The following is a 72,089-nucleotide window of genomic DNA, read 5'->3' on the forward strand; positions in this document are numbered from 1 at the left end:
ATACATACAAACCCAATGTTACCATCACCAATTTGTTGGAAAATCTGTTCTTTGACTTCTAGAGTACCATCTCTGTGTGTATATGTATCACTGTCCCTATGCTAAACTACCTTTATTATTGTGGTTTTATAATAATTCTTGACATTTGTTAGAGATCTCCCACTTGGTTCTTCTACTACAAGAATGTCTTAGCTCTTCATTGCCCTTTGCAGCATAACATAAATTTTAGATTTAACCTAGCAAGTTCTATCAAAACCTATTGGGATTTTGATTGGATTCTGTTAAGTGTTTTAAAAACACTGAATCTATCCAACCTAAAACATAGGATCTCTTCACTTATTTAAGCCTTCTGTAATGGCTGTCAATAAGGCTTTATATATATATGTAGACATATTATTTTTTTTCATGGAGGCATTTCATTGCTTTTCTTCAATTTATTCTTAAGTCATGGATATTTGATATCTTTATTTAATTTTCTAAATCTGTTGCTTGTATATAGGTATTTATGTCTGGAATATCATTCATGTATATACTTAAGAACAATATATATAGTTCTGTATATGTATATATATATATCCCATGAAATATACCTGGTTGGGAAAAATATTTGTGTACCTAATCACTCCACCCTTTTTGGCACCATTTATTTCATACATATCCTCAGATTCGTCCTGTGGCATCAGCCATTGGTAGACAGACTCACACTCCATTTACGGAGGCTTCCCATTTCCTGCTTTGGTGGTTCGCTGGAATCTTACCTCTGTCTCATATCTTTCTAAAGATATCTTGAAGAAACTACAATGTAAAAGCTCTTATTGTCCAGAATAAGCTAATATATTCATACCAGCTTCCCCTTTTCAGACCAGCTACCCAAGAAGTGTTTGTGGCTTTTTCTGTTAGGATTACCGTTTTTTTTTTTTTTTTTTTACAGATAGCAACATTAGACAACCCAAAGCTCGTACTGTACTCTCTCTTAATTCCCTCTTTTTTTTTTTTTACATTCCATACCTTGGTTAATCCCTACACAGTCCACTTCTGTCTTCTTTTATCTCCTTAAAGAACCAGAATACCACAGTCTATATTTCCAACTATATTATCTCTACATAAGTCTATATTTTGGGTGGACTTTTCTGGTCCCGTAGTTTAAGCCTTTATACACTGAGTTCTGCAGAACCTATATCCCTAGCCCAGCTCTATTTACGTCTGTATATACAATTGCCTACTTCCAGTTTTTATCGCATTATCCAATAAACAATTCAAACCCTACTATCCCAAATGGGAATTGCTACTGATAACATGGTCCCATTTTATTTGAAGTTGTGGCTTTGTAAGGAACCAAAATCATACAGAGACCATTGAAAAATTATATTGATGGCCTATCTGCTGATGACAACTGAATATTTCTCTCAAGTTTCAGCTCCCTTTCTTGAGCAACAGCTTATAAGACACTTCTTTACTTACATCCATGAAACCGGAAACGACCTGTTCAGAAACTCCATCCTGTCAACTCTCTCAAAATTGTTCTATTGGATAAAATTAATATCCGTTGACTATATTTTCTCTTCTATAATTTTTTGCAAAGTATGACCTACTTTAATATGAATGTCCTACTCACAATCAGATGCATTTGGTGAAGCTCAAATTCTCTTAGCTTTCTCTGATCCAACCGGACAGAACTGGCTTGTCTTCCCCAGAGCCCCCAAAGAACTTCTGATTATAGTATTATATGGTATTATGTTGTGATATGATATATGCTATTACAGTGTATTATATTCAAATCCATTATAATTACTTTCTTACTAGTCTGTTAGCTCCTTAGATAAATTATCTGTTTTCTATTCAATTTTTTACCCTTTGTATTTGGAAAGGTAGCGGGACTTAGGAAAATGTCAAGAAAAAATACAGCTAAGTGTACAAGGAGTGATGAAAAACCAGATGCCCGAGGAGCAAAGTGTATCCTCTGGGTCTATTCTCGTGAGTTTTTTTTTTTTTTTTTTTTAATGTATTTATTTTATTTATTTATTTTTGGCTGTGTTGGGTCTTCATTGCTGCACTCAGGCTTTCTCTAGTTGCGGCGAACAGGGGCTACTCTTCGTTGAGGTGTGCAGGCTTCTCATTGCGGTGACTTCTCTTGTTGTGGAGCACGGGCTCTAGGTGCGTGGGCTTCAGTAGTTGTGGCACATGGGCTCAGTAGTTGTGGCTCACGGGCTCTACAGCGCAGGCTCAGTAGTTGTGGCGCAGGGCTTAGTTGCTCCGCGGCATGTGGGATCTTCCCGGACCAGGGCTTGAACCCGTGTCCCCTGCACTGGCAGGCGGATTCTTAACCACTGGGCCACCAGGGAAGCCCCTCTCGTGAGTTCTTGATTAAGAATTCTGGGAGTGCAAGGAAGGGACGTTGTTAACAATTTTAGAGAAAGGCTATGTTGGGAGCTGCAGGGCTGGAGCGGGTTTGTGCACAGGTGTGGTGTGGCTGTGCTCCACTGTGACGCTACCAGCACAGAGGTACAAGGCTGTTTGGTTGGTGTGAGCCGCCTTCACAGTGAGAGGAAACAGCCCCTTCTCCTCTCGAGAGACATTGTAGCCTTCAGATATGTCTCCTCTCTGAACATCCTTTTCAACCGGAGAGTAGTAAATCAGCCTCAGACCCTGCCCTGCATCCTGCCGGTACCAGTACATGGCGTTGTAGCTCAGATCCTGTTTACACTCCAGGGTCACATCCCGTCCAGCCTCAGCGAGCAGGAATCTCATCTGGTAGATTTCAGCATCCATGGGTCCTGTGGGGTAAAGACACAAACGTGCAGAAGGGAGCCTGACACTATCGTGAGAAGAGGGTGCTGGAGTGCGGATCTGCACCTACAGGATCAGATTTTACTGTCTGGGTGTTGGGCTCACCTGCTCCCAGAAGACAAAGGGCCACGTAGCAGAAGGTCCAGCTACCCATGGCAAGGACTAGGTATTTGTAAAGCTCCAGACACAGACTCTGAGAGAGGCCAAGGGAAGGGGCTGGGATCTAGAGCTCCCCCTGGCTCAATATGCAGAATTGGTCATTGCTATAAGGTGACTGACGGTCACGGCTGATTTTGCACATGGGGAACTAAGGCTAAGAGAGATCAAGACACTTGCATCTTCTCTTCTGCCTAACAGAGCTCTTTATATCCCTCTAAATGGACAAGTGCCCACATGATGAAGATACTGAATCCTCCATTTCCTGGTCAAAGTCACACTCAGAATGCCATGTGCCTGTGCACTCATTGTGATGAAAACTAGGAAAGGAAATGCCTACAATTTTCAGAGTCTATTGCCTGTCTATCAACTGCTCTGTTTACCACCAAACTGCCAACACAAGAAGAGGTTCAAATGTTGTTTTATAAAATAGAGCCAATTCTCTCTGTCCTCTGTATTTATTACAATTGGTACAGTAGAGATGGTATAGAGGCTACTCCAGCAATTTTAGCAATAACAAAGGGCCCTAAACCCACCCTCCCCCTATGGAGGTGGATTAGAGCAGGGATTTGGGAGACAGCCTCGGCTTGAGTTCTGGCCCTGCCAAGTAGCAGCTGTGTAACCCTGGGCAAGTCTCTTAACCTCCCTTTGATTTGGTTTTCTCATCTGTAAAATGGGTATAATGAGTATCTACTTCAAAAGTTATTGTGAATATTATATAAATATAGAATTCAGAACAGTTCTTAACACAGAAAAAGCACAATATTTGTGTTTGCTATTATTACTTTCTGGACCTGTTATTTAATCCAGAGGATTTAGGAAGTTAATACTATGTCAAGGGAATTCAGATATTTACTGACATAGGATTGTGCAAGCTAAAAAAATTATCATTCCCCAGCACTGAACTGAAACTTATACAATGAGTTGTGATGTTCATTGCATAACATCATTTCTTCTCAAGAATCTTAGATAAATAAAAATACAATCATAGATTATTTCTCATCACCTGTTGTTATGTTGGTAGAAAAATGTTTTATTTTTATTTCTGGGGTCATCTGTAATAAAAGACACTTTTATGATGAAACTTGGTTGGAGTCTGGTGGCTCAGACACTGTTGCTTCCACTTTCTGGAAGAAAGGTGTCTGTGTGAGAGAGAGAGAGAGAGAGGAAATGATGTAATGATTGAGAATGAGAATCATTAGAAAGTGCAGCCCTGGGGGAGAACTCTGAGAAAGAATGCTGGCTGACAGGTTGCTTCCAACCATTGGGTGCAGGCTTGAGGCTGTCAATCACATCTGCAAAGTTGAAGATCTCACTCCTCACACATGGACCCCTTTGGTAATTCGGTAAATCCTAAGGACCCATTCTCAGAATAATGTTTTAAACTCATAAAATAGAATACATAGTAATACAAAGGACACCAATTATTTTGAAATGCAGTTATCACAGTATTTTAAATGAAATTTATGATATTAATATATATATACATATATTAGTGTATTTATGATATTAATATATACACATCTTTAAAATTCATTTGATAAAATATATCCTGGTGAGTCTGAAAACTGCCATGATTTCCAGTAGTGAGTACTGAGAGTAATGACATAGAGTAATGACATTACTCTATGTAATGTGATATGAAAATACCTGGGACTTTCATATCAACTGTAATCTATATCAAGTGTAATAACATGCAAATAAATTTATGCAAATATGTGCACATACCTGTGATTTCTTTTACTGACTTTGTCACAGGTTCTACTAACATTGCTATGGTTATTTACCCATCATGAACTAAATGCTGTGTTTTTAGTTACAGACTAGTGAAAATACAGATACATTTTTCCCAGTCAAATTCATGGATTACTGAATGCTATCATTGCACCCCTTGGAGGTCCATGGGCCTCAGGTTAGAAATTTCTGCTCTAGAAGAGAATATTCTTTGTGCTGAAATACATGGATGGGAAGCATTAGGAAGTTCATGTAACCTCAGGAAGATTTTGTCTACAGTGCAAGTTCAGATTTGTTAAATGTGTTCTGTTTTTAAATATTAAACCGCTTTTTAGACTGATGTACAAACCTAAGGTATGACAAGAACAGGACTTACTATTATTGTGTTCTAGTCCCAGGGATATGATTCAATTTCTCTATGTATCTTCCTATAGACCATCTTTATTATCAGTTACCTTCATCACCACCGTTGTCCTCATCATCTTTGTTATCATGATGTATGTGTGATTCTTGAGGGGCATTATTGGAATAGAGAATGACAGGGACACAGTGTGGCACAGATAGACTTTCTTGCATGAAACAGTGAGGTTTATTCTCAGAAACCCTGTAACCAGAAAGAATATCCCCTAAATGGAGTAGTAAAAAGATTTACAAAGAATATACTTTAAAATCATCCCTTGCAATAGCATGTGTACTAATTCTGAGACACTTTAGATCCCAGTTCTGTCCTGTTGACAGAATTTTAGACACTTCTAGTGGATTTAAGATCCTTGTTGCATTCGTTGTTAAGTAGTGTCATGTTTCAGAGGTAGCTCAAAGGAGTAAATAATAAAAAAGTTTATGTTGTTACAAACTTTTTCCCATATTGCAAAAGATTTCACAGCCTGCTCCATTTCCATGCCCCTAATGCAGTTATTTCATATCTGGAATGCTTATATATTTCCAAGAGAAACCCTGAAAGGATAAACCAAGAAATTAATAAAAATGGTTACCTAGAAAGGCAATGAAGAAATAGGGTAGAGACGACAAGTTGAAAACAAGAGCAAGAAGAGGCATTTTCATCCGAGTATATGGCTAATCATATTAAAAGCAAGCAATCTAAACGATCCAATCAAAATAAGGAGATTTTCAATCTGGATACTGAAAGCTAAGGAACATTGGATTCATTTGGTAGCAGGACGAGGAGAAAGTTGTAGGACTAGAAACCTGGATGAAAAGATCCATGGGAAGAACAAGAAGAGAACTCACAGACTGACCCCCAAAGCTGCAACACCCAAATGTTCTCTGTAAGTCATGTGCTTCACTGTCAAATATTCCCCTTACTTATTCTTAACTCAATTGTTTATTTCCATAAGGAAACAGTAAGTCTTCTTATAGTGTACATTGCAGAAGTTTCATAACTTTTTCAATATGTTTGAATCAGTCACTTTTACTTAAAAGCAGAGCAGTACTAACAGTTGGTCACACAGAAAATGAGGCTGGTGTTGTGACCTCAGGTACAGATGCTGGTGAACACTAACTTCTGGAGAAGATATTTTTATATAATATACTGAGGTTGAGACATCAGTTGAGAAATGTAAAGACTAAATGTAAGTGGGCTAATGTGAAGTCTTGGCAGAAAATATTTTAGTCAATAAATTCCTTGTGAGTATTAAAAGGTACATTCATAATACATTTCTTAAAGTAAATTTAGGAAAAACTTAGGAAAAAGTCAACAAAATATATGTAAGACATGTTCAATAAAAAATACAGAGCAGGGCTTCCCTGGTGGCGCAGTGGTTAAGAATCCGCCTGCCAATGCAGGGGACACAGGTTTGAGCCCTTGTCCGGGAAGATTCCACATGCCGTGAAGCAACTAAGCCCGTGCGCCACAACTACTGAGCCTGTGCTCTAGAGCCTGCGAGCCACAACTACTGAGCCCGCGTGACACAACTACTGAAGCCCGCGTGCCTAGAGCCCGTGCTCCGCAACAAGAGAAGCCACTGCAATGAGAAGCCTGCACACCTCAACGAAGAGTAGCCCCCGCTCGCTGCAACTAAAAGAAAGCCCGCGTGCAGCAACGAGGACCCAATGCAGCCAAAAACAAACAAACAAATAAACAAACAAATAAATAAAAAATACAGAGCAATGCTGAGACAATTTAAAGACCTCAATAAAATAGCATGGGGGGATTTTGGGGGGAGGGGAAAATATTCTGTATCTTGACCACCATGCTGGTTACATGGGTCTAAAACTTTATCAAATGTATTGAAATATATGCTTAAAATGGGTGCACTCTATTGTGAGTATGTTATGCCTAAAAATTCCTTTTAAAACTTGTGTAATTCTAGTATTCAGGACTGAGAGAGTTGCTGAGTTTCTTGCTAAGTTGCTCTGGCAGGGACAGCTGTGAGAAGCGGCCGTGAACCCCTAAGGACTCTCTGGGTCTGGGTCAATGAAATTTGCTGAGCCAGGTGATCAGGGGCCCCATGAAAGACAGGTGACTTGCTGATTATCCTTAACCCTGAAGGCACAGCTTTGCCAGGTGAAAAGCATAGAACTAGATTTTAAAATATTGTTAGAAACCCATCAAGCTTATATCCTGTGTCTTTCCTTTGCCAGATACCCTGCAAACGGGGGAATCTGAGCCCTCTTTACAGCTGCCTTCCCCTTCCTTCTGTTTATGTTTCCACCAGCTGTTTTAAACATCCCTTTCTGCTCACCCAGAGTTACCATTTACAGATTTTTCCTTCTGGTTCATGCTCTTTCAAGGTGGGTTTCCGTTAGTTCCTACCCTCCTAATATACCACTTATTTCCTGAGCTGGGTCCGTGATGAGTTTGTGTTCTAAGGAGAGCTAACGTGCAGCACTGTGGATTAGCTGCTGGCACAGAAATACAGTGCTGAGTCCCCTGCCTCAGTGGACTTGACTTCCAGGCTGCAGGGTGAGTTTCGGGGGCAGTGAGCTGAAAATCGCTGTTTGAACACATCTGTGTCATCCACAACGTCTTCGTTCTGTAAGTAAACCAAAAACTCAAACCCTTTTTCTAGCTTCTTACGATACCAGTAAACATGAGTATGTCCTTTTCTGGGGACACAATGCATCTTTGCTTTCTGTTCTTTTCCTTTGACCAGATGTCCAGGACTCTGGGTGACCTCAGTGTCCATGCAGCCTGTGAGGAAAGACACAGAAAGTTCAGAAAAAGCTCAGGAAGGAGCCTGGATTTGCAGCCACAGGAGAAAGTTCTGAGACTGGAATCCAGCAACTTCGCAACATGACCTTACCTGCTCCCCAGAGAAAAAGGGCCACACAGCACAGCAGGCTGAGGCACATGGTTGGCTCAGGGGAAAAGCAGGGCAGGTGGCTTTTTCTCTAAGGCTCCTCATCCCCCATCAGCAACCTCTTTGTGACGTGGTCGCTTCCCACGGTCATCATGGTCCCCATGTACCTGAGACTCTAACATGACATAGGCTGGGAGGGCAGGGAAAGCTGGTGAAACTACTAGGGTGAATTTCAAACTGTTTTTATTCTCTTTTTCCTGATTCTGCTCTTTCATTATTTAAATAAAATCACACATCATTAATTTATTTGCTTTTTATATTTGTCAGTTTGTCTCCTCCCCTCCTCCCTTCACCCTCAGGCAATGAACAGTACAGATGGCTGTATGTCAGTCATAGCTTCCACTGCACTTACAAAATCATATAGCAATGACTTAAGTTAAAAAATTAAATGTTGAACTATACAAAACAATATTTACGTTGATGATGCAATGCATCTGAGGAAACACAAAAAGGAATGATCTTGCCTGAACCAATCAGCTTAGGAGTTAGATTATCACTAAAGATTAATTCCCTGTGTTATTTTTCTAGATTTTTATTATTCTTTTTCCACCTCATCCAGGTAACCATAACCTTGAAGTTTATACTTTTATTCACTTGCTTTCCATTACTGTTTTTAGAACTTATGTAAGAATCTGTAATTTATATATTATTTAATGTTGTATGTATTTGAAATTTATGTAAGGGGGATAATTCTGTTCATATTTTTTTCTGGGACATGTTCTTTTTTTATTCAACATTATGTCTATGATATTAATTCATGTTGTTGCATACAATTTTAGATAATTCAATTTCACTAATATGTAGGATTCCATTCTATTTGTCAGAATTTATTATCCATTGTGGAATTAATGCACACTGGTATGTTATTTTCCCTAGATTTTGCTACTGCAAATAGGACTGCATTCTTATATATTTATATAAATATATCTTATATATATATTTAAGATATATTTCTTTACATAATTAGGTGAAAGATTTTCTCTATACCTGGTAATGTAGAGATCAAGCATTAGGGTCACCATGTCAACCTAACATAATAAAACAAAATGCTTTCTAAACTATTTAACTCAAGTAAATATTCATGAGTGTTTTCAAATGTTCTACATCTAGGACTCAATAGGCATGTAATATTTCTTGAATTTTGCCAGTCTAATAGGTTAAAATGGTATCACACTGTAGTTCACATTTTTATGATTGCTAAGGAGGCGGAACATAATGTTTGTATTTATAGGCCACTAGTGTTTTCTGTACACTGCCTTTTCCTTAAATTTCTTTTTGGTTGATTAGCTGTTACTTATTTGTAACAGTTCGTTATATAGTCTGGGTACAAACTTCTTCATTTATTTGTGTTGTTAATATCTTTTCAATTTGTGACTTGTGTTTCAGTCTTTGTAATACTTTTTTGTTGATATTCCTTTTTTAGGAGAGTCTATCATTCTTCTTTGCGAGGGTATGCATTCTTTAATTCTTTATAAGCAATGCTCCTATAGCCCAAGTTCATAAAGATATACTCCTATATTATTTACCAGACAGTTAACATTTTGAATGTTACATTTAAGCATTTAATACTTTTAGAATTTATTTTTGCTCGTGCTGTGTGAAAGAGTTTAAGTTATTCTTTCTTTCTGTGGACAGCAACTTGTCCCAGAAGACCTTATTATATATTGCATTTTTTCTCTACATACATGCAGTGATGGCTCTGTCATATAAAAAGTGCCTATATATGCACGGGCCTATTTTTAATCTATTATTTTCCATTTGTCTATTAATTTTTACCTTTTTCATTATTCACTTCACTTTGTAATTCAATATTATCTTTCCTATTCTCTCCTTTTCCAATTAAATTTCAGCTTAATTTTGTCAAATTTCATGAAAATATCTTCTGTGATTTTGCTTGGTGATGCGTTGAATACATGGATGATAGTGCAGAAATTGGAATGCTTTTAGTATTGGTTTCACTTATTCATGATCATGGTATATGTCTTCACTTATTTCAGATTTTTAAAATGCTTTCCTCTAAAATTTAATAATTTTCTGAATTAAAGTCTCATTTACCTAATAGATTTGTTTTTATGTATTTTTTGTTATGTTAGTATTCGTAAATGGTCTCTCTCTTTAAAAAATATATTTTTAACAGTTGCTCATATATGGAAATAAACTGACTTTTTATATTTATGTTAAATTCAGTAAACTTATTAAATTTGTTGTTATTAATAATGCAATGCTTCTTTAGATTCCTTTGGTTCTTCTTCTAAATTTGCCATCTGTCTTTAATCACTTTTTTTCCTCTTTTTCTCATTCCCACCGTTTTTTCTTGTTCTACTGGCTAGAAATTCAGCACAATCTTGATTAGAAATGATGGTGGCATTCACTTATTTATCAATTATGTTTGGGACAACTACAGGTACTGGACATGTGGTACAAGCTATGGGGGTTACAAAGTGGAAGATTAAATCCTCCTATTAAAGGAGTTATTGGCATGCCAGCATATCTGCAAATCATTCTTTCAACTGTTACTGGACCAGGTTCATCTTGGCTGATGCACAGGAAGCCAAACTGCTGAGATGCCCAGGTTTGCAGCAGAGAAGAGGTTTGTTTACAAGGCAGCCAAGCAAGGAGATGGGAGAACAGATCTCAAATCCCCTCTCTGAAGCCAAGGGGCTCAGGGCATGTATGTGATAAAGAAGCAGGGCTGTCTCAGGTGTGAGGAGCTTGGGGCTCATGGGGAAAGGTGATTGGAAAAAAGTGTGTTAATTGTTATCCTGCACAGGGGTAACTAAGCTACCAGCCTCTGTAGGTTCATAAATGAAAGCTCTTAGCATGATCTGAGGGTGAAGTTTTTGGTCCTGATGTCAAAAGTTACCAAGCAGCAACGTGCTCACTCCCGGTTGGAGGGTCTCTGGTTCTATCCAGTCTTAACCAGCTCAGCTTGGACCAGACACAGCTGACTCTGGGCTCAGCTGAATTGCAGGCAGCTGACTCCAGACCCTGGAGAATAAGTGGGACAAAACATCTCCTGTTTAGGCTTAGGTGCCCCTTGGAGGCAATGCAAGTCTTGAAACAATCTTGATTAGTGAAGGCAGGTGAACTGGATTTGACTAATCATTACCCACGGTTCCACAACCTCTACCTAAAGGTATCTACCTGAGTTCCCTGAAGCACCAAACAACTTCTCAGATGAAGGAGGTCTGTGCTGTTCTCTAGGCTCAGAGGTGTTTTACAGAAAGACCCACATCACCCCCTAGTGGTTGCAAATCTTCTTCCCACTTGGTCCTTCTAATCCATGGTGTGGCAGTTCTCTCAATCCTCCCCATCTATGGTCTCTTGTGTCTAATCAAATACCAAGTCCTTTGATTTTATTTCCTGTGTTTTAAATCTCTCATTTCCCAGTATTTTTTCACCACCACCGTCATCATCGTAGCTACACTGTCGCCTGCCTGCACCACTGCATTTATAACTCTTTTCTCAGCCACTGCTTTTTGCACACTGTCCATTGTTGTTTCACACTGTAGCCAGGATGATTAAAAAAACACACGTGCATGCACACACACACTCATAAACTCAACAGTACACACTAACGTGATTGCTACAGAAGTCAAATACTTAAAACCTCAATGGCAGGGCAAGGGGCATCTGAGAACACCCTGAACATTCTGCTCCAATTTGCTGTGAACCTAAAACCATTATTAAACATTAAGGCTAAAAAAGCTCAGTGACTCCTATTAAATCGTGTGTTAAGCTCCATATCATATTCCTTGATTTATAAGGTCATGGAGGGTCTGATGGGTGATGTCTGCCTACCCGTCTCCTGTCTCACCTGTGTTCACTCCCTTCCTCACCCTGCTCCTGTCACATTACTACATCTTGTCATTCATTAAACACACCAGTTCTTTCCTGCCTGAACAGTTTTTCACGGGACCTTCTATCCATGCTTATCGGTTCTTTATCCCCGGTCCCACTTAATGAACTCTAGCTCGTCTTTAGGATGTCATCGTAGACATGACATTCTCTAAGGAAACTGCTCTGTGACTCCCTTAGGTCTCCCTGGGTCATAAAAAGGAGCAACTGGGTTCATATAATACCCTGCCTGTGCGCTGAGATAAGGGCCAAGACACCAGATCCCAACAGATATTATTTTTCCCATGAGTTTGAAACTTTAACAGAGCCACAGAGACAGAAGGTAGTGGTTGCTGAGGTCTTTTATGCCTGTCATTTAGAAAGAAGACTTAGGAGCTCCTATGCCTTAAGGACATGGGAAGAGGGGTTCCTTCTCACTAAACTGCAGTTGATTCTCACGTCCCTCTAAGCTCAACCAGCATCCATCCAACCAACTCCCTTTAATACATAAGTTACTGTTTTAAGCAGAACTTGTTAGATTTTTGTTCCTTTTATCCATTTTTCACAGCTTTATTGAAGTATAATTGATGTACCAAAAACTGTATATATTTAATGTATACAGTTTAATGAGTTTGGAGATAGCATACACCCATGAAACCATCACTAAAATCAAAGTAATAGACGTATCTATCACCTCCAAAAGTTTCCTTGTGTCCCTTTGTTTCAATTTATTGTCTCTTCTGGTAAGAACACTTCACGTGAGATCTACTCTCTTAAACTGTTAAGTGTATAATACGCTATTGTTAACATTGTTAATATAGGCACAATGTCAGATGTAGTATGTCCTAGAGCAGATCTCTAGAATTAATCTTGCATAACTGAAATTTTATATCAATTTAATATCTCTCCATTTCCCCCTTCCAATTGACCTTGGCAGCCACCAAATGGCAAAATTTCATTCTTTTTTATGGCTGTGTAGTATTCCATTGTATGTATATACCACATCTTCTTATATCCATTCATCTATTGATGGACATTTAGGTTGCTTCCATATCTTACATATTGTAAATTGTGCTGCTATGAACATGGGGGTGCATGTATCTTTTCAAAGTAGTGTTTTCATTTTCTTCAGATATGTACCCAGGAGTGGGTTTGCTGGATCATGTGGAACCTCTATTTTTAGTTTTTTGAGGAACCTCCTTACTGTTTTCCACAGAGGCTGCACCAATTCACATTCCCAGCAAAAAGGTACTAGGGTTCTCTTTTCTCCACATCCTTGCCAACATATGTTATTTGTGGTCTTTTTTATGATAGCCATTCTGACAATTGTGAGGTGATATTCCATTGTGGGTTTTGATTTCCATTTCTCTGATGAGCAATGATGAGCATCTCTTACATGCCCATTGGCATCTGTATGTCTTTTATGGAACATTGTCTCTTCAGTCTTCTGCTCGTTTTTTAATTGGGTTGTTGTGTTTTTCATATTGAGTTGCTTGAACTGTTTAGATATATTGGATAGTAATGCTTTATTGGTTATATAGCTTGCAAATATTTTCTCCCATTCAGCAGGTTGTCTTTTTGTTTGATCAGTGGTTTCGTTTGCTGTTCAAAGCTTTTAAGCTTTGTTGAGCTTTGTTATTCAGTTGAGACATCAGTTGAGAAGTGTAAAGACTAAAATGAAGTAGGCTAATGTGAAGTCTTGGCAAAAAAGATTTTAATACATAAATTCCTTATGAGTATTAAAAAGTGCATTCATAATACATTTCTTAAAATAATTTTAGGAAAAACTAAGGAAAACTTCAACAAAATATGTGCAGGACATGTTCGATAAAAAAAGTACAAAGCCATGCTGAGAGAAGTTAAAAAGAACTCAGTAAAGTAGCATGTGGGGATGTTTGGGGAGGGGGAGATATTCTGTGTCTTGATTGTCATGTGGTTACGTGGGTGTAAAAACTTGTCAAAGTGTTTTGAAATTTATACTTAAAATGGGTGCAGTTTATTGTGGGTATGTGATGCCTCAAAATTGCTTTAAAAACTTTCATGATAATAAGTGGTGCTCGAAACCTGGACAGCTACATGTAAAAGAATGAAATTAGGACACTCCCTAACACCATACACAAAAATAAACTCAAAATGGATTAGAGACCTATACGTAAGACCAGACACTATCAAACTCTTAGAGGAAAACATAGACAGAACACTCTATGACATAAATCACAGCAAGATCCGTTTTGACCCACCTCCTAGAGAAATGGAAATAAAAACAAAAATAAACAAATGAGACCTAATGAAACTAAAAGCTTTTGCACAGCAAAGGAAACCATAAACAAGACGAAAAGACAACCCTCAGAATGGGAGAAAATATTTGCAAATGAAGCAACTTACAAAGGATTAATCTCCAAATTTACAAGCAGCTCATGCAGTTCAATATCAAGAAAACAAACAACCCAATCCAAAAATGGGCAGAAGACCTAAATAGACATTTCTCCAAAGAAGATATACAGATTGCCAACAAACACATGAAAGGATGCACAACATCACTAATCATTAGAGAAATGCAAATGAAAACTACAATGAGGTATCACCTCACACCAGTCAGAATGGCCATCATCAAAAAATCTACAAACAATAAATGCTGGAGAGGGTGTGGAGAAAAGGGAACCCTCTTGCACTGTTGGTGGGAATGTAAATTGATATAGCCACTATGGAGAACAGTATGGAGGTTCCTTTAAAAACTAAAAATAGAACTACCATACGATCCAGCAGTCCCCCACTACTGGGCATATACTCTGAGAAAACCATAATTCAAAAAGAGTCATGTACCACAATGTTCATTGCAGCTCTATTTACAATAGCGAGGACATGGAAGCAACCTAAGTGTCCATTGACAGATGAATGGATAAAGAAGATGTGGCACATATATACAATGGAATATTAGCCATAAAAAGAAACAAAATTGAGTTATTTGTAGTGAGGTGGGTGGACTTAGAGTTTGTCATACAGAGTGAAGTAAGTCAGAAAGAGAAAAACAAATACCACATGCTAACACATATATATGGAATCTAAAAAAAAAAAAAAAAAAACGGTTCTGAAGAACCTAGGGGCAGGGCAGGAATAAAGATGCAGACATAGAGAATGGACTTGAGGACACGGGGAAGGGGAAGGGGAAGCTGGGACGAAGTGAGAGAGTGGCATGGACATATATACACTACTAAATGTAAAATAGATAGCTAGTGGGAAGCAGCCGCATAGCACAAGGAGATCAGCTCGGTGCTTTGTGTCCACCTAGAGGGTTGTGATAGAGAGGGTGGGAGGGAGACGCAAGAGGGAGGAGATATGGGGATATATGTATATGTATAGTTGATTCACTTTTTTATACAGTAGAAACTAACACACCACTGTAAAGCAATTATACTCCAGTAAAGACGTTTAAAAAAAACCAGTCCAACAGTTCATGAACTGTTTTCAAATGTTAAACATGTAGGACTCAATTGGCACTTAGTATTTTAATTTTGCCAGTGTATTAGGTTAAAACGGTATCTCACTGTAGTTTTAGTTTGCAGTTTTAGGATTGCTAAAGGGATTGATATTTTGTATATTTATAGGCCACTAGTGCTTTTCTGTACACTGGTTGATTAGCTATCATTTATTTGTAACAGTTCTTTATATATTCTGGACACCAAACTTTGTCATTTATATATCTTGCTAGTATCTTTTCAATTTGTTGCTTGTGTTTTTACTCTTTGTAATTGTTTTTGTTGATATTCCTAATTTAGTAGAGTCTATCATTCTTTTTTGGGAGGATATGCATTCTTTAATTCTTTGTAAGCAATGTTGCCATAGCTCAAGTTCATAAAAATGTACTACCATATTATTTACAAAATAGTTAATAATTTAAATGTTGCATTTAAGCGTTTAATCCTTTTAGAATTTATTTTTGCATATGCTGTGAGAAAGAGTTTAATTTTTCCTTCTGTGGATACCACTTGTCCCAGAAGAACTTGTTGTATAGTGCATTATTCCCCTACATACCTGCAATGATAGCTCTACCATATATTAATTGCCTATATATGCATGGTGCTATTTTAAACCTATGATTTTTCATTTGTCCATTCATTTATGCCTTTTTAATTATCCTAAAATAATTAAAATATTATTGATAATAATTAAAATAATTGATAATAGTTAAAATAATTTGATGATTAGACGGGGAATTCACGGCACTTTGTACTTCTTTAATATTATCTTGAGTAGTCTTTCCTCTTTCTCCACTTCAATTTCTGATTACTTTTGTCAAATTTCATGAAAATATCTTTTGTGATTTTGCTTAGTGCTGCATTGAATACATGGATGATAGTGCAGAAATTGGAATGCTTTTAGTATTAGTTTCACTTATTCATGATAATGGCATATAACTTCACTTATTTCATATTTAAAATGCCTTCCTCTGAAATTGAATAAGTTTCTTAATTGCTTATCTTCTAATAGATTTGCGGTTTTTTTTGTATTTTATATATTATGTTACTATTTGTAAATGATCTCTCTTTAAAAATCTATTTTTCAACTGTTTGTTGCTAGTATATGGAAATAAACTGACTTTATTTTAATTTTAGTTAACTTACTAAATGTTGTTATAAGTAATGCAATGCTTCTTTAGATTCCTTTGTGTCTTCTAAACTTGTCATCTCTCTATAATCACTTTTTTCCCCTTCTTTTCTCATCCTCACCCTTTTTTCTTGTTCTACTGGCTGGGAATTCAGCACAAAGTGGAATAGAAATGGTGGCGGCATTCATTTACTTACTTACCAATTACGTATGACTAGGACAACTATAGGTACTGGATATGTGGTACATGCTATGGTCGTTACAAAGTGGACGATTAGATCCTATTTTAAGGACGTATTAGCATCCCAGGATATCTGCAAATCATTCTCCCAACTGTTACTGAACGAGGTTCATTTTGCCCTAAGCACAGGGAGCCAAAATGTTGAGACTCTGATGTTTGCAACAAAGAAAGGGTTTATTCTCAAGGCAGCCAAGCAAGAGGATGGCAGAAAAGACCTCAAATCCACCTCCCAAAAGGCAAGGGGCACTGGGTATTTATAGGGTCATGAATGAAGAAGCAGGATGGTCTGACGTATGGGGAGCACGGGGCACTCGGGAAGCTTGGGGAAAGGTTATTGGAAAAAGGTGCATGAATCATCTTTCTGCACAGGTGTAACTAAGCTAAAGCCTCTGCATGTTCATAACAGAAGTGCTTAGCAGGATCTGAGCATGGAGTCTTTTGTCCTCTGAGGTCAAAATGTCACCAAGCAGACGCTTGTGCATGCCTAGAAGGAGGGTCGCTGCTTCAAACCAGTCTTAACCAGTTCAGCTCAAACTAGACGCAGCTGACTCTGGGCTCAGCTGAACTACGTGAAGTTTCCTGGAAAATAACTCAGGCAAACATCTTATTTAGGCTACGTGCCCCTTGGAGGCAAGTCTTAAAACAGCCTTGATTAGTGAAGGCAGGTGCAATGGATTTGACTAATCATTACCCACGGTTCCAAACCACTACCTAAAGGATCTCACCTGAGTTCCCTGAAGTATCTAACAAGTCTTCTCAGATGAAGGAAGGTCTGTGCCTGCCCTTTATGGTCAGATGTGTTTTACAGAAAGACCCACATCACCCCCTAGTGGTCAAAGGGGCACATTTCTCACATGCCCTCTGGTCTCTCAGCGCCTTCACCCCCCTGCGTGGTGAGCGGGGAGTTGCTGGTTCCACACTGCGCATCCAGGTCCCCCAAGTATCAGAGCAGAACTAGGAAACACGTGGCCATCGATGCGGCGACCTGCTGGGGTACTGCAGAGATCTACTAGTATTTAGTTATGCAAGTAGTCACTAATCCCATTGATTGGTATTATTGATCAGGATCAACCTCTTGCAGCCACATTCAAGGTGAGTGGGCTCCTGAGATCTCTGTCCTAAGTTCTCTGCTCTTTTGTTTGTATATTCTATCATCAAGGGATCATATACACTTTCATTCTTCCAATTATGGAAATTGTCCTGAATTTTCACCTTCATCCAGGTCCTTTTTTTTGAGTCCCTGACTTGTACATACAACTGCTTTCTGCATATTTCTGGTCAGATTTCTGTCTCAAAGTCACCCCCAGTGTGAAGTGAACCATGATCTTCTTTCCACTGGGTCCTCCTAACCATCTGGCTAGTGGTCACAACCATCCTCCCTATATATTGCCTCTTGTGTCTAATCAATTACCCCATCCCTCGATTTTATTTCCTGATTATGTTTTAAATCTCTCGTTTCCCCATATTTTAGCACCACCATCATTGTCCTAGCTTCATTATTGCCTGGCTGGGCAATGGCATTGGCTGACTCTATTCCCTGCTTCATCCTTTCCACACTGCCCATTGTTGTTTCACACTGTAGCCAGAATAATTAAAAACAAAACAAAACAGTGCACACACACACACAGCAAGAACAGCAAAAAACAATTACAAAAGTCAAATACTTAACAATACTTAACAATTACAGAAGTCAAATACTTAAAACCTCAATGGCAGGGCAAGGAGTATATGAGAACTCTCTGTATCTTCTGCTCAGTTTTTCTGTGAACCTAAAACTGTTCTAAAAAATTGTCTATAAAAAAACCTCAATGGCTCCTACTAAATTTTATGTTAAATTCCACATCATATATGTTGAGGTTCCTCAATAATAACTTAGACTAAAATCTTTCTAAGGATATATTCAAACATCTTTTGCCCCCTGTGTAATGAGGAGAAAGTAATGTTTCTGGTAAAAGGACACACAAATCTTGATGTAAAGCACATAAGAATAATTTTTAGTGTTTTCGCTCATACCTTTCCCAAAGGGAGGATAATTTGATCGTCACCAGCAGTCAATTAGTCCGTTTTTGTTAGAAAAACAAAAGAATCTTAATTGATTTTTAAAAAATGGAACCAGAAAGAGAATTATAGATTAAAAAAACAGTAAGATATTTAGAGACTATTTGAAATTGACTCTTGATCACTCAAAAGTGTCCAATTGCTTTGCTTTCCGTGTTGCAGAATGGAAACACAGGGAAGCAGCCAATCAAATGATCACCTTCAGACACCTAATGCATATTATATACTGCAGCAATTGTGTTGAGAGTCTTGTAAACCAGTTCCAGAAATTATTTTTGTGAGACGTTGAATTTCAATGCCAGTTGACTCACAACCTTGCCAATCTCTTATGTGTAAAGTAGGGTATTGAGTAAGAAATGGACATTCAGAATGGTGATATCCAAGGATATGGAAGTCTTAAAGGCTCTTGACTCCCTCAAAGCCTCTGAAATTCTCCCCATGGCCTCTCTATTACTGGAGAACACTGTGCCTCTGTTGTGTGTGTGTGTGTGTGTGTGTGTGTGTGCATGTGTGTGTGTTGGGGAGGGGGAGATAAGAGTCTATCTCTTACTCCATCCATCACTGGCTCTCAGAGGCTAACTTGGATTCAAATACAACAGAGCCCAGAGAGTAGAATATAGACTCAGAGCACGAAGACGAAGCATTACACTTAAAAAACTTCCCACTTGTATCATGAAAAATTTGGAGGTAATGTAAGATTTTATTTTCATGGTCCTATTTCAAGGAGGACAGTACACAAATTTGGACTGGATTATATTCAGTACTACTATAATAGTAGTAGTACTACTACTATTATATTCAGTATACCATACTCCCCTAAAATAACACATGTGAACAGCAGGCTGACTCTGATAGTCAGCTGGATTGGAAAAGGTAAGTTCGGATGCAGCACCCATCCATGCTGACACTGGAATATGATCCTCTTATGTTTAATGTAGAGGAAGGAAATAAATGACAGCTTGAGATAGAGATGTTATCACTTTCTAACTATGTTTCATGCCAGAGCCTAAAATGTTCTTATCTTTTGCTTGCTGTTGGTGAAGGAAGCAGTGAGATATTTAAAAAATATTTTACTAGTTCTCTAGGCTGGAAATGCTGACACAGCAGGGGGCTGCTGACCTAAAATAGGTCCCTGGTTTCAGTGGAAATGAACAAAGTCTGAGGGCAGGTGACTGAACTTACGTGGGGTATTTAATCACAGTAACAAATGGACATGGTCATCATGTAGATATAAAGTGGCAGCATGTCCATTGCTGAGTTGGTTCCCATTTTTTCTGTTCAGTCCCACCTGGTCAGGGAAAAGGTCCTATCTTCATGTCTTCATTTTCACACTTGGTGTCTAAGCACCAACTCCCTGGTTTTCATTATATAATGTCCTTCATCCTGCTCTTTCACAAACTGTAATCCCTTCAGTTATTTGTTTTGTTTTTCTCTCCTTTTTGATCTCATAGACATAGGATTTGATTAGTCTTAACCCTTGGCTCATAACACACAGGCATTGCTTATTGATGCATGTTATTTATTTATTTAAAACTATAGTGGGTACTTATGAAACATCTCCCCCACTCATCCAATGATATGCAAGGTAGACCTTGACAATATTTAAATATTTAAACTACGTGGTTTACCCCCATCCCATCTCCTGCCACTCCCCATCCAAGTCCCATATTAAACATCATCCTGAACTTGGGTCATCATCCTTCCTTGCCACTGTGTGTTGGTAAATGTTTGACAACCAGCTCTCTGGAGGAAAATACAACAAGCCCTGATTTGTGGTGTCTGCTGATTACTGTGGCGTAAGCATCCCTGCTATGGCTGATTTCAAGCTATTAGCATGATGTCACTGACGTTAAAGTTGGGAAGGATGTGTACAATGGGCCCTCATGAGTTGGTAAAAGCCAGTTCCAGCAACAGCTGTTTCTTGCTTTACTTTTAATGTAATCTTTTTCTAATATATTTGAAGTTGTGAAAATGATTTTCTTGATTCAGTTGTTTTTAGCTTTATAAAAACTGTGTCATGCTTTACAAAATCTTACCAGGGTTAGTTTCTGTAGTTGGTATTATATTGCTAAGATAACCTATAACATTGCTCATTCCTATAGTGCATTCATTTTGACTGACGTATATAGTTTTCCACCACACGGATATACCACAGTTTATTCATTCACTCTCTTGTCAATGCGTATGTGCCTTGGTTGCATGTTTTGCTACTGTGAACAGTGCTGCTGAGAACAGATTTTTATTTATGTCATCTGATAAGCACATGCAGAAGCTTCCTTGATGTAGTGGATTTGTTGGGTCATGGAATAAAGGAATGACCAACTATATGAGATAATGCCAGTGTTTCCAAATTGTTTGCATCACTTATGCTCACAGCAGTAATCCTGTGGATCCAGACCCCCTCTAACAGTTTATATTTCTAAGCTTTTTATATTTTGCTAATCAAATGGGTATCAACTTACATATCATTGCATCTTGCTTCATGTTTCCTGATCACCAGTGGAGTCAAATATCTCCTCATGTGTTTATTGATCACAGATGATTCTTCTATTAAGTGTATGTTAATATCTTTTGCTTATTTTTATCGGGCCATACAAGATTTGTGGTCAATGTGTGATTTTTCCTAGAAAAGGATTTTTTTGAGGAGTTTACCCTCACTGCTCCACTTACTATCTTGTGGCTTCCGACAGAACTTTCTAGTTTTGTAGACAAGAATTGTTGTCTGAAGTCTTTCTTATTTACTTTGTCTTCTCTTCCCTCTGACACCTTTGTTGAGAGACAGAAACACATTCCCTGTGAAGGTTCGGGGCATGCTCTGTACCTAGGTTTAAAGGTTGCACCCCATCCAGTCCTACCCTATTCATTCATCAACCCCAATACTATATATAGCACATCCCTGAATTCTTTCAAGAGTGAACATCTCTACTTGGCCTCCTAATGATTCTGTTTATCTTGAGGGCCTAGGATGGTGACAAGACAGTGCAAGACAATTTTCTTGGAGAGACAAATGCCAGAGTTTATTATAAAAATACACAGTGCATTATAGAAGCATTTTGAGATCTGCCTATAGGATTATGTGTTGATTTATCTAAGAAGATATGATTAACATATGGCAGAGTCAGAAGAAAAATCCAGGTTTTATAATTTTCAGCCCAGGGAACTTTCCAGGTTGGTTGGCCATTTATAGGACCAGCTCCATTCCCATATGGCTAGCTCTCTAACACACACCATACTTTCTCCACGCTCCGTACTCAGATATTTTCTCTCTCTCTCTACATACACATAGTCGCAGATGACTCAGTCAGAGAGGCTGTGGTTTTTCTCTCTCCACACCTCCTACCACGGGGCTCCATGCATTTGGTGGGGTGGGGAGTGGGAGCTGTTACAAAGGTTCTTGTTTGGGTCTCTGATCTCCGCCCAGCGCTGTGTCTCTGGCACCACAGAAGTAGAGGCTGCTGTCTGCAGGATGCACATTTGTCACCATCAGAGATGAAAATGTGAGGTTTGGGTGGCTGACGGGGTACTTGGCCTTGGTATAACCTTGTTCGTATGTGGCATCAGAGCCCTCATTAGAAGTGGCTATCAGCACGAGGCCCTGTTTTGGGAACTGATGATACCAAAACACAGTTGAGGCTTGAAAGTCCACTGAACGGCACTGGATGGTCACAGACGCTCCACTCTTACAGATAGCCCTGCTGGGATGTTGAGAGACGAGAGCACTGAGCCCAGAGCCTGCTGAGACAGAGGTCAAGGAGGTGAGAGGCCAGCAGGACAGACAGACATGACCACAGGCAGAAAAATCACAGCCACGCTCGCTCACCTTTCTCCCAGCTCCGAGAGAATCCTGTTTGTTTTGTGAAATCTTCCTATCCTAATCCCCCGTCTCTCCCGACTGGTGACTTCTCACCTTACCCTTTGCAGCTCCAGAGAGCAAGGATGTCCTCTCTCATTTTGATCAGTGTAAAAAACCCACAATCTCTGGCTGTCACTTCACTCATGCCAACACACACGCACACTTGCCCAAACTACTCAGATAATAAGGCCCGTACTGGGTCCCAGAAGCAGCAGAAACACCAGCATCTTCAGGACCCAGCCTCACACCACACGTCTCTGAAGAAAGGTAGGACCTTGCTCTTCAATCTTCCTTTTTCCACCCCTAGAAGGAGGGATGACTGTTTACGTAATCCTAAAGATGCTCAAATCTGCCTCCTGGTGGTCATCGTTGCCAATGATGCAGGACCCATCGCTCTTTCTGAATAGCAAAGAACCATACAAACATTGCTGGGAGGGGCCTCAGAGATGTTCTAACTCAACTCCCAATTTTATAGAACATAAATTGAGACCTAGATCATTGAAATGACTTCGGTTTCTTAGTCTTATATAAGGAAAGGGCTATATGTTTGTGTAGTAAATGACATTATAGTTAATTCTTTACTTCTGTAACATATCCTTAAAGTAACCAAGACAACTCACTAGAACTAGTGATTAACTATGTTAATCACTAGAACTATGGCTGAACATAAGAAATCCTAGACTAGAAGCTCAATGTTTCTTTACACTGATAAGGACACTTCCTCATCTTCTCAAAGAAGTATGTATTTCATGACTAGCTTTTGCCAGGCCCCTCATACTGATGGACTTAATACTAAACATATCTATTTATTACAGTCTGTATGTCTGTGTAAATCAACGTGGAGGCTATGAGGATAAGTTAAAGCTATTTCATCATGATACAGGTCGTAAGCTAAGCATTGGACAATGGAAATAGCTTATAGGAGATCTAGGGAATTATTTCTGTTTTGAACATGCTAGAATATGTTCTAAATGGCTCAGGCTTGGAAATGTATAGCAATTTCAAAGAGGTTAAAGATTTTTCTCCAAGGCAGTATACTTTCATTTTCATAACAACCTCCTAGTTGTGTTTTCACTTAATATTTAGTTCTTTTTAACTGGAATGGGTAACTAAAAAAAGGTGGAATTAGAATTTGATCCATCAAATTGTATTAGTACTATAGTGACATAGATTTTTATCATGGAAATGACTGCATACTATATATTACTATACACATAATACTGATATGTGTATTAAAGGCCATCTGACATGCCCTTGTGGTTGGTTTTATTTTTTTATGATTGGGGTAGATCACATTAGAATGGGATCATCTCCCATTATAACTGTACTTTTTCTGCTAAGAGCAGGTGAATGTGCCTTGTAATGGATTACTTCTGGCACAATATTATAACATATGGGATTAAGTGGCCGGAAGCTCCTGGGTCAGAAGACAATCTTTCTACTCCTTTTGACGACCACCAGCCATTAGGTATATACCTGCAGTGTTTTATATTACTGTATCAACTTAACCAAGGAGGAAATAAATTTCCCAGAATTTTCTTCGGGTTATAGTTCTTGATTAGAGTTGACCTCAAAAACAGTATTTGCAAATGAAGCAGCTGTCATTATGCTCTGAAGTCATCATTGGTCCAAGGCAGTGAGGAATAGGATCAGAAGTACCCATTTTTCATGCTATGGTAGCTACTCTTCAAAGATGGCACCAGATGAAGCACACCTCCCAGTATCCACATTCCTCTAAGTCCCTTCCTCTTGAATCTGGGCTTGCCTGAATGGAGGTGATGTTATGATTTTCCAAGCTGGGTCATAAGTAGCCTTGTAGATCCCACCTGGGTCTCTTGAATTCTCACTCTCGGGGAAGCCAGCCACTAGGTAATCATTTTCACTACCCTGAGGCCACCATGCTGTGAGGAAACTCACCTAACCACATTGAGGGGCTGTGTGTAGAAAGAGAGACATGCCAGGCTGGTCCACAGCTGTTCCAGTCACCTCAGGCGAGGGATCAGGCATGTGCGGAAAGAAGCCACCTTGGATGTGCAGGCAACTTGAGCCTTAAGGTGTCTCCAGCCTCTGGGACTATCTGACCGTGACTGCATGAGAGGCCCCAAGTGGGAACTGCCCAGCCGAGCCCGCTCAGCCCACAAATCATGAGAGATAATACATGTTTAAGTCACTATAGTTTGAAGTGGTTGTTATCATTGTTTTTCTAAGCTTTTAAAATGAGATATAAAGTACATATAATAGACTGCACAAATCTTGAGTGTACAACGTAGTGAACTTTCACAAATGAGTACATCCTATGGAAAAACCCGAATGAATTTTTTGGCCAACCCAATATATAACTACCACCCAAATCAAGATATAGGACATTTTCAGAACCCCAGAAGCCTCCCTCATGCTTCTCTCCAAGTAAATTAAAAATGCCCTCAACTGTAGCCACTATTTTAACTTTGTATAGTCTGTACTCTGGCTTCTTTTTTGTTTAACATTATGTGTATGAGATTCATCCATGATTGTGCAAATAATATTTGTGTTTTTGCTATATTTTATCCTATTACTAAGTGTAACTCTATTCATTGCATGGTTGATGGACAATTGGGTGTTTTCCAGCTTGAGGTCGTCACGAATAAAGCTGCTGGGATAGTATGTTTTTCTCACATATCCTTTTCTATTTCCTCAGAATTCTGGAATATTTCTTAAGTTTGTGTACAGTTAAATTGGTTTTCTGACTTGCCTAATTTACTACTGATTGCTTCCAGTATATTTAAATTCAGAAATTTGATTTTATTTTTCCATAAATTTTTCTTCCTGGGTGATAGATGCAATGGCTTCTTAAAACTTGCTAAGAAAGCATTTAGTGATACTTTATCTTTTTTGACTTTCATTTCATACAGTAACTCTTTTACAACTTGGTCATGGGAATGGGGGCTATTATGAAATTTCGCAGCTGAAGAGTTCTTTTTAGTACTAGGACCACTCTGAAAAAGTAAATGGTTCAATAGTTTTAGAGTAGACGTTTTAAAATCAAGTAAAGTCCATCTGCTTTGTTTCATAAATTCTTCCACTGACGGGAAGAAAACTGTATCCTTTCTGGTTATGCCCAAGATAAAGAAAAACAAGATTACCTATTTCTTTAAAAAAATTTTTTTTATTTTTAACATCTTTATTGGAGTATAATTGCTTTACAATGGTGTGTTAGTTTCTGCTGTATAACAAAGTGAATCAGCTATATGTATACATATATCCCCATACCCCTCCCTCTTGTGTCTCCCTCCCACCCTCCCTATCCCACCCCTCTAGGTGGTCACAAAGCACCAAGCTGATCTCCCTGTTCTATGCGGCTGCTTCCCAGTACTATCTATTTTACATTTAAGATTATCTGTCTCTTACTGTCCTCCCTTTAATTTCCTTTCTCTCATTGGACAGATAGCCTCACCCTTTCCCAGGATTTCTGGAGCATGGCTTCTACACAGGGAGCAGAGAACTCGAGGGGCTGTGTCTCCTACTGGTCTATGACTGCATCAGCTAGCTCAGGAGAGGACTGGTTTGGAGGCATCTGTGAGCATGGTCTGGACAAGGTAAAGGATCTTAGATCCATCCATTCCCCACTATCTCCTTACTATTTCAGAGAACACTAGCTGCAGTGAGGGCTTGGAGTTCTCATCATGTCACATTTTAGTGTTTTAAATCCTATTCAAGGGGTTAGTATCTCTTTTCCACCTCTGTTTCTCAGTATTTTGGTCCTAGTGTGAATATGTGGGAGAATATATGGGAGAAGAAAGCCAAAGTTAACACAAAATTCAAGAAGGAACCCAAATAAAATGCCTGGAGCCAAGGCTTGTACGTAATGGTCAGGGACTCCCCACATGTTCCCCAAAATTGCTTGTCCCAAGAGACACAGGGTCACACCGAAGAGACTGGGACTCTTAAATTCTTCCAAGAATGATTTAAAAATATGTTTAATACAGCATTTTTAGCTGTATGCAGTGGGACAGTTAGTCTGAATAATATGGACTGTCAATCTTTTCTAGAAACAGAACTATGTGATTAAATAAATATTCGTGACAAAATGAAGTCCCAAGAATTAACACACTTGCCTCCTAATTTGATAGATTGGTGGCAGACCACAAAAGGAGAAAATATACACAAAACGTAAAGACCATTTGCAAAATAATACTGACCACCTGTCTGCTTATTAGTCATGCAAACATTTCTCTGAAGCCTGACCCTCTCTTCTAAGTGCCAAGCCTACATTTACAAGAGCCTGGTAGGTATTTCTATGCACACATCCAAGGAAGGCCCACTAGAACTAGAAGCCCAATTTTGCTTAATAATTTTGCTCCACCCATTTTTCCAAATTTTCTCCTATTGCCATATTCCGGGGAGGGGGTGGTGATCATCTTTTCCCTATTTTATCTCATGATTTTCTCCTGCCGTAGTTCCCTAAGCCTGTATCATTACGCTGGCATTTGTCCATCTGGTGAAATCCTACTCACATTCGAGTTTCATCTCACATTTCGCCTTTTCTTTGAAGCCCTTCCTGATGTCAACAGACAGAACTGACCGTGTTATTTCCTGCACTCCACTAATACCTCTGATGAAAGCACACATTCTATGATACTTGATTACAGTATGTTTCTACACATTTCTCTCCCCACTAGACTTTTATTGTCTTTCTGAAGGAAGGGACCATTTTCTGTTCATTTTTTGTTTTCCAGTATTTGGTTAAAAAAAAAAAAAAAAAAAAAAGCTGGGCTGTGAAATTACCCTCTCCTCTCTCTCTGATGTAGGTAGATATAGATAAATAGGTTTATGTAATTTTAAAAGTCAACTTAGTGGATCGCTGAATTGTGACGGTGCCATTCCACAACATGTGCTGTTGCAGCAGCTGCTGTGTCTGCCTGGTTGAGGAGGAAGAAAGGGGGCTGACCAGGGTACTAAAAACAGAAAAGCCCCGCCACCTGGTGGGGAAGCAGGGCTTGGGCCGCATTTATGTGCAGAGAGGAGGTGACTTTGCTTCACTGTGTCTATATTAGCGGCACAGAGATAGAGAGCCGTCTGGTTCTTTTGTGTCGATGTCAAGGTGAGAGGAAAGAGTGACTTCTTCTCCCGGGAGGCACTGTATCCTTCAGCTATGTCTCCTTTCTGAACATCCTTTACAGTTTGAGAGTAGTAGATCAGTCTCAGCCCTTGTCTTGGGTCCTGTCGGTACCAGTACATGACGTCGTAATCAAAATCCTGTTCACATTTCAGGGTCACATCTCGTCCTTCCACTTTGAACAGGTATTTTGGGGTCTGAGTGACCCCGCCATCCACAGTGCCTATGGAAGAAAGGGAGTGGCTCTGGAAACACGGCCCAAGAGGGCGTCTAATGCTGCTGCCATGAGAGAAAGGCTTAGCTCTGGAGCTCAGCCCCTTTGGGACAGGAACTTGCTTCCTGAACCCAGGACTCACCTGCTCCGAGGAGACAAAGGGCCACACAGCAGATCACCTGGTTGCCCATAGTGGGAAGGGGGTCTCCTTGTAGCTCTGAGCACAGACAAATGAGGAAAGAAACTTAGCTCTGGGGCTCCCTCAGGCTTAATGGGTGGAATCTGTCATAAGGCCAGAAAAGATAGTTGGATAGAATCCTGGAGATATTCAAGACAGGCTCCCTAATTTTGCAGATGAGGAGATTAAGAACAGAGATCTGAATCACTTGCCCCCCCCTTGTGCCTCCCTCCCCAGAACTCTGCATTTTGTCTGGTCTGGGTGGGTGGTACCACCACATTTCCAGGCCAGAGCCTGGAAATGATTGGCCCACGGGTTTTCACCTTCCTGGTTATGGTAACGTATGCTTACTATGGGAGCATAGTAGGTGCTCTGGTCACACAAGCATGCAGAGTTTATTTTTAATCCCCTCGCTGCCATAGTTACTGCTCCAGATCTGTAGCAGAGGAGGAACAGAGCTACCACCAGGTTGAAACTGCCTCCCTTACTCTTTAGCCTATGTATCCTATTACTTTAGCCCTGCACATCAAGAGTTAAACATTAGAGAAATGTTGCTTGTGCCCAAATAGCTCATTAAGTTCCCTTAAGAAAGTCCCTATCCCACAGTCCCAGGTTCGTTATGGCTATTACTTGTTGTAGATAAGTTTGCTTTCAGCCTAGAAACCTTGTGAATAAGCAGAGATAAGAGTGGTAAAGTAAAAATAACTGCTAACAACTTGAAGTTTTGCAGGAGCCTGGTGATCCAGCCTTGTGAGCAAGCAGAAGAACAAAGAAATGTTATGCTTCCCTTGAAGGCCGGGTGGCTCCAAGAAGTCTGCAATCTGCCTTTACCCTTTATTATTAAACCCTCCTGCTTCCCCTTTTTCCTTAGCATAAAAGCAGCCTGAATTCTACCACAAAATGTAGGACATTAGTCTACCATCTTGTTGTTTTGCTGGCTTTCCAAATAAAGTCGCTATTCTTTGCCCCAATACCTTGTCTCTTGACTTACTGGCCTCTGGTGCATGGGTCAGTAAGAGCTTGGACTTGGTAACAAAATTTGACAAGCCAGCCAGGAATCTTGCTGCTCATGGCCAGCTGGCCCTGGTCAGGGAATTTTGCTTGGCAGGGCCCTAGCAGCAGTCAGGACCTCTTGTCCTGGGGATCCTCCTTCAAAGGTCCTCAGGGCAACACCAGCTGCCCTAGCGCTTAGCAGCTGGAGCAAGGACTTGACATTTGGGAGTCAACAGTCTCAATGCAGCAGGGCAAGTCACTTCAGTGTGTACAACCAAAAACTCCCTTCCCCTCCACTCTGGGCTTTTCCTGTCTGGAATAAGCCCATTTGTTTTGCATTTGTGTGGGGTACCCTGCTGAAGAGGTAAATAGTTGTTGGAGTCTACCTGATTTGTGAACCAGTTCATTTGTTTCTTTAGATGCTAGCATTTGGTTTTGGGAGCACCACTTGTGCTTTGTTTTTCTTGCCTTTCTGTTTTTTGAAAGATGGGAAACATTTCATCCATCCCTAAAGAAAACTCTCTGGTCGCATTTGGAAAAATTGTCTGATTATAGCTGTGAACCTAGGACAGAAACAGATGACATTTTATTGCAAAAATGTCTGGCCACATTATTCATCGGCATCTGAGGAATGGTGGCCTCTGAATGGTTCTCTGAATTATTATACAATCTTGCAGTTAGAGTTATTCTGTGAAAGAGCGGGGGGAAATGATGAGATTCCTTACGTGCAAGCGTTTATGTTGTTACATCAGGATGAGAAGAAGTCAGACAGTTGCTACCTTATGGGACAAGGGTCTGAAAAGAAACCCAAGAGAAAATCTGTTCTACAGGAGGACAAGGAAGGGAACGACAGTGAGGATATATTGCTGCAAACCTTAAATCCTCCTCTGGCCATGCTGGCTGTCCCTGAATCTGCTCTAACCACCCTCATGCAACTGATGTCCATCCCTTCCATTGCCTCCTGTTTCTATACCCCAGCTCCTGACACTGAGGTGCCGGAAATAGTCAGACTGGCTCCCCCTTCTTATAGGATCAATCGGAAAACCTTGTGTTGGTTTCTAGGGCACAGCGACGTGGTCTGGTATCGTCACTTAAGACCCAACTGGGCACTCAGTTTAGACCCGGAGCCACTTCCAGGGCAGGGCAATTTCCCATTATCCTGTAGGAAGCCTCAATGAGAATGGCCAGCCAACTGGGTTTTTGAGGATGCACAGTCCATTTTCAACCTCAGATTTGTGTAACTGGCAGGACTGAAACCCTCCATATAGAAAGGATCCTTTTCAAATGACATAATTGTTCACTTCCATTTTCACTACCCACCAGCTTTCACGGCAGACATTTGTATTCCCAACGTGATGCTTACCGGGCGATGAGAAGATGATGGTCATGGATAAAGCTAGAGAGGTAGCACACCAGCTCCACCTAGTGGACCCAAATGGCACACCCAAAATCCACTTGGCAGTACCCACTGCTGAACCAAATTGGGACTCCAGAGAAAGAGGGATGCTCTTAACAGAGTACTACTGTAAGTGCATCTTGGCAGGGCTTCAGAAAGGGGCACCAAAACAAAAGCGTGTAAACAAAATTCAAGAGATTCAGCAAAAACAAAGTAAAACCACTCTGAGTTTTTGCAAAGAATATACTGTGCCTATAAACATTACACTGATGCAGACCCTGAGGCCCCTGAAAACACTTGAATGGTAAACATGAATTTATCAGACAAAGTGCCCCAGATAGCAGGAGAAAATTACAGAAACTAGATGGTACATTTGACATGAATCCTTCTCAGTTGGTAGACATTGCTTTTAAAGGTATTTAACAGCAGAGAACAGAAGCAGAAAAAGGAAAACTCAAAGAATATTACTCAGCCATAAAAAAGAACGAAATAATGCCATTTGCAGCAACAGGGATGGACATAGAGATTCTCATAGTGAGTGAAGTTAAGTCAGACAGAGAAAGACAAATATCATATGATATCACTTATATGTGAAATCTAAAAACAAGGGGTACAAATGAACTTATCTACAAAACAGAAATAGAGTTACAGATGTAGAAAACAAACTTATGGTTACTGGGGGAAAGGGGGTGGGGAGGGATAAATTGGAAGATTGGGATTGACATATACACACTACTATATATAAAGTAGATAACTCAAAAGGACCTACTGCATAGCACAGGGAACTCTACTCAATACTCTGTAATGGCCTATATGGGGAAAGAATCTAAAAAAGAGTGGATATATGTATAACTGATTCACCTTGCTGTACACCTGAAACTAACACAACATTGTAAATCAACTATACTCCAATAAAAATTAAAAAAAAACAAAATGCCACTTTTCTGGCTGCCACATTGGATTCCAAAAGAAAGGTCAACTATCACTAGGCAAGGAAATATTCATGTATTATAAAGAGGAGGAACATTGGAAGAGGGGATGCCCCAGACCAAAGAAAAAGAGGACTGAGGAAAAGAAAAGGGTTGAGCCCTCCCAGATGGTAGAGAGAGAGGAATGCTCAGATGATGAATAAAGCAGCCCAGGGGCTCCCCTGGATTTGTGGCACCCAATTCAAATATCCTCACCAGAGCCCCAGTTAAAACTGACAGTGAGGAACAAATTGATTGACCTTCTAGTAGACATGGGTGCAACCCATTCCATGCTAAAACGCCAAAATGGCGCACAGAACACCTCAGTCCACCCCTGATCATTTTTACAATCATTGGAACGTCAATTAGGAGACCTGACAGTTTCTTGTATGTGTCTGAATGCCCTATGTCCCTCTTGGGTTGAGATCTCCTTTGTAAACTAAATGCTCAAGTGACTTTTTTGCCAGGACAACTTGATATATGGGTCCCACCAGAACACATTTTTTAAAAATTAATTAATTAATTAATTAATTAATTTTTAACTGTGTTGGGTCTTCGTTTCTGTGTGAGGGCTTTCTCTAGTTGCGGCGAGCGGGGGCCACTCTTCATCACGGTGCGCAGGCCTTTCACTGTTGCGGCCTCACCAAGGCTCGAACCCGTGTCCCCTGCATTGGCAGGCAGATTCTCAACCACTGCGCCACCAGGGAAGCCCAGAACACATTTTTAAACCTACAGATGGCTCTCATAGAAAACCCAGAGAAGGAGATGGAACTTCCTCCCCCTGAGGTCTACGAAAAGACCAAAAGTATGGGGTGCTGGCGCCCCAGGAAAGGCCAAAAATGCAAGGCCAATACAAATCCCATTAAGAAAGGATGCTGGGACACCTAACCTAAAATAATATCCTCGGATGCAAGAGGCCCAAAAGGGAATATAGCCAATTCCTGAGAGATTCTTAAAAATGGGACCGATTAGATCTTGCAAGCCCCCATACAAGATCCCTATCCTACCAGTTAAAAAGCCAAACTCAGCAGAGTGTCACTTTGTTCAAGACTTCAGGGCTGTTAATGAGACAGTCCAAGATCTGCACCTTGTCATCCCTAATTCGTACACTCTGCTCACAACTATTCTGGGAGAATATGGCTGGTTGTCAGTTTCACACTTGAAAGATGCTTTTTCTTTGCATCCCTACTGCAGAGAGTCACAGCAGCTATTCACCTTCGAATGGCAGGACCCAGAAACGTGGGTAACCCAACAACATTGCTGGACAGTCTTACGTCAGGGGTTTAAAATTTCTCCTACTTTTTTTTTTGGAGAAGTGTTGGCTAAAGACCTCCAGAACGTAACACTAGATGAAGGGTCCTTGCTCCAATATGTGGATGAGTTGCTGATAGCGAACCCCACGTATGAAAAGTGTCTACAAAATATCATTAAACCTCTGAACTATTTGGCTGAATATGGATATAAAGTCTCTCCAGAAAAGGTTCAGCTATGTAAGCAGCAGGCCGTGTATCTGGGTTTTGCTCTCTCCCAAGGACAATGAGATCTATTGCCTGGCAGAAAAACAGGCAAGTGCAGTCTTAGGAGTACCTAAGACTCACAGACAACCAAGGGGGAATGGCAAGATTCTGTCGGATTTGATCCCGAATTATGGGCTCACAGTAAAGCCCCTCAAAAAGCTTTAAAAGAGTGCCAAATAGCCTCTGAAACAATAAAAATGAAGTTAATCTCAGCCCCAGACTTGGGGCTACAAGATTTGAAGAAACCTTTCAAATTGTATGTCCATGAAAGTCTTGGGGTATTAATTCAAGCTCTGGGAAGTATTCCTTGACCTGTTGTCTACTTCTCAAAACAACTAGATCGGACCGTTAAAGAATGGACCCCTTCATGGTATATGTCCCTCACCATGTCCTTTGTTTGCTAGAACAAAAGGGGGACTATTGGCTGACTTCTGGGAGAATGGGAAAGTATCAAGACATTCTCCCAGATAATCCCAGTGTAAGACCACAGGTCACTTCGGCTCTAAATCCAGCCACATTGCTCCCAGTTAATGCTACACAATCCTCAGAGCGTGATTGCTTATATGTCATCGAGCTAGTATACTCCAGCAGACCAGACTTAACAGGCCAACCCTTGGCTGAGCTGAATTTGGAACTTTTCACCAGTGGGAGCAGCGTCATGGATCAAGGGTAGGCAATGCACTCGGTAAGGTAACCTTAGAGAAAAATATTGAGGAAAAAGCCTGCCCCAGGGGAGGTTGGCTCAGAAGGCAGAAATCATTGCTCTGACAAGTACCCTCCTACTCACCAAAGGGAAGAAAATGAGTATACACAGACTTTCGTTATGCATTCTCTGTAGTACAGGACAACCTGGAAGGAAAGGGAGCTTCTTGCTTCAAAAAATAAAGATATAAAACATGCTTCTGAAATCCTGTTACCACTAGAAGCGGTCTATAAGCCCTCACAAGTGGTCATAATGCATGGCCCAGGCCAGCACCAGGTGAGACTCATAATTAAAGGCAATCAGTCAGCTGACCAACCGGCAAAGAAGGCAGCAAAGGAAAGTGATTACCAAGCCATGATAGCTCACTTCTCCCACAAACTGATTTCTCAAAATATCAGCCAGTGTATTCAAAAAGGGACAAAGAAAGGGCCAAAGCATGGGGTTTCCCTTTTGATTACACCTCCCCACGCTGGAAATGTAACGCACAAGGAATGGTTTTGATCTGTGAGGCCCTTTTGAGTACCATGTTACGACACATTCATAACAGTTCCCATTATGAAAGAGATGTCGCCTAACAATGCATTCAGAAGTATATAATGGGGTCTAATCTGCAAAAGGGCATCCAGCAAGTCACTCAGAATTGCATGATAGGCCCCCTCAAATGGGAACTCAACATAGAGGAACCTGACCCACCGAGGACTGGCAAATAGACTTTACTCAAATTCCCCGAGCCCCAGGAAATTTTAAATCCTTGTTAGTGTTTGTACCTTTTTCAGAATGGGTGACAGCATATCCCACCTGGACAGAAAAAAATCTCTGAAGTAGTTAAACCCTCCTTATGGAAATCACTCCCTAATTTGGATTGCCTAACACCCTTCAAAGTGACAATGGACATGCTGCAGTCTCTAGCATAACCCATCAAGTGTCTAAAGCATTGCGTATTGATTAGAAACTACATTCATCCTGATACCACAATCAACAGGAAAAGCTGAGAAAATGAATCATACATTAAAAAAAAAGAGTATTGCTAAACGATGTCGAGACTAACTTCACTTGGGATAAGGCCTTGCCGGTTGCCCTGCTATGGGTTAGAGCGGATTCCGGAAGCAAGCTTAAATTAAGCCCCTTTGAAATTTTGTGTGGCAGGCTGTTCCAGGTGTCTACCCAGGCAGGAGAATCCAGTGATGTTTTCAAAGGACCTACTACTGCTAATTATGTCAAAATTATAGCCACTATACCAACCTCTGTTTATAAGTTTGCTTCCAATAGGTTGCCTATCCACCTGAAGTGCCCCTGCACCCTATTCAACCCAAAGACCTCATCGTCCTCAAAAGCTGCAAAGAGAAAGGACATGACCATCAGTTGGCTGTGAAGCGGACAGGATGGGGCCACATGAGGTCTTGCTAACCACTTATGAGTGGTTATGAGTGAAAGCAGCTGGGGTTAAGCCGTGGACCCACCACATCTGTGAAGGCAGCACCCACAACCTCAAAGCACCAAGGAGCGCCTCTAAGCTAGAGGGAACTATAGTAGACAGTGGACTTGTGAGCCTCTGAAGATCTAAGATTTCTGTTCAAATAAAGTAATAAAACACATTATGTTCTGTGTTTTGACTATCCTCTGGGGACTTTCCTCCTTTTCCCCAGCTTGGAAAATGAATTCTTTAGTCAGAATTATCTCAGTCAATAGTCTCTTCTGCTAATCTATCCCATGGCTGGGTATACTATCCCAAATCACATTCTGTTCGTCATCATGGGGATCACTTTGTTCACCCCATTTACAATTTTTCCAGTGTCCCCTTGTGTTGGTTTAGAAATCCATGGAGCACCCGAAGAATAGTCTATTGGGTTCGGCTGGTACATATACTAAATGAGGCTGTGACACCTCCTTGTTTTTATTTAGGACTCCCTTTTCCTTACTTCATCAAAGATGCTTTTGAGTTTCTAGAAAGTGAGGGTGATTTCAGCTATAAACAAGAAACTACATTACTGATCTGCACTAATCACACTGATCCCTGGTTAAAAGAGAGCCATGCAGAGATTCTCTTCCAACGATTTTGTAGCCTGTGCCCCAGAAGGATCTTTCCTTGTGTGTCATTAGGAAAATGTGCCATGGGCATATATTGCCTGTGGAACAAACGGACAGAAGCCAATGTCTATTAGGGATTCCTACTACTCCCTTTTCAATCTACAATACATCAGAAACTGCTCATTGGACTAATTCCCTCCAGCTGTATCCTTCCGAGTTGCTGGAGTCCTCCCTGGGACATTCCTGACAGTTATTTCTTCGGATGTACTCTTCTTCCATGGTGGGGTGTAGTACAGCCCACCTTAGGAATTTGCCAAAAACCTTGGGAATCATTGCTAATGAGACTGCTTCTTTTCTTGCTAGTTTACGAAAGTCTTTAAATTCTCTAAAGTTGTGCTTGATAAATCACATTGCATTAGGTTATAGGCTTGCTGAGCAGGTAGGTGTCTGAATGGTAACAAATTCCACATGCTGCATACCTGTATTAATTCTTTCTCTGGTATAGAGATCCATATTGGCAGAATTCAACAGCAGACTACAACAGATCTCAGACCATCAAAATGGAACTCACTGGGGAGACTGGTTTTCTGGACTGTTTCCCTGGGTCCCACAAAGGGTCCAGTCAATATTTTCAGGCGTCTTTAAGCTTGGCCTGTCCCTTTTACTAATTGTTGTTCTTGTCTACCTCCTACTCAATGTCATTAAATGCGGGATAAGATGTTGCTCAAAAACCACAGGTCAGAGTGCAAGAGTGATGATACCTAACATAGGAATATTTTCAATTTCAGGTTGATCAATTTCATTCTGCAGTCACCCCTTCATCACCCCATTCAGAAGGAAGTAGCTGAGTGTTGCCCTATTTCCCACTAGATTGTGGAATGGTATTGACAGTGGAGAATTGTAACAGAAGAATAAAACTAACACCACCTTGAAAATGCCTCCCTCATTCTTTAGCCTATGTATTTACTTTAGCCCTGCAGGTCAAGAGTTAAACATTAGGGAAATGTTGCTTGTACCTAAATTGCTCATTAAGTTCCCTTAAGAAAGTTCCTATCCCAGGTCCCCAATTAGTTATGGATAAAATTTGTAGTTAAGTTTGCTTTCAGCCTAGAAACCTTGTGAATAAGCAGAGATAAGAGTGGTAAAGTAAAAACAACTGCTAACAATTGATTACAGCTAGCAACTTGAAGTTTTGCAGGAGCCTTATGATCTGGCCCAAGTGAGCGAACAGAAGAGCAAAGAATGTTATGCTTTCCTTAAAGGCCAGGTGTCTCCAAGAAGTTTGCAACCAACCTTTACCCTTTAATCTTAAACCCTTCTGCTTCCCCTTTTCCCTCAGCATAAAAGGAGCCTGAACTCTACCCCAAATTAAGAAGGTTCTTTAGGACATTTGTCTGCCACCTTCTTGGCCTGCTGGCTTTCTGAATAAAGTTGCTGTTCCTTGCCCCAAAACCTTCCCTCTCAAGTTATTGGCCTGTGGTACAGTGAAAAATTTGAGCTTAGACTTGGTAACAGACCCATTCTGCATTCACACCGAGGCCTCACTTTCATTCCCCCACCTTCTCGCTAGCTGGTTTTACTTCTGTCATTTTCACCCTCTTAGGTATTTCCCTGCCTACCTTCAATGCCCTCACGAAGCTTCCATTCTGGTTTATTCTTCCTTGGGTATCTTAATTTAGCCTTCATTTCTTAGATAATTATCTTTTTCTTTCCTCGCTTTCCTGAATTCAATTAAAAAAGAAATTTCTCCCTGCTTTTTCCATTTCTGTTCTTAATCTTTGAACTTTTGGTTATAGGTGGGTAATCCTATCTTCAGCTGCTCCTGTTACCGAACTAGCTTTGCCTTGCCTGACGTGCAGCAAGCCAAATGCTAAGATGCTAAGATGCTAAGGTTTCCAGCAGTTTCTGCCCAAAGCAGCCTAGGAAAAAAAACAAACCAACCCCACCAAAAGGCAAGGGGCTGGGGTATTTATAGGATGACCAATAAAGAAGCAGGGTGGTGTGAGGTGGGGGGGTGGGGCATCTGGGGGCAGGTGATTGGAAAAAGGTGCGGGAATCATTCTGCGCAGGCAAACTAAGCTATGAGTCTCTGCAGGTTGGAAAGGTCACCAAGCAGCCATGTGTGCTTGCTCAGCTAGAGTGTGGGTGGTCCTAACCAGCCTTAATGTGCTCTGCTGAACTAGATGCAGCTGAGACTCCAAGTTCCTGGGCAATAACTCAGGCAAACATCTTGTTCAGGCTATGTGCTGCTTGGAGGACATGCAAGTGTTCAAATGACCTTGATTAGTGAAGGCAGGTGAAAGGGATTTAACCCACTTTCCCTTGTTGGGTTATTTAATTCTGTTTGGAGTGTAGACAGATATTTTTCTGACTCATGATTTTTTTGGGGGGGGTGGTGGGGCAGAGGGTGAGATATGGGGGGTTTCCTCTATTCTATGAATTTTACTTTCCCCTTGTTCATTTTCCTGATGTTGTGGTGTTTCACAATATACCCAACTTCATGGTATCCTTTCCCATTGTTCTAGCAAATGGAGACACATTTATAGTTTTGCTGCTTAGTTTTCATCTTGGGCTGGTTCTGAGTCCTCTTATTTTGTGATTCTCTTAAGTTTTGCAGGACTCGAAGTTTCACCCCTTTTCTTTTTTCCCTCACTACCCAAGTGCCAGAGAACCCTTCTTCCTAACTTTTTACTTTTTTTTTTCCCCCCTGGAAGCTATACATTTGGAAGAGGATCCCTTTAAAATACATGCCAGGTGATTTTAAGGGAGTTGTGAGCACTTAGAAACCTTCCTGCAGGCCTGCTCAGGTCTGCTCAGGGGCTTCTTCTTCTGGGGGTCCCTCCACCTTCCCCCGAGCCCCCACTCCTTCCCCTGCCACTGGCCCTCCTGCGTCCTCCTAGCAGTTTTTCTGGTCCTCCTCCTCCAGGACACGGAGGGGAGGGACTGGAGTGTGTGAAATAATTTCAGAAAATCAAAAGGCAGAAAATGCAGCAGAGTCACATGGTTCCTGCTCCATCCTGGAGAGCGTGGACTTCCTGGCACACATATATTTGAAGTGACTTTGCATTCATCTGCTTTTTGATTTTCTGAAACTGTTTCATCAAAGAAAATGATAATAAACATTGTTCCATAGGTGCCCAACATTTGCTGCATGATGAGAATAAAAAAAAATTCACTGAGTTAAAAATTTGAGGTGATATATTTCTAATGCACAATATTTGGAGACCAGACCTATCTCTTAAATTCCAGACAGATTTATCCAACTCTATTTCCACCATCTCTGGGATATCCTACAGATATTTTGTTTTTAATCCTGGCATCCACACCTACCTGCACGGGCACTAGGCAAGGGACAAAACCAGGATTATTCCAGAAAGAGTAAGAAGCAGCACAGCATGGTATAAAAAGCATAATGCTTTTGGCCAGACAGACCTGGGTTCTCTCTCATTCTCTCTATCTCCACACCCTCCCTTTTTTTTTTAGTTTGAGAAAAAAAGTGAACTCCTGGATCCATATTTTCTTTTGTTGAAAATGAAGAAAATATTCCCTTTGCTTATCTTGGTGATTAAATAAAATTCTATATTTAAAGCATGCAATAGAGAACTTGAAATAGAGTTATGAAGTAAAGGGAACTATTAGTCAATAAATATCTAACATGAAAAATTATGCTGTTTTAAATTATGTTCCTGTTTTCGGGTAACAGAGTCTTAGTTCCTGAGCTTGGGCTGGGATGTTCTAGTCCTCTCCTATTTCCATCTTCATCCCACAAAATGTTTTATAGCTGATTTAACTAATCCAACATGTCACCTTTCCCAGCTCCACCAGCTGTATCTTTAAGACATTTGGTCCCTCTTTAGACAATTTGGCAGAAAAGGCTTTCATTGGCATTCTTGACTCCTCTATGATTTTTTGCTTCCTAAAGGTAAATCATGAATTTCAGATCTTCCTCCAGGAGCTGCTGATACCAGTAAATGTAACTGTGTTCTTTCACTGGGCTGCATCTCAGTGTTGCCTCCTGTACTTTGCCCCTGACCAGGTGTCTTGGGTTCCGGGTAATGCGAACATTCGTGGGACCTCAGAGCAGAAGAAATTGCATGAGACAGAGTCTTAATAGTAGAGGAAGTGAGTGCCTTACAATGAAGCAACCCAAGGGGAGCTCTCAAAAATCTTTGAAGTCTCCTGCATTCATTTAAAAATTCACAGGAATTTTGCTTTATCCTCTATAATGCAATTATGTCTTTTTGTATGAATGTCAATACCTTTCAGAAAATCTCTGGGCAACATGGTGGTCCAGGGCATATTTGAGACACAGCTACAGAGCCACAGATAAAGCCGAGTGATACTGACCCATCAGCCCAGAACTGATGGAGAGCTCCGGTTATCCCAGGAGCCAATAAGCCCCCAGCACAGTAATCTGCTGCCCGTGGCAGGGTTGGGCAGGAAGGGGAGCCTGCAGGCAGGACCAGGAAGGGTGTTTACTGCATCAGCTCATGGAGCTAGATCTCAAAGCTGCCTTTTATGAGGCGGATCTTCCTGTGAGGTCACCATTTCCAGTGGATCCTATTGTCTCTAGAACTAATCTTGTACATCAGTTGAATGGAACATCTTTTTTTCTTAACTATGCACACAACCTGGTTTAGAATGTGTCAGTATGGGGCATAGTGTTCAGAGATGAGTACCTTCATTATTGGTCCTTAGCTTCTGAAACAGTTTGTACCGCTTCCCTCTCCACTTTTTCTTATCTTTCCTTCCTTTATTTTCTTTCATTGGCTTGTATCATCTTTCCATTTTCTGTTACTGAGTAGAGGTAGTGAGTAGAGGTGACCACATGTGATATTTAGGTACACATATTGAGAGACAGGGAAGTAGAGACCAGGATTTCTGGGAAAAAAACTAGAGATAGGAAATGATTTGACTCACTTTCCTTCTTGTCTCCACCTCAGCTAAGCAAGGGTTTCAAGCATCTTATGGGAACATTATTTTATGGTTTATAATTCACTCTTCTCATCTTTTGTTATTCTACTTGAATTTTTGATGTGAGTAATTCAAAGAACAGTTGTTAGAAAAACCATAAACTCTCCCTCTCAAACCTTTTGTCCGCTGTTTCTATTTATTTGTATTATTCTCTTCAATCACGAATGGAATACCTATGTGTGAGGGCTCTTCCTTCTTTCCATTCTTCTTTCCTTCTTTCCTACCCTGTGGTAGTAAATGAAAATTATATGAAAGGAAGTTGCAAAGAGGAATAAGGCACCATCCCACCCTATTAGAATGTACAGGCTCTCTGGAGGAGATGTAACCTGTACATCTAGGATGCTTCAAGGCTTCAAATAATAAATAAGATCATGGTAAATTTTAGTGTCCAAATAACCATGGCTTAAGGCCTTCTTTTATTAATTGCAAGATCCTAGGGCCTCCTTCAAAGGGTCTCTGTTATTTGGGGAGGTATTCAGTAGGCTTACCCAAATGTACACTTCAATCAGAACTCAGCTGCCATCACCACTTAATCAGCTCAGTTATTTCTCCTGGAAATACTCCAAACTGTTCATCAGTGCTATTGACGAAAATGCCCGTCACTGAACACACACAACTAGCCTGAATGGACTCTTCCTGGGTGCTGCCAGACCCAGAATCCTCAGGCTGCTCTAGGGCGGTGGGTGAATGCGTTATCTCCCCATCATCTCTGAGGTGCTCTTGTTACTTAGGGTCCAAAGCAACTCTGCTTACGTGCAGAATCTCACCAAGCAACTTGTGAATGTTTCCATCAGCTGCCGATGATCAGTCTTCCCTCTTTCTGGGTTTAAGCCCAATCAAGCGGGTAAGATAAGGAGCAGGTGCCTTAGCATTCCTTTTCACTCCCTCCTGTTCACTACTGCATGTTCCAGAACTTTTCGTTCTGGTCTTAGTTACCAATCAAACATTGGGATGAGTTATCCATAGATTTAAGCAGTAAACTGTGTGTTGGAATAGGAAGCGTTAAAGAGCACTGGTCCTGATGTTCTGGTGGGAGTGACGGTGATAAACTGGTGGAGGCTGACAGCTCCGATGTCTCAACTCCGCAGCTCAAAATGCTGTGGGACAATTGCTATAATGTATGTAATTGCCTTTGGCACTTGAAACTTACCTGGTCAAAGCTTCACTTTCAGACCTTCAAACTTGGCTCTTCTGACAAAATAGCAGGTACTTCCCCTCCACCACAAGCACACAAAGGGCTAAAGATTCATTTCAATGCTAAAACCTCAGAAGACAGCCCTCACTTTTTCCCCTCATTCCCTCTCGTTTGAAGCCCTGATAATGTGCCCCTACTCTTCAATTGAGGGAACATTTCTTAACAGGGTCCAAGTTGACTAAACTACAGACAGGTGGATAATAAAAATTAATTTGGGAAATACTGAGTAAGTTTAGGAGATAAGTCGGGCATAAAATATCATTTAATTTCCCTTATCTGTCTCCAAGCCTGTCAATTATTGGCTTAAACACTTTGCCAAACACTTTTGGATTTCCTTTCCATTGTTATTAGTATTATAAACTTCAAAGTTGCTAAGAGACTAGCTTTTAATTGCTCTCATCATTAAAAAGAAACAATAATTATGTGATGTGATAGAGGTGTTAGCTTGACATAACAGTATTATAACTACAGTAGCCATATTGTAATATATAAATGTATCAAAGCAACACCTTGTATATCTTATACAATGTTATATGTTAATCACACCTCAGTTTAAACACAGTTTTATTGAGGTATAATTGACATACAAATAAACTGCACACACTTAAAAAAGTTTCACATACGTATGCAAATGTGGAACCATAACCACAATTAAGATAGTGAACTTATCCATCACCTCAAAAGGTTTCTCTGTGTCATGTTGTAATCTTTCCCTCCCAACCCTTCCCACCTGTGCTATCCCTAGGCAATCGCTGGCCTGCTTCCTGTCAATATACATGTGTTTGCATTTTCTGGATTTTCATATAAATAGAAAAATATATTGATAGTATGTATTCATCTGCATCTGGCTTATTTCCATCATTGTAATCATTTTGAGATCCAGCTATATTACTATAATAATCAATAGTTGGTTAATTTTTTAGGCCACCTAAAGAGTGCATTTACTGAGAAGCTTGTAAAATGTTTTATACTTTTAGAAGATTGACAAGTTCATCAGTAAAGCTGTTACACAATACAAAGTAGACAACACATTCTCCTATTCACAATGATATCTCTTGAAAACATACTCTTTTTCTCTGAAATTCAAGCTAGAATATTTGAATCTTTTTAGGTTGAGTGATGTGCAACCATCACTACCATGTAGTTCTAGAACATTATCGTCACCCTAAAAACAATCCTGTACCAATTAGAAGTCACTCCCTGTTCGTTCTTCCCTGGAGCCCATGGCAACCATTTGATACTGCCCTCTGCTGGGGAAGGTGGGGGGAGGAAAAGCTGATGTGTGCCTTTACATGGATGTGTGTACATATGTGCATGTCCACACATATGTGTGCATGTGTGTGCATGTGTGTGCGTATGTGTGCATATGTGTGCATGTGTGTGTGTGTGTTAGCCTTGAAATGTGGAACAGCAGTGGGTGAGGCCACTGGTCATGAAAAAAGGAAAAAGATAGGTTTTGTTTTGTTTTTTTCATTATAAGGATATCCATGTGGATACATCAAATGTACCTCAATTTCAAAATGATCCAAACTGAATTTCTTCACTGAATGTTCTCTTTCATCTCTGCTCCCTAGATGTGTCGATCATCTTATTATTCTTGAAACCTAAGGGTCATCTTTGTCTCATTATTTTCCTTCACCTCTTACAACAGATAAGTGTTAAAATTCTGTCCGTTCTCCACCTCAAGAATCCATTCTCCTCTTTTTGAACTAGGCCCCGTTCTTGGGCAGTCCTCAAGAGCCCAAATTTAGCAAAAATCCTGCTAAGTCAGTTAGCCAGAATCTCCCACCTTCAATATCTGGCTACCCTTAATATCTGACCTAATTCCTCATCTCCCCCTGCCCCCCAGATGATGTCTGATCATCCTGGCTTGCCTTCAGCAAGAACTCAGGTAGCTCAGTTTAGCCAGAAGCCCTCTTAGTGTTTCCTGGTGTTTCCTCTTAGTAAATCTCCATCTACTGACCCCCTCCATCTCCCTGCTCCTTGGCTATAAATTTCCACTTTTCCTTGTTTATTTGAGTTGAGCCCAATCTGTCTCCCCTACTACAAAACCCCATTGCTGTAGTTCCACTGAATAAAGTCTGCCTTTTCATTTTAATAAGTGTCTGAGTAAAATTTTCTGTAACACAATTCACTGAGATAATAAACAGTTTGCTTTTCACAGAGAGATGCTGCAGTTTGTGTCATGATCTACAATGGCCGTATAATTTGTTGTCCAAAACGAACCCTTTAATATGTGAAATAGGGTACTCTTAATAATGATGCCAGGACAACAGGCCTGAATCAGGGTCGCTATGTAAATCAGAGTGTTTGATCTCCTTACATGGTCGACTTTCTGACACGCTCCTTTACTGCCAACTGGCAGCAGTTGGGGAGACTTCAGGAAATATATACTAGTTTCTGTGACAGGAACACGTTTCAAGTCAGCATCCATGTTGAGGCACGTAGCGATGTCCTATAATGCCCCTTCCAAGCAGATGTTCTCTGGATTGGTGTTGTCTACCTGTATAATTATGCTCAGTTATTGCCAGATGGTCATGTCATGTCTTCCCCAGCAATCCCTGTGGTCACGGGTGTGGGGGAAAAATGGAGATATATCCTGAGTCAAAAAATCACAGTCATGTCGGATCTTGGAGATCCAACAGATAAATGGATCTTGCAAATAAATGGTGCAAGTCTCTAATTTGAAAGAGAACACTGAGTCTCAGGGAGTTGAGGGCATCTGCCGACGTCTTACAGCTTAAAATAAAAAAGCCAGAATTGTGATTAGGAAGCAGGTTTCCTGAATTCCTAATGTGTCTGTGGATCTGGAGCCTATGAGAGAGAAGGGAGGAGTTGAGGGGTTGAAATCATAGAGTATAAGTTCATGCTCCCCTGGGCAGCTGTACCAGGATGTGAGATTTGAATTTCCTACGTAATCTCTGAGTGGGGTGTTACTAATCAGTTTCTCTGTCTTCCTTCCTCTCCAGAAGACTGTGGTTGCTCTTTCCTCAGTTATTCCTATTTAACCATTTTAAGGGACTGTCGGTCTTGGAGGGGCCAGACCTGAGATAACAGGACTATTATAAACCCCTGGTAGTCTGCATTCTGTGGTTCCACATAGAGGTCACCACCTCCGGAGGGTACGTTGATGGAGAAAGAGTTTGCAGGGCAGTTGTCTTTGATGTAAACTCAGAAGGAATTTCTTAGCATTTTTGAGATATCAACCTCAGCTATCTGGTCTCTCTGTACTTGAATCTGGCTGGGGGCAGGGAGGGGTCTTTATTCCTAAACTCGCAATTCACAGACTGCCTAATTCTGCATTACTTTTAGGAATTTCAGAAGCCCGGGCCCCAAAGCATGCCCATCCTGATAATTTAAGCAATGGTTTATGGTCCGGCTTCCTACCGGCAGCAGCTGGAGCCACAGCGATCAAGCTGCTGCTTCTGAGGCAGGAGGACGGGGAAGCGCCTTTTCACACGTCTTCCTAGAGCTCAGGGGGAGGAGAGAAACCAGGGAGCTCGCACACTGGAAGAAACTGACTCCGCCACGCGGCGCCGCCCATGCCGCCGCGGCGCAGAGATGCACAGCCGAGTCCCCAGCTCCGCGGGATGGAGCTTCAGGGTGGAATAGGTGTCATTGGGTCTTTCAGCTGAGAATCGTTCCTTGGGCATCCTGACTCAGCTGCGGTGGTTTGGGAATGAAAGGAAATCAGAAACTCCATTTCCAGCCCCAGATTTTGTTGATACCAGTAAACAAATAGGTGACCAGAAATTGGATCACATCTGAGACTCACCCCTTGTCCTATCTCTCTGCTCCAGTGGATGGGGTCTGACGGACTCCAGGGACTGCATGTCCTGTGGGAGGAGATGGAGGCATCGAGAGTGGTCCTACAGTAGCTCCAAGTAAACATCTTCTACACAAGTTCTCATGCACTCCTGAGCTCACCTCCCCTAGGAGGCAGGGGGTCACCCAGAAGAGGAGCCGGTGTCCATGGCAGGGTCGGGGCAGGATGAGCTTTCCCATCACTGGTTTCTGAGGCACAGCAGCCAAGAGGAATGGAGGTTCTGGGCTCCCCTGACAACACCCACAGACTCAGGGGTACCTTCTGCAGGAGATGGGGAATCCTTGATCCAGATGTTCAGTGTCTCGTTTACTTTGCTACATGGATGATGTAAGCAGGCTCCAAACCCACTTGAGAGCTCTTAGGGAAGTTGAAGTTTAAGGAAAACATAAGAGGAAGTGGAAAAGGGAAAAGAAGAGAGCAAAAATAGAGCAAGAAGAAAACGATAGAGCTCTACACAAGTTTGCAATTCTATCAATCTTAGAAAGTTCTCTTGGCAGAAGTTCTCAACGTTTCACATGAACAAAAAATCACCAGGGACTAGGCAAAATTATATGCATTCCTATAACCCTCCTCCAGAAATTCTGCCTCTGTCCTAGAATTTACCTGTTTAACCTAACACTCAGGTGAGGCAAGTTGTCTCAGATCACACTTTACAATTTTTTTGAGTAGAGATTCTTAATAGGCTAAACTAACCAAAAACAGAGCACTTAATGCATTAAATTACATGTTAAAATGTAAGTAGAACAAGAAGAATTATCCTGGGAAAGAGAATATTTACTGGATAAATTTAGGTTCTGAGAATTGCATTAAAAGAAAAGGATCAATAGGAAATGAGAAACCTAATTGAAGATGATGTAAATGAAGCTGAGAGAAATTTCCAGGGCTTAGGGTATAGTCAGTACTGTCAAATGCTTCAAAGAAATCAGGCAGGCAGAGAAACAGAAATGTCTTTTTTCCAGCATGTATATAATTTTAATGTTTAGGAGAATAGTTTCATAAGAATGGAAATATTCCCCTAAAAAGCTGAAGATAGCATTCAAAGGAGTGACTCTTTTGCAACAAAAGCAAAGGTGTTGGTGATCAAGAGTAAGACTGGATTTGGAGAGGAACACAAATGGACAATATGGGGCACTTATTTTTGAGCTTCTGTTTCAAGGGGTCAGAATGAAATTTTGCCTGAGAAAAGAAGAATTATATCTGGACTTCTGGGAGTAAAGCAACTGGGTTCATCTTATACTGAAATAAGAGCAGATGTGACTAGAAAGAGTGTATAAAAAAGCCTCGTGGTAGGTGGTGTAGAAATGACCAGTTTTGTGAAAGGAGTGGATCATCAAATTTTAACAGAGGGATTTTGAATTCTCTATCTGCTCTATGTCATGGCAATGACCTCCCTAGGTCCTCTCACTTACACTGATGTGGAATGTATTGTCCCTCATTACACTTTGGATCAGATACCTGAGGATTCTTCAACTGTCTGAATATCAGTTTTCAGTTGTCTGCACATCAGGTATTTTTCCACTGAGAACATATTAATCTGTCTCCTCCCTCAACTCCATAGAAACGAATTAGTGACTGTGGGGTCTGACACGGTTACACTTAAAATTAACATGCTTTTTGTGTTACCTGGATTTAACTCCTTAAAAAGAAAGTAACCAGTGTTTTCGCTTGGTCTGACATTATTCTAAAGACTAAGGATTTGATCCCTTCTCTAATTCTTTCTCTTTTCCTATCCAGCAAATGCATTGATTATCCTTCACACCTCATGTGTGACGGACATCTCTTGGGTGACCCGGCTCCTAATTATAGAATTCCTCTCTTTGGAATCCTTGATCCATAAGGCCAAAGTGACAGACCCTCAGCTGCCATGTTGTTCAAAATAACTCAACTCATTTGACTAATGTACTTTCCAAAGCATGTTTCTGAGTAAAACAGGATCTTTTCTTCCCCCTATTTTCTGGATTTGGAATCTAGCATGAGAGAAGGTTGGTTCTTCTCAATGTGGCTGGAGGGCTGACATCTGAATCTAGAATCATCCGCTACTATGAAATCTAAGAAATAGAGGACAGGGGGCAGGCTTGCCTGCGCGGCCAGGCTGGGGACCTGCGTCCCCCCGCGAGCAAGGCTGACTCCTTCGGCTTCATGAGACCCCAGGCTTCGTGAGACCCCAAGCCGGGACGCCAGACCCCTCCAGAATGAAGGTCTTCCTGCCCGTGCTGCTGGCTGCCCTCCTGGGTGTGGAGCGAGCCCACTCCCTGGTGTGCTTCTCTTGCGTGAATAAGGACAGCAACTGGTACTGCCTGAAGCCCACCGTCCGCTCCGATACGGACAGCTACTGTGTGACCATCTCTGCATCCGCTGGCATCGGGAACGTGGTGGACTTGGGCTACACCCTGAACAAGGGCTGCTCCCGGATCTGCCCCATCCCGAGCGTCGACCTCTGCGCGGCGTCCGTGGGCAGCCGCTGCTGCCAGAGCTTCCCGTGCAACGTCAGTGCGGCCGACGGCGGGCTGCGGGCCAGCGTCACCGTGCTGGGCCTCGGGCTCCCGCTCAGCCTGCTGTCGGCTCTGCTGCGATTTGGCCCCTGACCGCCGAGACCCTGTGCCCGGCCCAGACTCCCAAAGCTGAGGAAGGAAGGAAAGCCCAGCCCCTCCGAGACGCAAGAGGATCTCGAAGCCTCCTCCTCTGAATCCTCACCCTGCTGAGCGCCCCCTCTAGGCCCTGGGGCCCCCTAGGCCCCCCCTGCCCTCTGCACCCACACCCCTGCCAGCTACCCTTACTTCCCGGACAGCCTTCCAGGGGGAACCTGGGAACGGAGCCTGAGGGTCCCGGAGTCAGAACTGAGTCCCAGGGACGTGCTGGGAGGGACACGTGGTCCCAGGTCTGCCCCTGTGCAGGCCCTGTCCGTCCGCAGGTGCAGAAGATGGGCTGTGTGGACAGGCGTGTGGTCCGCGTGCCCTGCCGGGCGTGGGTGAGTGTGTGGCCAGGTCTCGGCCTGTGTCGGGGGGAGGGGATGGGAGTAAGCGCCAGGACCCCGGCATCCGCAGCCCCTAGAGCCCCAAGCGCCAGGACAGAACCCCTTTCCCTGGCACCTCTGCACACCTCATTTCACTCACTTCAAGGGCAGCCTCTGGGGAGACAGGGCTGTCACTGTCCCCAGGTCTAGGCTGCTGACCCAGGAATCTGCTCCCAGCCCGAAATCCAGCTGCGTCTCGGGCCCCTCCCTCCACCGCCACACTGGAGCCCTCCTGCGGCTTCGGTGCCTCAGATAAACACAGATGTTCCCACCCTTTCCCGCTCTGGGTGTGGCCCAGAGCCCGAGACCGCCCCTCCCATCAGGGTCCTAACGACGGGGAGGGGGCAGCAGAGATCCAGAGCCTCAGGTGTAGGGGGTCCGGGGGTCCCCTGCGATCGGGCACCACAGTGAGGCCCACTGGGAGGCAGTGGGGAAGAGAGTTGCCTGAGTCCACAGCTAGCTGCCCTCGGCCGGGCAGGGTTGTTCGGGAAGTTTATCCTCCGGACAGGACTGGACTGGACAGAGAAACCAGCGGAGGTCAGCCTGCTTCTGGCTGGAAGGCAGGACTCTGCAGAGGGAGGGATGGGGTTGGGCGGGAGGGGACCCCCCCCCCGGGGGTTCTGGGACTTGGGTACAGGGTACCTGGGCCAGTCAGGCTGAGGAGGACACAAAGCACAGCGGGGGGGTGAGGACGTGGGGGGAGGAGCTCAGTAAGTGGGTGAGCGAGTCATCCATCCCAAGGGCCTATGGGAGGAGTCGGGGGGGAACTCCCCTGGGAAGGCCTGGACCCCGGCTGGAGGGCAGGGGTGCTGCTGCCGGAGCCGGCAGCCCTCCCTGCTGCACGCCTACTCCCCCGGCATGCCCGACTGTGGTCTGTGGCTAAGCCAGGGGGTCCCAGCCTCTGCAGTGGGGGAGTGTCTGAGTTCTAAGCCAAGGGGATGCTTTGATTGGGCTGGTGGCCGAGGAGGAGCAATGAACTGAGGGCTGCAGCTGGGTGTCCTGTGGAGAGTGATGTGTTTATCCCTCAGGAGGCTGTCACATCTCCCGGGTGGCGGGAGCGAACTCAGCAGGGCTGGGTCCGGGCTGGCCAGAAGCTCTGACGTGCCTGGGTCCAGGGTCCAAGCATCGCTGTGCGGCAGGGCAGGACAGTGGTCACTGCGGAAGCTTGGGCTCCGGCCCATATCCCGGGTCCCGGTCCCAGGGGCAGGCGAGCAGCTCTGCACAGGATGGGCCCTGTGACACACATGAATGCAGCGGCCTCAGTGTCACTGCCACCAGGAAGATGCCAGCCAATACACGGGCTTGAGCACCAATGCAGTGATAGAGCTCCAGGGAGGGACGGGAGGAGGGGTCTGCCCCGGGGAAATCAGGGTGATCCAGCGGGACGACGAGGGGAAGGAGATCCAGGCCCAGCCAGCATCTTGTGGAAGGGTCCAGAAGCACATCACAGCAGTCTGGTTGAGACTCATGGGGTGGTGGAAATGTTGAGATTCACTTGAGTGGGTCAGACCAGCATTAAAAACCAAAGCAAGAAAAAGAATTCAAGGGGATGAAATCAGAATGTCCCCCAGGAATGCTGGTTACCCCTGGAGTTCGGAGTCCTGTGAACAGAGCGTTGCAGGGACTTCCCTGGCAGTCCAGTGGTTAAGACTCCGTGCTCCCACTGCAGGGGACATGGGTTCTATCCCTAGTCGGGGAACTAAGATCCCACATGCCTGCCTAGCGGTGAGGCCAAAAAACAACAACAAAAATGCTGCCCACCATTCCAGTTCCACAAGGATTAAATTGCAACCCCCTGCAGTCGCCCAACTGCAGAGCGCCCTGCGGCGAATTCAGGATGGGGGAAAGCAGGAGGAGGTATGCTGTGTTTTGGATGTGGGCCCCTAGTTAAGATGTGGATCTAAGGGAGAATTTCAATGACCACTGATTCTTGCGTCTTCCCAAACACAGAAAGCACTAAAATCAGTAACTTGAGATGTCTGTCTTTTGTGATTAGCAGTAATCTTTTACCAAGATGTATACTTGACCACCTGTACTTCCCAATCAAAAAACTCATATATATCCTTGCTCCTCCCCTACCTCTTTAGAGCATTTCCTCAGAGCTACTGAGAGGCTGTCTCCCCAGGCCAGAGTCCTCAGTAAAGTCCCTGCAAAAACTGGAAGCTCACTGTGTAAGCAGATAGTTTAGGGGGTCCCCAGAGAAAGAGAACCAGGAATGGCTTTCTTGACATAAGAGAAGCCATTTTGGCCTAAGCCATTCTGTGATCTAAGCCTGGCCGCAATGCTTCTCCTTGAACAGGTCTCGGTCATCAAAGGAATATACATAATAGTATATCTTTGAGTTCTGTAAGGAACTAAGGCCCCCCCTCCAGGAGGATTATGGGTGGAGGATTATGTTGACCCTTCTGACTTCAATCAGCTCAAGCTTGGACTCCGTCAACCTTTGCCCCGATTCTATACTGAATAATCCTCTGCTCAAGCCCCTTCATGAATATGCACAGACCCTTAGCTTAAAAATTCCCCAGTGTCGCTGTTGGGGAGACTCTGCTTTGGGTAGGATCCCTGGTGTTCTCCTTACTTGCTGCCCGTAATACATCCTTCCTTCTCCTGCTCTTTGGCTTGGTTGTGCCTTTTGGCTCCACACCTACCAAGAGGTGAGCCCAGTTTCCAGGCCAACAACTGCTTTCACATTGCGCATTTTGTTTGCTTTGTTTATTGTTGACAGTCCCCATGTAGAATGCATCCACTGTGTTTTCACTCAAAATAAATCACAAGAGACTTTGCTAAAAGGACTGAGACCAGCAGGGTGGGGCAGTGGTGGTGATAGGGACAGAGTGAAGGGACAAAGTAGGTGATTAATAATTACTCCCACTAAGGGATCATAAGTAAAGAAAAAAGTATGGGAGACCCCTGTAAGTTAATGATCACTGAAGAAAGCTGCTTCGCATGGAAACCAAGCAGGCCTGCCTAGCAGTAAGACTTTGCAACAGAAGCACAAGACATGCCCCAAAGCAATGGTGGGATGAGCCCCACGTCCTGCCCAGTGATGTCGGTAAGTTAATGATCCCTAGGACATGTTCCTCTGCGCACACCTAAAACAAAAATATAGGGAAAGGTGACATTATACTGAAACCTGAGATGATTTACCGCATTTTAGTATATGTTACCCCCTTTTTGCCCATTTCCATAGCACCATGACAGTCCTGGTTTGACCACGTAGGGACAAGAAAACTTCCCTGCCTGACGTGGAGGAAGAGCTGATGACGGAAGTTTGACGTCTACTCAAGGATGAGGAAGAGGTGGTCTTCTTCCCCTCCTCACTTTTTCTACATTATAAAAATGTAGCCCACCCAGCTTTCATCACGGCGCTCCCTTGCCTGCCCGCTTGTATCTCTCACAAGCGTCCTATACTAATAAACATTTTCCTTACCTGTCAAAAAAAAAAAAAAAATAGAGGAGACAGTTTATAATAAGGGAGAATAAATGGAGCCAACAAGGTGGAAAAAAAAATGTTATCAAATCCGCCATGTCACAGTTCCAGGATTTCATTCCAGAGAAATGCCTGTGCTCTTGTTTTGAGGTTTTATAGGATATACATTTAGCCTTGTAAGAAATTTCCATTTGGCTTAAGATAGCTCTAGTTGGCTTCTGTTATTTCCTTTCAACCTATTATACCACCTGCTTCCTGAGCTGAGCCCAGATTGAGTTTGTGCATTAAGATTAGCAAATATTTATCACTGTGGAATCACTGCTGGCACAAAGATACACGGCTGAATCCTGCAGCTCCGCAGGCTGGATCTCCAGGCTACAGGGTGAGTTTAGGGGGCACTCAGCTGAAAACCTCTCCTTGGGCATCTCTGTTTCATCCAAGGCTTTATTATTTTGGAAGGAAATCAAGAACTTGAACTCTTTTGCCAGGATCTGTCGATACCAGGAAACATAAACGTCTCCTTTTCTTGGAACACAATACATTTTCACTTTCTGTCCTTTCCCTTGGACCAGGTGCCCTGGAGTCTGGCTGACTTCTGCCTCAAGGAAGCCTGTGAAGAAAGCACACAGAAGTTGGAGACTTAGCCCTTGAGGGCATCTGATGACATGGATGAAAGGCTTAGAGCAGGGGGCTGAAAGGTCAGAACAGGGACTTACCTGCACCCAGGAGACAAAGGACAATGAAGCAGGTGAATTTTGGGCACATGGCAGAAGTAGGAAAAGGGCAGAGTCAGGTGGCTTTCTCTCAGGTTCTTACATCCCGCATAAGCAGCTTCTCTGTGACGTGATCACTTCCTAGAACCCAATAATCTTTATATAAAGACATGTTGGCTTTTGCCACAAAGGAATCACTCCTTTAGATGCCATCTTCAGCTTTTTCATGGAGTATTTCCATTCTATATATTCTTATGAAAATATTCCCCTAAAGAATAACATTATGTATTTTCTAGGACAAAAACTTATTTTTGTTTCTCTGTCTGCTTGATCTCTTTCTAGCATTTGACAACACTAACTGTAGACTATCCACTAAGTCCTGGAAATTTCTCTTCCTTCAGTTTCATTCACATTACTTTCAATTAGGTTTCTTATTTCCTATTATTTTTTTAAATGCAGTTACCAAAACCTAAATCTATCCATTAAATTTAGAATCCTGCTGTGTATAAGCAAAAAAAATGTAGAATATATGAAACAACTGTACTCAATCATTGGAAAACAGGCAGCACAAGACTGTGATTCTTCTAAAACCAGAAAAAACGGGGAAATGTCTGCGCACAGTGAGGAGGGAAAAACAGAACATGTAAATTTTGTGATGAGACAGAGGTTAAAAGACAGAGGGGACAAAGGCCACTAGAATTTGTGAGGAAGACTACCAGAGAGGAAGAAGCTACACAAAGAACTCCAGAAATCTTCATAGGGATCATAAGAAATTTTTGTCTCAACAGTAACGTGTCTGTGTGGAATGAAACTAACAAGCATTAGAGAGAAACCACAGAAAAGATTCACCAGCACCCCCAGAATGGCCATGCTTTTGTAGTGGGACAAAATTAGGCTAGAGCAAGAGTTGGCAAATTATAGCCCAGGGCCTGTCCACCTGTTTATGTAAACCGTTGCGTTGGGATGGGAAGCACTTCCAGAATGGCAGCATGAGGAGCCTTGAATACCTGATTTCCAGGGAAAACAACATAATTGCTGAAAATTTAGAAACAAGCACTTAAAGCCTCTGAAAATTGTCCCAAGAGCATACAGCATATGGAGAAACAGTTACTCAAGAAAATCCACTAAATCTCAGTAAGAGCCATGAGTCTGTGGCATCTGAGCCATGACTCCCTCCCTCCTGCTCTGTGACAGAAGCTCTACCCCACATGCACGTGGTCCAGAACACAGGGATCCTCCAGTTTCTCCTGGGGAGGAGCCAGCTGCCAGCACGCCTTACCCCCACCGGTTCCACAGTGTAGAAACTCTGTTCCTGGCCAGTCCAGCCCAGAGGTCTGGACTCCCTTCCTCCATCCAGCACCGACTCATAGGGTGAACTCTCTATTCCAGAAACAACCGGTCAAGTTGTTCTGGAATCTTCCTCTTTCTGGCTTGCTCATAGGGTGGAGGTTCCACGCTGGGAGGCACAAGTCAAGAAGACCAGGGCATCCCACCCCACCCAGGGACCCATTCAGACAGCAGAGGGGTATCATTCCAAGAGAAGCGAGCTGTTGTCCCTGCCCCCCCCATGGCGAGGGGCAGGCCACGATGGCACTGAGCTCTACAGCTCTACTTTGACTTAAGGACCAGCCCAGCCTTGCTAAGATTTTCTTAGAACTATATTGCAGCCTAAGACCTACTTTTCTTCCTTTCTCCCTTTTCCTCCCTTTCCTCCTTTCCTCCTTCCCTCTCTCCTTACAAGGCCAGATCTGCATCACAGCTGGATGACTTTCCCAGCCCCCGTGGCTTCCTTCCCATTTTCCCCGACAGGCATTTTCTCTAATAAATCCCTTGCATGATTAGCCCAGGCTTGGCTAATTTACTTCTTAGAGGACCTGAACTAATGTATCTTTCTTAGGTGAGTTTGGGGCCTTCAGCAGGGGTCATAGTCAATGCTAAGCTCTGCGGAAATAACTGTCAGTTCTGGAAAATCGTTGGTTCCTGTAAATCCATCTGATGGCATTGGATCGTCACAGAAGTTGTACTCGTATAAGATGCCCTTGTATGGCTGTTGGGAAATAAAATCCCTGAGTGTAAATGAGAGAGATTAGAGGAGGCTGCAGCTGGGATGAGATGTAAGCCAGAAGAAACCACTCACTCCTGGATCAGTGGAATCTTGTAGCTCCTATCCTTCTGTGACTGGCTTATTTCACTTAATATAATGTCCTCAAGGTTCAGCCATGCTGTGTCATATTGCAGAATTTCCTTCTCTTCTAAGGCTGAATAATATTCTACTGTACGTATATACCATATTACACTTAAAATGTTGTGAGGAGGGTTAAATGTTCTTACCACAATAAAATAAAAAATTTAAAAAAGACACCATTCACTCTTGCCCCCCTACTCTCTCCAAAGTCCCAAAGCATCCAACAACATGACTTCCAATTTTTTTCTATCAGATTCTCCCAAGATTTTAATTTCCTCCTTCCCAAGTGTGTCCTCACACTTTTAGTCACCTTCATATGCCCTAGAGAACAAGGGCATTCTCTGCTGCTCTGCTTATCAACAGCACACCATATCGATAGCCCCTTTCCTCCTCCTCCTCCCCCATCACACCTCCCAAAGCCGTCCAGGTACGAGGATCAGACAGGGTACCAGGAGCAGTGGGGGCATCTGCATCTTCAGCCCCGGTCTCACCTTTCATCTGGGCCTGGAATGAGCTGAGTCTGTGCTCTTCTTTTCTCCTCTCCTTTTATTCAAGAGGACATGGAGTGTTTACAGAATGGAAAGGAGCTCTCACCTGCCCCCTGGTGGACATCTATGGCCATGGCACTCAGGATGCATCAGTTTTCTAGACTTTGCCATGGAACCATACGATGTGAGAAGAGGCCCCAGAGAAATCTAGCCCCAACATCTCCTTTTATAGAAGAAAAATCTGAAATTTAGGCAGATGAATAAAGAGACACAGGGTTGAATCAGATGTGCAGATGTGTGGTGAGCAAAGAGAGAGGAAAGCAGAACATGGAAGTTAGATGGTGGGTGGCCCAGATGCTGGTTTTTAGCTTCTCTGATTTTTACTTAACATCACCAGAATTGGATATTGGGCAGTACTTCTTGGCCTCTTGATTAAAGAGTTGGACGCATGTGATGTTGTTGATGACCGTATGTAGTGATGTAATAAATTATCGCATACTGGGAATATCTCTGTGTTCTTTAAAATTAAAATAGAACACATTCTCATCTTCTGATTCAGGCATCTCACAGCTAGCAGATGCCAATTCCTTCTTGCCCTGACGAAATTTATTCCCTCATGCATCCATTTATTCAATCAGCCATCATAAATATTTCAATCTAGTGAAGTACATAAGATACCTATTGGCTTTTAGAAAGCTGTTCTAGTAGACTGCAGAAATCCCTTTTGTTTCAATCAAGCTGCAGTACTTAAAATTTTCTATTAATATTAAAAACATAGGCTAAACTCTAGTAATTTTAATGTATCTTCCACGGTGCTGCTTCTAGATTTTGACATGAGTCCTATTTGTGCCACTTAAATGGTTCATAGACACATATCAGGCAAAATAGCTAAAGGCATTGTGAATAATGCATGACCCAGGCATTTCATGTGTCTTCAAATCTGGCACGAATTTTTAGCAGTTCTAATTTTCCCTACTTGATCAGAAAAATGTGAGACTGCATTCACATGCCTGTGAGGGCCGTTTCTTCTCCTAAGTGCAAGGACTCAGGACAGTGGGGCTACCTCATGCCTGGGCCTGTCCTTTAACATGTTTCTGAGTCAACAACTCAGACTTAAAAACAACAACAACAACAACTGAGAAAAAAAATTCCTATTTATCTACTGAAGAGAACAGAATGGGTGATTAAGGTGATCCTGGGAAATTACCACAAACTGAATGCAGGTAAGAGTAACCACTTTTCCCACTCTTGGCATAACTGTCAGTGGTTTTTGTAAGTTTAGGCCCAACTTCTGTCTGCAAAGGAGATAATGACAGCCATAAACCCACTTCCTCTTGTGGTTGTAGGAGGGGAAACAGGTCTAGAGGAGGCTCTTGGATCTGGGAAACAGAGGTTTATGAACAGAGGGGAGGTAAGGCTTCAGTTCTGTGTCTCGGCTGCTGGCACAGAGATACATGGCTGAGTCCCCCAGGCCTGCTGAGCGGATGCCAAGAGAACAGAAGGAGGTGTTCGGCCAGCTGGACTGCAAGTTATCAGAGGTGTCTTTTTCATTGTTGAATTCTTTATCATAGTAGTAAAACAGCAGGCTTGGTGCTGGGCTCAGCTTCTGTTGGTACCAGAACATGACTTCATGATTCAGATTCTGAGAACAACTCAGGGTCACTGGTTTTCCCATCCTGGTAACAAGGTACCCTGGGTTCTGGATGACCATGGCACCTATGTGACCGGCAGAGGAGGTGGAAGATTTAGAGACAGAGTGAAGAAGGAGAGTCATGTTACCCATAAACGAAAGGCACAGACCTGGGGACAGGATAGCTTTAGTCAAAGATGTCCTTTCTGACCGGGACTCACCTGCTCCAAGGAGACAAAAGGCCACACAATGGAGAAGCCTGGGACCCATGGCAGGGCCGGGACAGGAATGAGACTCTGATCTCTGGGTTGAGAGGTGGGAGTTCGGAGAGTCCCTGGTCCCTCATAGGCATATCTGCCTGTGATGTCGATTTCACCAGGGCAAGGGCACTCCTCGCTGTGATACTGTACATAGCTTCGTGTTTGGCAGGGGCATCTGGGCTTGGCTTGATCAGGTATAAAGCAGATGTGATGGTCCCTTATTTGCCTCTGTTCCTATATCTGCTCCATTTCATCCTGGCCTCTCCATCTCACTCCGCGTTTCTTTTATCCTATAAGATAGTTCGAGGTTCCTCAACACATGAATAACTTTTGCTAAAGTCTCACTTATAAACCTGTTGAGATAATGTCTGTTTTGCTATCCACATCACGGATGGATGACCGATGTTTGCAAGCCATCCTCACCTTGATGCAGAAATCAAGTCCTGGAATCCCTCTATTTATGTCCACTTTTCAGAGAGTATCAAGGAACTTTTCTACACCTTGTGGTCATCAGTGACGCCAGAACGCCTCCTTGTGGCCAGTAGAAATGTGCCTAGCAGCAGCCTTCCCCCACTGGCCCGAGGAAATCTGTGCAAAGGGTGATATGCATCAGCGCTTAGAGATGTATCTAGTTCTTCATTCTGCTCCGACTGGATCCAGAGCCCTCAGGCCACCATACCAGTACACTAGCAAGCCTCACCAACACGCCAGAGCTCTACTGTGACAACTGGACCTGACCTCACAAATGTTCAGGATTGGCTGACACACATCTGTATTTAGTGCTAACCTGTGCTTTTTACGTTAAAAAATCAGACCCTACAGATAAAGGAAAATCAACTTTATGATAATTGACCTGGTTATTCCACTCAAAAATGGGGTTTTTAAAGTGTTTGGAAATGGATTTGTGCTAGACAAATGAAACTTAAACTTATTATCCCCATTACCACTATTATCAGAGAACAACCTACAAACCAGGAGTAAGTGCATTTTGATTCACTATTCTTATTTCCATCAGGGAGACTTGTGTATCTTGCGATAAAAGGGCATATAAAGATGTGGCCACAATCAGCATCACAATTCCTTTTAGATCAGAGCAGCAAGATAGGCAAGAGTCTGCTGTGTTTTACACCAGGATAACACACACACACACACACACACACACGCTAAAAAAAATAGATTTACATATGGATTGGGAATTTGGGATTAGCAGATGCAAACTATTATATATAGAATGGATAAACAACAAGGTCCTACTATACAGCACAGGGAACTATATTCAATATCCTGTGATAAACCATAATGGAAAAGAATGTGTAAAAGATGTGTGTATATATATAACTGAATCACTTGGTTGTACAGTAGAAATTAACACAACACTGTAAATCAACTATACTTGAATAAAATAAATTAAAAAAAATAGATTTGTATAGATTGAGTTCTGTGTAAGGAGCCCCAGAAATACCCCAAATCACAGATATCCCCACCCAAGTTTTCTTGAAATACTCTTGTATTTCAAGGGTTAATTCTGGTTCTTCCTCTCCTGTCTTCCTTGGGGGAGGAGGCACAGGGAAAGTCTGTTCAGGGCTGCCATGAGTTGAGAGGAGTGGGGAGGGTGCGGTTTTGCACAGCAAGGACAGGCTCTGAAGCACTGTGCCTCAGCTACTGGCACAGAAATAAACTCCCGAGTCGTCCAGCTCTGAGGGGTGGATCCTCAGACTGGACGATTCCCCTTCAGTCCTTTCCGCTGAGAATCGGTCTTTGGGCATCCCTGAGTCATCCTGCATAGACTCTTTTAGGAAGCATATCGGGAACTTCATTTCTTTCCCCACAGCACATTGGTACAAAAAAAGGATAATCATGTCCAGAAATTGGGTCACATCTCAGATTCATGGCCTGTCCCTTCTCTACGACCCTGTGGCTGGGGGACTGGGAGACTCCAGCTGAGATGTGTCCTGTGGGAAAAGACAAGAACATCCATGACAAGAATGGACAGGAAAAGGGCCAAGTGGAGATTTTCACATATCTCAGGACTCACTTGCTCCCAGGAGATAAAGGGACACTAAGCTGAGAAGCCTGGAAACGATGGCAGGATCCAGATGAAAATGAGACCTTTCCCAGATGAGGGAACTTGTACGTATGAGCAGAGATGGAAGCAGATCCATGTCCTGGTGGCCCTCTAAGGTGTGGGCAGGCAGTGACATCACCCTGTTAGCAGACGGCCACAGTCTCAGGAGCTCCCTCTAGGGAAATAGAAGCATAGAAGAAAGAGCACGTTTTCTCCAAAGGTTGCCCCTTGAGGGGTGATGAGGAAGACCTGATACCAATAAAAATTGGCCTGTTTATGCATTTACTAGGTATTGACCTCATATGTGTTCAACCTTTGCCTCCGTGGTTACCTTGCTTTCTCCTCTTCCATCTGTGTCAAATCTCCCTGTGTCTCCCTCTTATACAGACACATGATCTCATTAGGGCCCAGCTGGCTAATCCCAGATAATCACCCCTTCTCAAAAATCTTAACTTAATCACACCTGTAAAGTCCATTTCTGCCATCTAAGGCAACATGCACAGGTTCCAGGGATGAAGACATGGGTATCTTTGGGGGTGGGGGGCTGGGGGTTATTCTTCAGCCTACCACACAATACAAAACGTCTTGCTGATCAGTTTGGAAATTTTTATGGGTATCGTTTTCCTGTAACACTAATGAGTCAACTTTATATCCTTCGTGTATAAATCTGTAACTGGCATTCTCTTCACTGTTAAGCTTCAGTGTTTGTTAGCTCGCAGAAACTAGCGATGGCAGAGTCAGTGTGACCCCAGCATATCTGGGGGCTGTGTGCAAAGGGGACAGAAGGGGAGCCTCAGAGAAGCATCAGGGCAGCCTTGGGGGTGGATTTCTGCACTTCAGGCTTCGGCTCAGCCTGCCTTGCCCCGCCTGATGTTTAGGAAGCACTGGAACAGAGACCAAGAAGAAGCAGCTGCGTCTGGGTCTGTCTGAGTGCTCTGAGCTCGGGAAGCAAGTACAATTAACAGCAACATGACAAGCTGGCTTAGTAGGGACTCCGGAGACCCAATGCTGGAGAATTTATTTCTCATGAGCTGTAAAGATACTACGGTTCCTCTATACCCTTCACCCAACTTTCCTTAATGTTAACATCATGCATAACCATGATACTTTGCTCAAAATCAAGAATTTAACATTGCTACAACTCAGCTACAGGCTGAACTCAGATTTCCCTAGTTTTTCTACTGTTCTGTTCCAAGATCTAATCCAGGATACCACATAGCATTTGTTATGTTTCCTTAGACTCCTCCAACCCATGAGAGTTTCTCAGTCTGTTCTTGTTTTTAATGATTTTCACACTTTTGAAGATCACCGGTCAAGTATTTTGTAGAATACTTTTCAAACTGGGTTTATCTGATGCTTACTCAATCTTAAACTGAAAGCTCAGTGGGTGACATTTACCCTTAGCCATGGACTGTCACCCTCTGTGAGAAATTTGTGAGAAATGCCAGGCACCAGGCCCCAACTGCCTTCCCACCAAACGTTTCCTAATGTGATGGCTTGTTACATTCTGTTCTTGCCTTCCCTAGGGACAGGAGAACACCAGACCCCCGTGCTGCTAGGGGCGGAGCCTAGGAAGACTTTTACTCAGGACACAGCATGGCTGGGGGCTGGAGCCAGAAGGGGAAGCGGAGGTTTTCTGCATGGGGTGGGGTGACTCTGCAGCACTGTGTTTTTGCTGCTGGCACAGAGGTACGTGGCTGAGTCCCCAGGTTCTGTGGGCTGGATCTTCAGAGTGGAGAATGATGCATTCGGCATCTTAGCTGAGAATCGGTCCTTGGGCATCCCTGAGTCGTCCATAGGAGCTTGGTTGAGGAAGTAAATCAGAAACTCCAATCCCTGCACCAAGGTCTGTCTGTACCAATAAAGCACAGTGTGGTCTGAAATCGGCTCACAACTCAGAGTTACTGCGTGTCCCACTTCTGTCACCTCATGCCTGGGTGTCTGGGTGACTCCAGCATCTGTGGGCTCTGTGAAAGAATTTGGAAACAGAATACGAAAAATACTGGAGTCACAATAAGGAAACCCTACATGAAGACGCTGAATATTCCGAGGACTCACCTACTCGCAGGAGACAAAGGGCCACACAGCACAGGGCTCGGATGCCCATGGCAGGATGAGAACAATGTGGAATTGTCCAGACCGGGGCCCCTGTGCAAACGAGCAGAGAAGTGCATTTGGGACGGCTTATCCCCACAAATGTGTTTGTCAGTGACACCACTGAATGAGCCAACCCCCGCCCCCTCCCCCCAGGCCACAACTCAGAAGCTCCCTTCAGAGAAGAAGGCCGCATCTCCAGGAGAGGAATCAGGAGGGACTGAACTCAATTACAATTGATCTAAGATAGAGATTTACCCATCCAGAGGCTCCCTGCAGAAGTTTTGATATTATCAATTCATACTGCCTTCTCTATACAATCTCTTAGCTAGAGCCTGCCAACTATTTCCGTTTGAACCTCAAACTCCAAGTATTTAAAGATGAATTCATTGTCTCGTTGCAAGCCAGCTTCTCTGTGAACCCTCATATTCCTCTCACTGGTGGCTAGATGCTCCTGGTCATATCACACTCCAAATCATCCATCAGTTAGGAGGTGGGCTCTGGGCTCTCCAGGAAAAACAAGAATAGCAACTGCATTGTTAGGGCTTCAGGGACCGAACTGATGCCTGGAGAACTGATTCAATTTGAAAGCTCTTTTTTTTTTTGCAGTGAAAGACCTTTCTGGGTTCATTTATCCTTGAGCACTATTAAATTCTCAAAGCCCATAGCATAGAATTTCCCTCATTTCTCTATCCCCACCATGAAATAAGCAGAGGATTTTCATGTTCTCCTTGCAAATCAAATTCTCTATAGTTGATTTAAATTGTATTCTAACTCCTAGAAAAGCTCAATGTTTTTAAATGAACACTGGGCCCTTTCCCTATAAAAGGGGTCTGCTGCCACAAACCCACTCCCTCTCACGGTTGAGGTTATGAAAAGCTGAGGGAAGCTTTCTGTTTACTGGGTTGTTCAAGCAAGTTATTTGTTGACCAGGAAGAAGGACCAGTTCAAATCCATATTTTGTGATTAGCACAGAGACATACTGTTGAGTCTTCTGAACCCGAGGAGCACATGCCAATTTTAAAGAGAAGATAGTTTACAGGCTGGATTTTGTTACCAGAGGTGCCTGTTTCCCTCGTGGGTTCCATCCCCTGGGTTTCTGTTGGACCCTGAATGTAAAACTGAGGCCGTTATTGTATTTTTATAAAAGGCCATTGTTTGTTCCTTCCTCGTTACCAGGTACCTATAGGCATGGTAGATAGAACGATGACTCCACAAAGAACTCCATGCCTGATCCCTGGAACTGTGGATGTGTCACATTGCGTATCAAGGGGGAAGGAATTCAGGTTCTAAATGGAATTAAGGTTGCTAATCAGCTGACCTTAATATAGGGAGGCTAGACTGGATTTTCCAGGTGGGCCCAATGTAATCACAAGGGCCCTAAAATGTGGAAGAAGAAAGAAGAGTCAGGGTTACAGCGATGCAGCATGAGAAAAGACTGGATCCATCATTGTTGGCTTTGAAGATGGAAGGGCCCACTGGTGGAGAAATCTTGGTGGCCTCTAGAAGCTGAAAAAAGCAAGAAAACAGATTCTCCCCTCCAGCCTCCAGAGGAAGGCAGCCGGGCTGACACCTTGTTTTAACCCACTTAGACCCATTTTGGACTTCTGACCTTCAAAACTGTAAGATAATAAACTTGTATTGTTTTAAGCCACAAAATGTGCGGAAATTTGTTAGAGCAGCAATAAGAATCTAATAAATTACAGTATCCTTGGGACTCATGAGTGAAAGAGGCCGTAGCTAGATACCAGATACAAGGGGGAGACTGAGGTTTAATCACACAGTAAGAACTTGAAATCAGGCCAAGGGAAGCCCAGGCAAAAGACTTCTTATCTCTGCCAGACCACATCTGCTTCCAAGAGACACATCGGAGTCTGACAAAACTCCATTGTGCATCTTCCTGCTGAGAGCAAAAGTTCTTGGGGAGAAATTCTGTTGTTCTGATCCACCCCAGTCCCTGCCTGACACATGGATTTGCTGGTGGTATCACTGTGGTTGTCAGCTCCCTGGGGCCAGGGTCCCTCTGATGAGGTCCAGGGTAGCACCTGCTGTTCTCCCGGCCCTACCCTCTAAGTACAGCAGAGCCGGTGGGCTGGCCTGGGCTGGTTTGGTTCAGGCTCACTAGGCTGCTCTGACCCTCAAACTGCTTCTCTGCTCTTCCCAACCCAGAACGTGCAAGCTTCACCACCCAGCTCCTTGTGCAGCCATGTCTTAAGCAAACTTGGAGGAATGCCCACTGCAAGCATACCTACCATTCAAAGCCGGCTCAGAGCTCCAGTCAGAGCAAAACCCACCTACACAGCAGAGGAAGAAGGGTTGGTCTCTATTTCCTTCATTCTCAGCCATTATTCAAGACACCTGCAACTCCCTAACTCTAAACCCAACCCTATGGTTTCCCTTAATGCCATCCTTCCAGGCCACATAGATGCTAGATGACAATGAAGCCACAGTGTCTCCTAGTGGCCGGTGGGCAGAAGCAACACAAATATGCTGTCTGCCCAGCACATAAGGGGGGTTGTGTGTTGTTCCATTGAGTACAGGGGGTGTGGGTATTATGATTTGTTGGTGTTAGAGGGTCAATAAATAATATTGACTTATTATGGCTTAAGACGGAACCACCTGTGAGTTAGACATCAGAGTCAGGCAGAGATAATAACATCAGTTTTGATATTGGTAAATAACAGGGCTCAGATGTGAAACCAAATGGGCTGGTTAACACTATGCTGAATCAGAATTTAACTCACTTTCTCTCCCCTCCAAACTACAGGCCGACCCTCTATGGATAAGAAAGTTCTCCACTATTCTTAGTGCATGTTGAGAAAACACCAAAGAATCTATCTCTTTTCTCTGTAGCCAGGAACAAGGCAAGAAGATGAGAGACTAAAGAAGATAAAGAGATTAAATAAGACAATCTATTTCCCTTCCCATAGAGAAGATTCAGCAAGGAATAGGAAGATTAGAACAGGAGGATTACTTTAGGGAAGTCCCCGAAAATGGGAAATGTCAAATAAAGTGTTGTCCTAGGAAACTGGGCTTAAGGGGAGAAGAAAGATAGACACGTCAGTTATTCTTCCCAATTCCAACAATTGCTCCTTGAGGATACTCGCAGAAAAACAGCACAGATGTGTCCTGACAGCATAGCAATTAAACACATTCCAAGTCCGTTCTGTACTCTGTGATCAAGTCTACATAGTCACTTCCTATTTCATTTCCCATCCTGCCACATGGTCCAATGGAACATCAGAGGTTATGCAATGAAAGTAAAAAAAAAAAAAAAGAAAAATTTAAAACTCCAATAATAAAAATGACAAAAACAAATAGATGTCTCAATTTGATTATAAATACCCTTTAAGTTTTTAAAAGAAATACTTTGGTTGAAATTAAAGTTCAAGTGTAACATCTCTATGTCGTTTAAGTTAAATATCAAAGAAATCTCAGACTAAGAATCTAACATTAATTGGTTTTTTATTTAAAATTCCAAATAAAATTCTTTTGACTTTAATTCCAGTAATTATAAATGAGAGCACTCAAGTTAACCCTTCTTTGTTGTCTAAATAGTTGGGTTAAAAAAAACATCAAAAACTTCAGTTAATTAAAGTCTAAAATATAGTGAGGGATTCTTGGCTGGAATCTTGGAGAGGTGAGCATCTAAGGAGGGGAGCATAGCGGTCCTCTTGCCCTTAAGGACATTTGCCTTCCCTGACTCAGTGCTCGTGAAACTGACCTACAGTCCAGGGGGACAACAGTAAAAGACCAGAATGTACCAAATGTGGGACGTTGAGAAACTCAGCGTTCTCTCTTGGTGATCCAGGACACCTCAAACCTTGAATTCCAAATCAGGTAGCCCCGGACTGTTTATACCCCACACAGTTGGCAGAAGCAAAAGTTTCTCTGGTCGATGATCTGTCCATCTTAGATGAAAATTATTCCTACAAATCTAGTGCCTGGCACAAAGTCAAAGATAAACAGATTCATGAAGAGAAATACAAACACCATAAAAATACAAACATCATGACTGAGAAGCAGCAGAGAAAGAAAATCAACAAAAATAGTCCCACAAAGATCTCAGATGTGAAAATTACCAGACACACCCTAAAACAACTCTGTCTCCTATGTTTAAAGAGATAAGATATAATCTTGGAAAATGTCATTAGAGAATTAGTGACATAGGAGATTGGAAAAAGAACCAAATAAAAATGCTGGTGAGGAGATGGTCATCAATGACTGAGGTTTCATCAGACAAGTCAGCTGGATCAAGATATGGGCAGAGCAGTCGAGGAGATATGCTTTGAGTGAATGGACGTATATTATGACTTGCAGTCTTGGTTGGTTAAAGAGAGAAGTGAAACCAGCAGAGATTGAGGGGCAGTGAGCATGCCTTTAGGAGAATCTCAGTAAGCTGCTTTCCAAATAGTTCCAACCAATGCTTCAGAAAGATTTCTAGAATTATCTTAGAGAATCCAGGCAGAAGTTAGGGTAGAGGATACATTATCAGAGGGAGCAATTGGATCGGGGGTAATTGATTGTTTTAGAAGTTCTTACTAAGGAATATTTTAATGTACTAAGGAACTATTTTAATGTACTAAGGCAAACAGCTGGAAATATCCTCAACATGCAGTGTTCAGCTGTGTTGGTTACAGTAACAAACTCCAGAGTAAGAATTTGTTTTGAGCTAAGATTTGAGACTGGTTGCCAGGATACCCATTTGTGTATATTTCTTTGAGGTTGGAAAAGGGCTGAATAAAATAGCTAAAATTATCATCACCACCACCAACATCATTATTATCAACACATTTCCATAAAAATTGGAAAAAGGTGTTTTCCAACCACATACTCTGTGTTGAGACTTTGTTGCCTAAAACTTCCTAAGTAAAAGCAGAGAGAGAAGGAAATCAACTTGAATCATTCAGATGGTGAAAAAAACATCAGCGAGCCTGCTGTTTGCTACACTCATAGAATCGCCATCTGTATTATTCAAGTTTATTGGAGATGTTTTGTGACTGCATATTTTTATAGGAGAAAAACCATCACTAGCCCCCGAGGGCTGAGTCTGTGACAAGTACTTTCAGTTTGGGATTCTTGAGTTTTCACCACAGAATGCTTCTAATCCCTGAGTCATAATTATTTTCAAACAACAATTTCGGCTCTCATGTTTTAAGAGATAATGTGTGTCCTCCATTTATATGCATCACAGCTTATCTCTGCAAACCCACTTCTTCCCCTTGCATAATGAGGAGTAAGGGGAGGGCTGTCTGGAGCCGCCGTGAGCAACACAGAGAGGGAGAATCATGAAGTTCGTGCACAGGCAGGAAGGGTCTCTGCAAGGCTGTGGCCAAGCTGCTGCCACAGAAACACACAGCCGAGTCGCCCAGCTCTGCAGGCTGGATCTTGAGAGTGGAGTCTGTTCCTTGGGGCCTCTCTGCAGAAAATCGATTCTGAGGCAACTACAAAACATTTATTTCAGCCTCTTCCTCAAAGAGAATCAGTAGCTCCAGACCCCTTGTAAAGGATACTGTGGCCTGAAATAGGATCACATCACCAAGCCATGGCCTGTCTTTTCTCTGTGATCTTGTGCCTGGGGGATTGGGCGACTCCACCTTCTGTGAGTTCTGTATCAGGAAAAGACAGAATTTGAAAATGGAAAGAGGAGATGATTGAAATAATCACTGGAAAGAGAAAACGCAGAGAGAGCTTGGTGTTCTCAGGACTTACAATTGTACGTTATGTAACAATTATGCCCCCCACCAGGAGACAGAGGGTTTCGCTCAGCAGAGGAGCCTGGAGCCCATGGCAGGGTCAGGGCGGCAGTGGGAGGTTCACCAGCTCAGGGTCCTTGTGAGCATGAGCAGAGGAGGAGGGGCGTCCTTGTCCCCACTGGCAATTCCCATGGTGACATCACTGTCTCTGCAAATGCCCATCGTCTTAGAAACCAACTGTTATTAACTAAAACGTATCTAGACGTTTGTTGAACATGTTCATAGACTGCATGTGAATTCATCCAACTGTCCTCACACATCGTTCCAGGGCTGAGTGATTGGATCTCCCATCACCATCTTCTAACTCTCTGCTGGATGTTTCTACTTGGATGTGTCAAAGGCGACTCACGTTTGACATATCAGTTAATAACCTTTTTGTGTTATCTGTAATTATCCTTTTCTTTGGAGGTGTCTCTTTTACCAGGTTCTCTATTTTCCCAATCAGATGAGCTTAGACAAGGTAAAGCCGGAGTAATTGCCTCCGCTTTATCCTAGAAGCACAGTGAACTAACTGACACAATTGAAGGTAGAGGGATAAAATGATGCCCTGAGTGTAGATTTGAGCTGGAAGCTTTTATTCTGTCTGAAGGTCAAAGACCAGTTCCCTCTTTGCTTTCACTCATCTGCATGATGCATTCAGAGAACTCTCTTATCCCTGAAAATACCAGGATGGATACAGTAACAGTAAATACAAAATTGGACTGACCTTCTGGAATCTTAAAAAACATAGCATAACATACAATTGAATTTCACTGGTTAGTATCTGACTTTTTTTTTTTAACAGGTCAACATTTGTTCTGAAACATTTCTTTTCATTGTCTGAGTGGTGAGGTAGAAAGGGTTAGAGGACTGGAGAAGGCCCCAAGAGTTGGTATGAAACACGAAAACAAGGAAATGTGTGTCAGAGAGGTGGAAACAGTAGAGTCGTGTTCTCAGAGATAATCTTCTGAATACCCACAATGTAGGGCTTACATGCCAACGCTATCAAGTTAAGACCCACAGATGTAGAACTATCAGAACCATCCGTTTCCCTCGTAAATTCTCTATTATTGAGATAGAAAAGCTGCTGGTCTGAGTCCAACTTATGTTGGTACCAGTTAATCATCCCATGATAGGAAGTTTCTTCACTTTGAGGTGTCACTACTTGTCCCATCCTTGTGCCCAGGGGTTAAAAGTTCTGAGCGATGGCAGCGTTCAGGGTGGCAGGAGACAGGGCTGATCAGGCTACATACAAAATGCTTGCAGTTGAGGCTTGCCCATTCCAGAGGAGAAATCCCTGCTGCGTTCCCGGGCCTCACCTGCTTCCTGGGCAGCACTGAACAAATCCAAAACAAAATCCAGGCAGGGATGGGGCATCTTACTGCTCAAGGGAGGAAAGGCAGGAGTTCTGGGAGATCTGATACTTATTAAGGATATTTGCAGTGTCTTAGCCAGTAATTTGAGACTAGCCTAGACAAGGTCTAGAATTATCTACTCTCCTCCCCTGCATTTCCCTTACATCATCCTATACAGCATCTAGGACACACAACTAGTGGGGGTTAAGTTTGGGGTACAGGTGTATATCTAGAGTTTCTCTGATGGTCTCCCAAGGCAGATGTTTTCAATCTCATGGGTCCCTGAGAATTCGGCCGGCTCCTGGCTCTTCTTTGTCTACACCCCCAGCAGGGTCAGAAGATTCTCCACTCGGTGATTTGCTCCGTTTTTACGGTACAGGTTCACTGCTAAGCAGAACCCACCTGCATCCATAAGGGAAGAAGAGTCTCCATTTAATTCCTCACATTCCACTGGCCACTCACATCTGCAAACCAGATGCTGGATGCAAGGATGAAGTTGCACTTTTCCTGCCTCAATTTCTAAGGCAGAACTAAGCCCTGTTTCAAAAACATCTACAAATTTAATGTGATCCCTATCAAATTACCCATGACATTTTTCATAGAACTAGAACAAATAATCCTAAAATTCGTATGGAAACACAAAAGACCCAGAATTGCCAAAGCAATCCTGAGAAAAAAGAACAAAGCAGGAGGCATAACCCTCCCAGACTTCAGACAATACCACAAAGCTATAGTAATAAAAACAGCATGGTATCAGCAACAAAACAGATAAATGGATCAATGGATCAGAATAGAGAGACCAGAAATAAACACGCACACCTACAGTCAATTAGTCTTCGACAAAGGAGGGAAGAATATCCAACGGAGAAAAGACAGTCTCTTCAGCAAGTGGTGTTGGGAAATCTGGACAGCTACATGTAAACCAATGAAGTTAGAACATACCCTCACTCCATACACAAAAATAAACTCAAGGGCTTCCCTGGTGGCACAGTGGTTAAGAATCTGCCTGCCAATGCAGGGGACATGGGTTTGAGCCCTGGTCTGGGAAGATCCCACATGCCGCAGAGCAACTAAGCCCATGCACCACAACTACTGAGCTTGCACTCTAGAGCCTGCGAGCCAAAACTACTGAACCTACGTGCCACAACTACTGAAGCCCAGGCACCTAGAGCCTGTGCTCTGCAACAAGAGAAGCCACCACAATGAGAGGCCTGTGCACCTCAACAAAGAGTAGCCCCTGCTCGCCACAACTAGGGAAAGCCTGTGCGCAACAACAAAGACCCAACACAGCCAAAAATAAATAAATTAAATAAATAAATTTAAAAAAAAATTCAACCTCCCCCAAAATAAATAAATAAACCCAAAATGGCTTAAAGATTTAAATGTAGGACATGACACCATAAAACTCCTAGAAGAGAACATAGGCAAAACATTCTCTGACATAAATTGTACCAAAGTTTTCTTATGTCAGTCTCCCAAGGCAATAGAAATAAAAGCAAAAATAAACAAATGGGACCTAATCAAACTTATAAGCTTTTGGCATTTTCTCACCTCCTGAGATGGCCCACACTCTGTCTGTGGAGTGTGTTTCTCCCTAAATAAATCCACTTCTTACCTAAAAACAAACAAACAAACAAAAAACCAACTTATAAGCTTTTGCACAGCAAAGGAAACCATAAACAAAATGTAAAGACAACCTACGGACTGGGAGAAAATATTTGCAAATGATGCGATTGACAAGCGCTTAATTTCCAAAATATACAAATAGCTCATACAACTCAATAACAAAAACCAAACAAACAAATCAAAAAATGGGCAGAAGTCCTAAATAGCCATTTCTCCAAAGAAGACATAGAGATGGCCAATAGGCATATGAAAAGATGTTCAACATCACTAATTATTACAGAAATGTAAATCAAAACTACAATGAGGTACTACCTCACACTGGTCAGAACGGCCATCATTAAATAGTCTACAAATAACAGATGCTGAAGAGAGTGTGGAGAAAAGAGAACCCTCCTACACTGTTGGTGAGAATGTAAATTGGTGCAGCCATTATGGAAAAGAGTATGGAGGTTCTTCAATAAACTAAAAATAGAGTTGCCATATGATCCAGCAATCCCACTTCTGGGCATATACCCAGACAAAACTATAATTCAAAAATATACATGGGCCCCTATGTTCATAGCAGCACTATTTACAATAGCCAAGACATGGAATTAACCTAAATGTCCATTGACAGATGAATGAATAAAGAAGATGTGGTGCATATACACAATGGAATACTACTCAGCCATTAAGAAAGAATGAAATAATGCCATTTGCAGCAACATGGATGGACCTAGAGATTATCATACTAAGTGAATAAGTCAGAAAGAGAAAGACAAATACCATATGATATCAATTATATGTGGAATCTAAAATATGACACAAATGAACTTATTGACAAAACAGAAACAGACTCACAGACATAGAAAACAGACTTGTGGTTGCCAAGGGGGAGGGTGGGTAGAGGAGGGATAGATTGGGAGTCTGGGATTAGCAGACTCAAACTATTGTATATAGAAAGGATAAACAACACGGTCCTACTGTATAGTACAGGAAACTATATTCAATATCTTGTAATAAACCATAAGGGAAAACAACATGAAAAAGAACATACATATGTAACTGAATCACTTTGCTGTACACCAGAAACTAATACAACATTGTAAATCAACTATGCTTCAATAAATAAATACATACATAAATAATTTAATTAATTAGTTAATTAATTAAATACAAAAAAATCCCCATCTGCTTCTCCATCCAAAACCAATGCCTTCCGATGGCCGGTGGCTTGGGGTCACTGAGGCCCTTCATCCAATGGCCCAGGGAGCCTGGTGCAACTTGTACACTATTTGCACTAGAACTGGGGCTGACACCAGGCAGTGTTTGTGAAGGTAGGTCCTCCCGGCTCCTTCTGTTCCTCCTGTTTCCTCATTATGCTAATACATACTGTCCAACTACAACTTGGGATAAATACTACTTTTCCTCCATTTCCACTCAGTCAACTTCCCAAAGTTTGTGAGTGTTTGACTATCCTTTAGAACACTCAGCCTCTCTTGACACAGAGAAAATGGTCCTGTGAGGCTGTTATATAAAGACAGTGAAAGGAACCTAAGTAATTTGAGTATTTTGGTAATTTATCCAGAAGTGCTGTTGTCAGAGTATATCCCACAAAATGTTCTCTGATATAGCTGTAATTTTCTTTCATTTATTTTATTTTTGGCTGTGTTGGGTCTTCGTCGCTGCGCACAGGCTTTTCTCTGGTCGCGGCGAGCGGGGGCTACTCTTCGTTGCGGTGCGCGGGCTTCTCATTGCGGTGGCTTCTCTTGTTGCGGAGCACAGACTCTAGGCACGCAGGCTTCAGTAGTTAATGCACACAGGCTCAGTAGTTATGG

General features: G+C 42.4%; 2 protein-coding genes and 3 gene segments (V, D, J or C); 1 reads left to right on the top strand and 4 right to left on the bottom strand.

Moving 5' to 3' along the window:
• Nucleotides 1-2,418: 2,418 nt before the first annotated feature.
• LOC132372226 (T cell receptor beta variable 19-like) lies at nt 2,419-2,941 on the bottom strand. The segment is given in 2 exon segments: nt 2,419-2,774; nt 2,893-2,941. Coding segments are annotated over 2 exon segments (405 nt in total).
• Nucleotides 2,942-7,532: 4,591 nt separating this feature from the next.
• LOC132371730 (probable non-functional T cell receptor beta variable 23-1) lies at nt 7,533-7,989 on the bottom strand. The segment is given in 2 exon segments: nt 7,533-7,828; nt 7,941-7,989. Coding segments are annotated over 2 exon segments (345 nt in total).
• A 14,131-nt stretch (nt 7,990-22,120) lies between these two features.
• On the bottom strand, nt 22,121-28,091 carry LOC132372228 (M1-specific T cell receptor beta chain-like). Its single transcript, XM_059934390.1, has 4 exons — nt 28,043-28,091; nt 27,610-27,909; nt 26,433-26,487; nt 22,121-22,430 (listed from the first exon to the last, which is right to left on the bottom strand). Exons 1-4 carry the CDS (start codon nt 28,089-28,091, stop codon nt 22,121-22,123), a joined length of 714 nt encoding a protein of 237 aa, XP_059790373.1.
• A 19,756-nt stretch (nt 28,092-47,847) lies between these two features.
• Nucleotides 47,848-48,263, top strand: LOC132371729 (lymphocyte antigen 6E-like). The gene has a single exon (XM_059933193.1). The coding sequence runs from the start codon at nt 47,871-47,873 to the stop codon at nt 48,261-48,263; it is 393 nt and encodes a 130-aa protein (XP_059789176.1). The 5' UTR covers nt 47,848-47,870.
• Nucleotides 48,264-54,746: 6,483 nt separating this feature from the next.
• LOC132372229 (T cell receptor beta variable 12-4-like) lies at nt 54,747-61,594 on the bottom strand. The segment is given in 4 exon segments: nt 54,747-54,881; nt 57,359-57,504; nt 61,136-61,429; nt 61,521-61,594. Coding segments are annotated over 4 exon segments (624 nt in total).
• Between the last annotated feature and the right edge of the window lie 10,495 nt (nt 61,595-72,089).

This window comes from Balaenoptera ricei, chromosome 9, assembly GCF_028023285.1.
Source record: "Balaenoptera ricei isolate mBalRic1 chromosome 9, mBalRic1.hap2, whole genome shotgun sequence".
NCBI classification, from domain to species: domain Eukaryota; kingdom Metazoa; phylum Chordata; class Mammalia; order Artiodactyla; family Balaenopteridae; genus Balaenoptera; species Balaenoptera ricei.

What these genes read in the sequence shown, in the direction of transcription:
- LOC132371729 (XM_059933193.1), top strand. Translation starts at nt 47,871, where the DNA reads ATGAAGGTCTTCCTGCCCGTGCTGCTGGCTGCCCTCCTGGGTGTGGAG.
- LOC132372228 (XM_059934390.1), bottom strand. Translation starts at nt 28,091, where the DNA reads ATGGGCAACCAGGTGATCTGCTGTGTGGCCCTTTGTCTCCTCGGAGCA. An exon ending in TGCCGCTAATATAGACACAG is followed by an intron (nt 26,488 to 27,609) that starts TGAAGCAAAGTC and finishes CGGTGTGACCCT; the next exon opens with GTGTCTCTTGGGACAAGCAA. An exon ending in GGGGAGTCCCTGACCATTAC is followed by an intron (nt 22,431 to 26,432) that starts GTACAAGCCTTG and finishes ACATCCCAGCAG; the next exon opens with GGCTATCTGTAAGAGTGGAG.